General features: G+C 42.7%; 2 protein-coding genes, 1 long non-coding RNA gene and 1 pseudogene across 12 annotated transcripts in view; all 4 read right to left on the reverse strand.

Moving 5' to 3' along the window:
* Positions 1-5292: 5292 nt before the first annotated feature.
* On the reverse strand, positions 5293-14996 carry GNG10 (G protein subunit gamma 10). 9 transcript variants are annotated; one of them, XM_077965236.1, is made up of 5 exons: positions 14082-14222; positions 12515-12536; positions 11572-11750; positions 8517-8648; positions 5313-6220 (listed from the first exon to the last, which is right to left on the reverse strand). In XM_077965236.1, the coding sequence occupies exons 1-4, from the start codon at positions 14160-14162 to the stop codon at positions 8523-8525; spliced, it is 408 nt and encodes a 135-aa protein (XP_077821362.1). In that variant the 5' UTR covers positions 14163-14222; the 3' UTR covers positions 5313-6220; positions 8517-8522.
* Positions 14997-22073: 7077 nt separating this feature from the next.
* DNAJC25 (DnaJ heat shock protein family (Hsp40) member C25) lies at positions 22074-43347 on the reverse strand. The gene is given in 4 exon segments (NM_001204971.1): positions 22074-23320; positions 26801-27271; positions 29797-29949; positions 42957-43347. Coding segments are annotated over 4 exon segments (1083 nt in total). The 5' UTR covers positions 43293-43347; the 3' UTR covers positions 22074-23197.
* A 12619-nt stretch (positions 43348-55966) lies between these two features.
* LOC106993652 (uncharacterized) overlaps positions 55967-72089 on the reverse strand; it is a 19568-nt gene continuing 3445 nt past the window's right edge. Inside the window, exon 4 of one of the 2 annotated variants that reach the window (XR_001439935.3) lies at positions 55967-58529. This is a non-coding gene — a long non-coding RNA (uncharacterized LOC106993652). Of the gene's footprint in view, positions 58530-61563; positions 64186-72089 lie in introns of those variants that run through there. The other variant, XR_013405653.1, reaches the window with a different exon arrangement.
* On the reverse strand, positions 68139-70367 carry LOC144334876 (large ribosomal subunit protein eL8-like; annotated as a pseudogene).

A 72089-nucleotide genomic window follows, 5' to 3' on the forward strand; every position in this document is an offset into this window, starting at 1 on the left:
TTGAACATGGGGAATATTTGGATATAAGACATGGTATATGGCTATGATGTCAACTCAACTTAGCTAAGCTGAAGCTACCACTTCTTTAATGTTACATGGTTGACCCTTGAACAAAAAGGGTTTGAATTACCAGGTCCACTCACAGGTGGATTTATTTCAATAACATGTTAATAGAAAATACAGTATTTTGGCCAGGCGGGGTGGCTCACACCTGTAATCCCAGCACTTTGGGAGGCTGAGGTGGGCAGATCACCTGAGGTCAGGAGTTCAAGACCAGCCTGGCCAACATTGTGAAACCCCGTATCTACTAAAAAGTACAAAAATTAGAAGGGCATCGTGGTGTGCGCCTGTAATCCCAGCTACTCGGGAGGCTGCGGCAGGAGAATCGCTTGAACCTAGGAGGTGGAGCTTGCAGTGAGCCAAGATTATGCCATTGCACTCCATCCTGGGCAACAAAGAGCAAAACTCCATCAAAAAAAAAAAAAAAAAAAAGAGAAGGAAGGAGGGAGGGAGGGAGGGAGGGAGAGAGGAAGGAAGGAAGGAAATACAGTATTTGCCAGTTGCAAAACCTACTTATAGGGAGGGCCAACTTTTCATATACACAGGTTCTGCAGGGCCAACAGCCAGACTTGGTATGAGTAGATTTTTGTCAACTGGAGTGGGGTGGAGGGGCGCATCCTAAAACCAATCCCCCACGTATATTAAGGGAAGACTGTACTTATTATATCATAGATAGCTTTCTAGGTTGTATTTGTTACAGTAGTACTAGGTGCTGTAACAGAAAAGCCCTGAAACCTCAGTGGCTTAACATTGAGAAATTTATTTCTTGACCACTTGAGATCACTTGCTTAGGGCAAAGAGAGTACTCCACTCCACAGAGTCACAGAGAGAGCCTGTCATCTTCAACACATGGTTGCCAGCCCACCCAGGGTATTTACTTCCAAACAGACAGCAAACAAGGGAAAAGCAAAAACATTCCACTGCCCAGAGGCACATGGCCACATCTAACTAGAAAAGAGGCTGCAAATTGTAATCTCTCTAGCAGGGTGCCCAGAAAGAAAAAGAAATAGGATTTGGTGAAGAGCTAGAAAGTCTCTTCTCTACTGCACTCTACCATTCTGGTCCCCAAATAGCCATTTCTTTCATCCTCTCACACACAGAATACAATGAGTCCCACCTCAAGAGAGGAAAACCAAAGTTCAGCTAGTCATTGCAGGCAGCTCAAAGGCCGGGATTATGAGGTAATGCTCGTTTTTCCCCATCAGGGCTAGATATGGCTCCTGAAAGTCTAGTGACCAGAAACTTTTTGGTTATCTGTTGTCATTTCCCCCACTCTCACATACCAGTATTAAAAACACAAGAGCGGGAGACTCAATGAACTTCCCATGCAGAAGGGGAAAGAATGAGAGACACACGGAAGTCAGTGGTCAGCATTCTGAAATCCAGCCGTGCAGATGTGAAGGCCCTCCTCTGGTAGGTCGTCATTTTACCCTCTGGAAGAAACCCTTATCCATGGTTTTCCATCCTCACCCCATCCTCAGCTCCTCCCTCTGGAAGTCCTCCCTTATCCATTATTCTCCTTGGACCCCTTCAGAGAGTGTCTTCCGTAGGGACTACAAAGCTCTCTCCACTTACTTTCTGAAATGTAAGTTTAAGGGCCTCAAGTTAAGTTTATTTGACTTCAACAGTTTTAGGACCATTTTCTCAAATCCCCCAAAAAATTTGATGGGTTCTGATCTATTTGTTTCCAGTTAGTTCCATGTACCAGTAACTACATCCAATGTTCTCGTATAGACATAATCCTCATGCTTAATTTCTGTATTTATTTATTTTTGCTTCCTTGTACCATGCCTCTCCAAACCTGAATGACAGTTAAGTTGAAGCCATGAGGGTTAATCCGATCTCAGACTCCTCAATCTTGTTTGGGATTTACAGAGATTTTGCCAAATTCCTCTCCCAAAGGGTTATAGCACATTACACCCTAATAAGGTATAAAACTGCCCAGTCTCCTTCATCCTCACCAGCAATGGTACACAGCACAGTGGTTTAGGGTGTGGTCTCTAGAGCTGGACTGCTCGACATCGGATAGCAGTTCTATCATCCATTAACTGTTGGATTATGGATGATGTTCAACTCACCTGCGCCTCACTTTCCACATCTTTGCAAAGGAGACAAAGAAGATATTCTCATCCAAATTTTAAAAATAATTATGGGTGATGAAACTGAGACCCAGAGAATTTGATTGTTCAAGGTCACACCAATAAGGAGTAAATAACCTAATACATATAATACTTAGAACATGGCATGTAAGTTCTTAATGGATATGCCTTTTTATTTTTCGTTTTCTAATTTGAGGGATTGAAAAATGATACCTCATTATCACTGTCTTTCCATTTCCCCTGCTTACTAGTGGAGTTATGTGCTCTTTCGTTTGGATTCTCTCCTCTGTGAATTGCTTTTTCATACCCTTTACTCATTTTTTTCTCATCACATACAATCAGAATATTCTGTATATTAGGGATATTAGCCCATTATCTCTCCTATACCTGTAGTGCAGTTGTGCGATCTTGGCTCACTGCAACCTCTGCCTCCCAGGTTCAAATGATTCTCCTGCCTCAGCCTCCCGAGTAGCTGGAATTACAAATACACACCATGCCTGGCTCTGCTTTTCCTTTTTTTTTTTTTTTTTTTTGTCTGTAATGATTTTTACAAGAGGTTTTTGCTTTTGTTTGTTTGTTTGTTGGTTGGTCTGTAATGATTTTTACAAGAGGTTTTTTTTTTTTTTTAATTTAAAAAACTTAAGAGACAAGGTCTCACTATCTTGCCTAGGCTGGGATTATAGACATGAGCCACCATGCCCATCCCCTCATGTTTTATACACACACACACACACACACACACACACAACGATTAACGATTAAGCAGAAATTTTATTTAGTAAGATTGACATTTTAATGAAATTGTATTTTTATGTTGGGTTTTTTGTTTTTTTGTTTTTTTTGGTTTGATATTTTTGAGACAGAGTCTCACTTTGTTGCCCAGGCTGGAGTCAAGTTGCATGAATACAGCTCACTGCAGCCTCAACCTTCTGGGCTCATGCGATTTTCCTGTCTCAGCCCCCCAAGTAGCTGGGACTACAGGTGCTCGCCACCATAGCCAGCTAATTTTTGCATCTTTTGTTGAGATGGGGTTTCACCATCTTGCCCAGGCTGGTCTCAAACTCCTGATCTCAAGCAATTCACCCACCTCGGCCCCACAAAGAGCTAGGATCACAGGTGTGAGCCACAGCACCTGGCCAAAATTGTTTTCATATCCTAGAATTGCCATGTCCCTCCATTTATTTACACTGTTTTATAACATCAATAAAATCTTTCTTATGGCCCTTGCACTTTTGTTTATTCCCAAGTATTTTTATAGTTGTATCATTAAAGTAGAAAGGGGATATACTTTCCATTTCCATTTTAAACCAGCTATTGTCAGTATGGAAAATGTTATTTTCCTATGTCTTTTTTATCCAGCTAGCCTCCCAAATTCTATTATAAATTCAAGTATTTCTTATATGAGAATCTCATGAGTTTTCAAGGTGTACAATTATATAACCCATAAATACAGATAATTCTTCTAAAATGTTTACATCATTTCATTTTTTCAGCTTACTGCATTAGCTAAGACTTCCAAAGCAATGCTGAATAATAGTGGTGATAAAAGGTATTCTTATGTTGTTCCTGATATCCTGAATGTGTCAGTCTTTCACCATATTGGCTGTTGGTTTTAAAAAATTGTCTTTATCATCTTAGTAATTTCTTTCTACTCTCATTTCACTAATCTGCTTAGTTTTTATTCAGAACAGCTTGCTATTTATTTATTTATTTATTTATTTATTTATTTATTTATTGATACGAGGTCTCTCGCTCTGTTGCCAGGCTGGAGTGCAGTGGCGTGATCTTGGCTCACCGCAACCTCTGCCTCCTGGGTTCAAGTGATTCTCCTGCCCCAGACTCCCGAGTACCTGGGACTCCAGGGGCGCGCCACCATGCCCAGCTGATTTTTGAATTTCAATAGCAATGGGGTTTCACCATGTTGGCCAGGATGGTCTCAATCTCTTGACCTCGTGATCTGCCTACCTCGGCCTCCCAAAGTGCTGGGATTATAGGCATGAGCCACCGCGCCCGGCCCAGAACAACAATTGAATTTTATCAAATGACTTTTTGGCATAGGTTCCCTTCTTTAAGTGATTCAAGTAGTGAATTACATTGATGGATTTCCTTATGTTAAAGCAGTTTTATCTAACTGTATTTTCTCTTACTATAACTACTGAATTTTGTCTGTTTATATCTAGGATATTTGCATCTATATTCATCTATAAGTGAGATGCTTATAGTTTTATTGTGCTATCTTATCAAATGTTTGCTGAAAGGGGAAGTGGAATCAAAAGAGAATTTTATTTTTCAATGGGGATTTTAAAAAATGCTATTGTTGTTAAGACAGAATGGAACATGCTAAATGGTGATAGAAAAGGTCCACTGGAGGCCAGGTGCAGTGGTTCACGCCTATAATCCCAGAACTTTGGGAGGCTGAGGTGGGTGGATTGCTTAAGCTCAGGAGTTCAAGACCAGCTTGGGAAAATGGCGAAATCCCATCTCTACAAAAAATACAAAAATCAGTCAGGTGTGATGGTTCACGCCTGTAGTCTCAGCTACTGGGGGGGCAGACATGGGAAGAACACTTGAACCTAGGAGATTGAGGCTGCATTGAGCTGAGATAGCGCCACTGCACTCCAGCCTGGGTGACAAAGTGAGACCCTGTCTCAAAAAAAAAAAAAAAAAAGAAAGAAAGAAAGCGTCCAGCAGAGAACTTGAAGATGAAGGAGAAAGGATCACTGGTAGTGGGAAATTTCAGAGAAGGTGAAACAGATGCAGAGAACACATAGGTTATAAAAGAGATACCTGAATTATGACTGAATGGAAGGGATTCCAATCACTAGATCTAGGAGTTTAGTGGCTAAAAGTTAAGGGAGTTACCATCTAATGACTTCTATTTTCTCTATTGTAACACTACTTACACTCACAGATATTTCTGTTTATTTATGAGTTTATACATAGCTATTTCAGAGAACAAATGTTGCCATTAATAGAGACATTTTCTTCATGTTATACAGTTATCTATTTTTTTAGGACATTTGCAAAATTCTACAGACTTAAAAACAAGAATTTCACTCTCTCATTTCCAGCACTCAATCTCACAGGCAAACAGAAATCCAAGAGTCCTTAATACAAAATCAGACACAAAATATTGCTGTCATAGAAAAATGATTAATTAAGCAGAAATTTTATTTCCAAGCTCTTCAAAGACTGTTACAGACATGAATAATGTATCCTTCTAAAAAAGTGTCCCAAATTAAATCAAAGGCACATCATCAAAGTAAAACACTTGTGACGTTAAGAATTATTTTAGGTTGTAATATGTTCATGTTAGTTTTTAACCATTTACAATGTTCTGTGGGTCACATTTTAAACGTTTTTAAAACTACAAAGTAGAGGAACTTAAGAATACAAAGATCGAATCTGCTTCATTTAGATACACGATGGGGCAGCCTAATGCACATCACAACATTAACTTTTCAAAAAAAGTTTGCTAGAAACTGCTCCTATATTTAGTGTTAAAAATAAAACAATCTTCCCATTTAGAAAAATCAAGACATCAGTCAATTAGTAAAGCCTATTCTTCCTCCCAGCAATTTGTACTTTCTTGTATTCATTTAGGAGTTGTGAATTCATGAGAAAAGAACACATTTTTTACGGTATAAATATCTTCCAGGAACAACAGTTTACAAGTTTAAATAAACACAACTATTTTCCTTCTTAAAATGTAAACATCCAGTAAATAAAACATACATGATGTTCCAGGTATAGAAATATTAGTAACTCACTTATGAAACAGGTGCATTTTGGTATATTTGGTGGTAAGGTTTTTGTTTGTCTTATGTATAAAAGTACTTGCACAAAAAAAACAGGCTATTACTATTTAAAACTCTATTCCTTCACCCAGTTTCCTCACTCAAGTAGAAACTCATGAATTTCTGTGATTTTCGCTAGAGGACCAGGCCACAGGAAAGAGCTAAAACATCTCTAATTAGAGTTAGGGAAAAGCGTTTTCTTGAGACTTGAAGGCAGTCATTCGTCCCTTTGCGCTTGAAGGCATTCCTCAGCGAACTTCTCTCCTACTGGAAAAAGAGTTGGTTTGGTTTTCACTTTAGGAAGATTTATTTATAAAATTACCTAGTCATCATTTCATAGGGTACTTTAGTATTCACGAAATAGAAAGCAACAGGTGAGCAAAGCATGGTGGCTCACGCCTGTAACCCCAACACTTTGGGAGGCCAAGAAGGGCGGATTACCTGATGTCGGGAGTTCAAGACCAGCCTGACCAACATGGAGAAATCCCGTCTCTACTAAAAATACAAAAAAATTAGCCAGGCATGGTGGCGGGCACCTGTAATCCCAGCTACTAGGCAGACTGAGGCAGGGGAATCGCTGGAACCCAGGAGGCAGAGGTTGTGGTTAGCTGAGATTGCACCATTGTACTGCAGCCTGGCCAACGAGAGCAAAACTCCGTCTCAAACAAACAAAAAAAGACAGTAACAGGTGAATACGAAAGACATCTAAACCACACCACTGAATGAGCAGCACCCATGAAAGTGCTTTGCAAAGCTGGGTGCAGTGGCTCACAACTGCAGTCCCAGCACTTTGGGAGGCTGAGACGGGCAAGTCACTTCACTTGAGGTCAGGAGTTTGAGAACAGCCTGAGCAATACGGTGAAATCTCATCTCTGCTAAAAATACAAAACTTAGCCAGGCATGGTGCTGCGCACCTGCAGTCCCAGCTACTCAGGAGGCTGAGGCAGGAGATCTGTTTGAACCTGGGAGGCGGAGGTTGCAGTGAGCCAGGATCATGCGACTGCACTCCAGCAGTGCAGTCGAGAGACTCCATCTCAATTTTTAAAAGGGAAGGAAGGAAGGAAGGAAAGGAAGGAAAGGAAGGAAAGAGCTTTGTAAAAAGAAAAATGCTATGCCAACATAAGACTATTATCTTAACACCATAAATATGAACTTTTTCCATTAAAAAGTACAATAGGATTTGATAGATTGCTTCCTTCTTTTAAATGTGAACAATTTCCTTTTGCTACTTGTGAAGAAGGAGCTAAGATAATTACTTACTGTATAAACAGCCCTTAGAATACATCATTTGAAATATGTTGGTCCCAAAAGACTCTAATAATTCATGCCCTTGTCATCTTAAAAAAACATTGTGTCACGCCTGTAATCCCGGCACTTTGCGAGGCCAAGGCGGGCAGATCATGAGGTCAGGAGTTTGAGACCAGCCAGTTCGAGACCAGCCCAGCCAACTTGGTGAAACCCCGTTTCTACTAAAAATACAAAAAAAATTTGACAGGCATTGTGGCATGCGCCTGTAATCCCAGCTACTAGGGTGGCTGAGGCAGGAGAATTGCTTCAACCTGGGAGACGGAGGATGCAGTGAGCTAAGATTGTGCCACTGCACTCCAGCCTGGGCGACAGAGCTCAGTGGTGACAGGGGAAACACATTGTGAAAATGACCCCAATACAAAGTATTCAAACCCATGAAATTTCTAATATGCTACCTGAGAGGTGTTTTCATTTATCAATTTTTAAAGCTCTTTTAACCCCACTCACACTTTTTCCCAGTAGCTACATTTGTTCCTCCATTAAAACATAGAGATATATTCTGAAAACCATTAGGACAGAAATCACAGCGGGTGGTAGGCCCACATCTCCCACTCTGGGGAGTCCTCAGTCCCAAGAGTACCAAATCCCAACCCTGGGATACTATAAGGACAGAGAGGGTGGGCTTAAGGTCAAGAAATTACTGGCCGGGAGGGGTGGCTCACGCCTGTAATCCCAGTACTTCGGGTGGACCATCTCAGGTCAGGAGTTCGAGACCAGCCTGACCAATATGGTGAAATCCCATCTCTACTAAAAATACAAACATTAGCCGGACGCGGTGGCATGCACCTGTAGTCCCAGCTACTCAGGAGGCTGAGACAAGAGAATTGCTTGAACCTGGGAGGTGGAGGTTGCAGTGAGCCAAGATCATGCCAGTGAGCCAAGATCCAGCCTGGGCGACTGAGTGAGACTGTCTCAAAAAAAAAAAAAAAAAAAAAAAAGAAAAGAAAAAGAAAAAGAAAGAAAAGAAAAGAAATTACTACCAGCCAACTCAATTAAAGAGCTCAAGTACAGACGGATATTGGCATCTCATGACTTAGTGCCAAAGAGACTTCAGACTGTCCTAATTAGATGTATTCTACCGGCAAAGTAACTATACACTAGAATCACCCTTCAGGGAAAGTTGTGCATTTTGCTGGCTGTTATTTTAATTCCCCCAAGAACTGTAGACATTCAAAACTCAGTTGCTCAAGTCCTTTGGGAAGCCCTGTGATAATGCTAGGGGCCCAAGACATAATGGTGTATCATTACTCACGAGTCTTCAGAGTAAAGCACAGGATCTGGGCTCCCGGAAGGGGTTACTTCCAGCTGGAACACCCACCAGCAGGGCATCCTTGCAGGCATTCTGCATACAGTACTGTTGAAGCTCTGCAGCTGCCTGAGAGACCTGAAACAAAGGGACAGCAACATGGCACACTGCTCACGGCCAAGCCGTCCGGCAGTCAAGGATATTCTGCAAATGATCGTCCAACTTGGTAAATATCAACTTTTTGTGACCTCCGAAAGTCTCTTTCTGCTGAACGTTCTAATACTTGAGCTACAAAGAGGAAAGGATACAATTTCCATAAACTTCAATTTAGATAGTTTTTGGTTTAGCTGCTTATTCAACAAAGCAAGAAAAAGCTGTATCTTTGATCCATTTAGAAATCTAGTTTTGAGACTGAATGGATAAAGAAATAGCTCATTCCAGCATTCCCTTTACAAATTTTCACTTATATAAAACATGCACTGATATATCCAAGTTTGCCAAATGAGCAAATTGTCTTAATGTTTACAAGTCTGAAGGCTTATTCAGTCTGCTCCAAACAAGTGATAAAGTTCTTCCGCCTTGCTTTTGAGGCATTATAGCTTACTGTTTAGGAGTACAGCCTCTGGAACCAGACTGCGTGGACTCAAATTCAGCTCTGTCACTACCTAGATAACCTTGGGCAAGTTACTCAACATCTCAGTAGCTGATTTCTCATCTGTGAAATAATTAGAAATAGTAACCCACCTCCCACCTCTCTGGGTTGCTGTAACAATTAAGTGAGTTCACACATGTAAAGCCATCAGAATAGCGCTAACATATAGCAATACATTTGTGGTAGACTGCAAACGTGATCACAATAGTTTGCAGCTCCTTCCACCAAGAGGTAGAGTCTATTGACCCACCCCTTGAATCTGGGCTGACTGCGGCCAGGCGCAGTGGCTCACACCTGTAATCCCAGCACTTTAGGAGGCCGAGTGGTGGTGGATCACGAGGTCAGGAGTTCAAGACCAGCCTGACCAACATGGTGAAACTCTGTCTCCACTAAAAAAAAAAAAAATACAAAAATTAGCCAGGTGTGGTGGCGCGCACCTGTAGTCCCAGCTACTTAGGAGGCTGAGGCAGGAGAATCGCTTGAACCCAGGAGGTGGAGGTTTCAGTGAGCCAAGATCGCGCCCTTGCACTCCAGCCTGGGTGACAAGAGCAAAACTCCGTCTCAAAAAAAAACAAAAAAACAAAAGAATCTGGGCTGACTTTGACCAGTAGAATGTGGCAGAAATAAAGGGCAAGTTCCAGGGTAGTCCTCAAGAGTCTCTGCACCTACCTCTCTTGGTGCAGGTAGAACGGTAAGACAACTATCTGAACAAGCCCAAGATAGCCTCCTGGAGATCTTGTGGAGGAGAACCGGTAAGCTAGAACCAGCACCTACCTATCAACCTGCACACATGCGAGTGAGGCCATTCTAAATCACCCAGACACAAGCCAACACTAGCCAACACTCTATCTGATTGCAGATGCATGGGAGAGCCCAGAAGATCAGCAGAACTGCACACCTGAACCTAGCTCAAATTGTCCATCTAAGAACTGTGAGTATAAATGTTTTAAGTCACTAAATTTTGGGGTGGTCTGTCAGGCAGCAAAAACTGATACAGTATCATTAGCCCTTTTCTTATCTTCCATTTGACGCATAATTCTACTTGGAGGTTTTCCTCATTGTACTTTTTTTTTGCATTAAAAGGTGTTTTGGGCCGGGTGCATGGCTCACGCCTGTAATCCCAGCACTTTGGGAGGCTGAGGCGGGCAGATCATGAGGTCAGGAGATCAATACCATCCTGGCTAACACGGTGAAATCCCGTCTCTACTAAAAAAAATATAAAAAATTAGCTGGGCGTGGTGGTGGGCACCTGTAGTCCCAGCTACTAGGGAGGCTGAGGCAGGAAAATGGTGTGAACCCAAGAGGCGGAGCTTGCAGTGAGCCAAGATCGGGTCACTGCACTCCAGCCTGGGCGACAGAGCAAGACTCCATCTCAAAAAAAAAAAAAAATGGTGTTTTCAATAAAATTCACCCATATTGTACAAAAATGGTTCTGATTGCTGTTCAGGTATTACTACTCGTTTGTGTTAATTTTCCAAGCCTCCAAATAACTGGAAAATTAACTGTTTATGCTACAATTGCTACCAAGTTTCTGGACAGCTCTAGGAATTTTGGTTGCATTAATGTAATGACAGTTTACTCCGTATTATATAAATATAGAACCATAATATAATATTACCAGGCTAATGCTGAAGTTTGCTTTTTCTCTCAATAGAAGCTCTGACATTTTCATGTTAATTATAATTGGAATTAATGGTTATATATACCAGTTATTAATTCAAAAGAAATCGAGAATCAGTTACGCTCAGGCTTACTATCTTTGCATTGGGGTAACAGGTAAACTCCACACATGGTAGATGGAAGGACACTGTCTTCCAGGACCCCTGGAGAAATGAGACTAACTGAACTCAAGTCTCAAGAACATGGTCAAAAAGTTCAGGTAAGGGGATATGCAGAGAAAGTAAGAGAAGAGTAAACGTGGTCAGCATCTCTCTAACACTAGGAAGGGAGAGAGGCTCTGGGCTGGGAGACTATAAGCCCAAATACTTGCAAGCTGTCCCCTGCCACTGGAGGTGGGATAACCTCTACGCAGGTTACCTGACTTTCCTTGGTTTGAGCCCGTGTTTACCCAGCAACTTCTGAGTGGCTCTTCTAAAGGAGGAGTTCTTGGAAGGATACCAAACATTCCTATAGCCAGGAGGGGATGTCCTCTGTTCTAAGCTAGAAAATCGGTCCTGGTTTATTTTCCAGATAGCAAGTCTGTCAAAGCACACCTCTGGCTATGCTAAGCACATCCAACACTGAGTCCTGAAATGAGGTAGACCAGACCCTAGAATGTTGTGACTCTCTAAGGTACTGTCTGAGAGAAGCGCAGCCAGGTACTGCAGATCATACTTTCATGAGCGCACCTCTTAAATAGGTTTATTATCCTATTAGTAAATAAGTTTACTGTGAGCTTGGGCAACTCACCTGAGTTATATGGCTCTTGGTTTCATCATCATTTTTAAAATGTAGGTAAGAATATCTTTCCCGCCAGGCGCCACGGCTCACGCCTGTAATCCCAGCACTTTGGGAGCTTGAGGAGGGAGGATCACCTGAGGTCAGGAGATCGAGACCAGCCTGGCCAACATGGTGAAACTCCGTCTGTACTAAAAATATATATATAAATATATATATATATATACACACACACACACACACACACACACACACACACACATAAATTAGCCAATTAGCAGACGTGGTGGCAGCTGCCTGTAATTCCAGCTACTTGGGAGGCTGAGGCAGGAGAATCGCTTGAACCTGGGAGGCAGAGGTTGCAGTGAGCTGAGACCATGCCATTGCACTCCAACCTGGGCAACAAGAGCGAAACTCCATCTCAAAAAAAAAAAAAAAAAGAAAAAAAGAATGTATTTCCTCTTTCTTAGCCACTTGGCGGGTAGGCAGGCACCTGACTGGCTCACAGTTTTCCTTTCCACCTCAGGTCCCCACCTTGTCTTTGTGAATTTCCAACAACCCTGGTTTCAGTTCCCTGACTTCCTCCCCTCAAACAGCCTTCTCCTCAGTGCTAACAGATCCAGTTACAACACCTGTAACTGCTCCACTTCTGAAATTTTACACTCCAGTATCCTACTCTCTGATCACAATCTCTCCTTCCCATCCAGGGTGCTGCCTCCTTTATTCTTCCTTTATTCTGCTCTGACCTCACCGAGATCACCAGGCATCACTTCCTCCCCTTCTGTCTCACCTATCACCAGCAGGCTGGCTCCATTCCTTCTCTATCCATCTAGGCTCAGCCTCTTTCTGGCCAGACCTTCACACCCCTTGCCCTCTGGCCCCACCTCCACCTTTCCGGCATATCTCCCCTGCTAACTCACTCCTCTTTCAACTACCGTTCACCTTCAGCACTCACATTCCAGGACGGTCAAAGATTGCTGCAGGAAAAAAAAAAAAAAAAATCACAAATATGACCAGCAGTCTCCCTTCTCACAGCAGCTGGGCCTTCAGAGTCACAGCGCACTTACGTGCCTGCTCAGGGGCCACTCCCTTACTACCCTTTCCTCTGTCTTAGAAGAAAACGTGGCCTCCCATTTCACAAAGTGTCACCATATAAGTTTAGCCCACATCTAGAAACTTATCTTTACACACATCCTTACCTTCTTTCTTCCTGTCTCAGAAGCTGTGCCACCAATCCCCTGGCCCCCGCCCCCAAAGTAGCCTTGTCTCCTCTACCAGCCATTGGCTTCCATTTGTTTCTTCCCTGGAACCTAAAAATATAATTTGTTCCTTCTTCTCAACCCTAAAACATGGCTTTGCATTTCCTAAGTTTAAAAAACACGTTATTTCCTCTTTAAAACTAGATTTCTTCAAAAAGAAAAAAGTCTGCCTACCTTAAGACAGCCCAGATTCTGCTCTTACTAACACATAGACCACCAAGACCTCTGCATTCCACAGCCTCTCTCCCTTTACCCTGTTTATAATCTTCACTCCACTTAGCATGTGAAGCGATGCTATGTATCCGTTAAGTTGCTGTTTACCTTCCCCTCCAGAACCACCCTATTCCCTGTAGCAGCGCCAGGCACACAGCAAAGGCGCCACTGAGGCACAGGGACTATCGCGGGTGTGTTCCTTCCTACAGACCTTCTGCAAATAATGCTGCACTCGTTGCTAAACACAGCTCTACAGCAGACGCCTTTTAGGCAACTGACTAAACGCTGGACATGACTGAGCCCCCGGTTCTTGGAAATCCCTCCTTCCTTGCTGGGAAACCCTGCTGTCTCTCACTTCCTCTTCTCTCGGCCACCGGCCATCGGTGTGCCTGGTCCCCGGGTCCCAGGCTCTGAGCTCTGCTCTTCATAGAAGAGGCTTTTTCGCCCCCATGCGCTTGAATGACCTCTTTCAGCCCTGGGCGCTGAGCTTCAGGCCATGAGGACAAACACCTCCAGGATGACTCCCCGGAGTCCCCAGGTCCGCAGCCGAACTCATCACTTCCCCAAACCCGCTCCCGCTCCTCTCTACCTCGGCGGGTGGCAGCGCCGTCCGCCCCGTCACGACGACAGAAACCCGAGCATCCTGGCTCTCCTCCCTCTCGCTCTCACCCTACCAATCCATCACCAAGTCGCGGCCCTGCGCTGGCCTCCCCAGCCCTGGGTCCAATCCTCCCGGCCCGCGCGTCGCCGGCATCCCGGGAGCCCTCCGAGGAACTGACCACGGCCACCTTCTGGAGTGGGCGCGCCCCCAGGGACCCGGTCCGGACCACGACCGCGGGGCCCCCCAGGCGCGGCCTCCTCCTGTCGGGCCCGGGCCCCCGACCTGCCCCGCGCGCTCCCTTACCGCGGACCCCGCCGCCCCCCGCGCGCCCCGCCGAGGCCTCGCCGCCGCCCCCGCGTTCCCCCGCTGGCGCCCGGCCCTGGCCGCCGGCCTCCTCTTCTCACGCCCCGCGGGCGAAGGACCGGAGCGTGGGTCCCCAGGGCCCGCACCTTGATCCTCTCCACGCCAGCCTCCAACTTGAGCTGCTCCACCAGGCGCTGCAGGGCGCTCGCGCTAGCCCCGGAGGACATGGCGGCGGCGCTGGGATCCGAGGGCTGCTGGGCCCGGCCGGGCGGGGAGGAGCCGCCAGCCCCGAGCGCGGGCACCGCCCCGGGGCGGGGAAGCAGCTGCGCCCGCCCCGCCGCCCCAGCCCACCCGGCGCCGAGCCGCTTGCCAGAGACAGCGAGGACCCCAGCGGGCTGGCAGTGCTCTCCGCTCCTCAGCGCTGGAAACCTGGGTGGCACCTGCAACTGGGCCTGGAACCGAGGCGGGGACCCGCCGAGCGGGGCGTGCTCCCGCAAAGCTGGCGCCCCTAGGATGTGCAGGACTCGCGAGGGCGTGGGACGCGAGGATGGAGTGGGCGGCAGCAACACGCACCCCTGAGAAATGAGAACTGGAGTCAAGGTGTGACATGAGTTGGGGAGATAAGGGGCCTTGCCAGACAGTATCCCCGAGGGAACCAAGGATAGTTCATAGGATTTTCATGAGGCTGCAACAGGTTTCTAAATGAGCCTGTTACTGTTTCGTGGAGATCCGGTAGAGTGAACTCACTTAAACTGAACAATGCAAAAGGTAATATATTGGCTTGTGTAACTGAAAAGTCCAGGGACTTTAAACTAGTGAATTCAATTACCCAGATAATAATTTTGGGGCTCTCATCCTCCATGTTTTGACTCCGCTTTTTCTGAGATTAGCCTCATTTTCCTTGGTGGTAGATTGACTTCTCTAGTGGTGATCCGGCAGATCTAGAGTGATCTACCGGATCTCCATGAAACAGTAACAGGCTCATTTAGAAACCTGATTTGGTGGAGTGAGTATGGTAAATTAGATAAAATCCCAGACCCTGACATCTTCGTGAAACATACAGAATAAAATTAAATTCAGCGTCTCTCACTCTCATCTCACCATTTAACTGTCATCATTGTTTCTACTCTGCTGCCCCCTGTTTTTTTTTTTTTTTGGAGACAGGGTCTTGCTCTGTCATCCAGGGTGGAGCACAGTGGTGTGATCACAGCTCCCTGTAGCCTCCACCTCCTGGGCTCAGGTGATCCTCCTGCCTCAGCCTCCTGAGTAGCTGGGACTACAGACACACACCACCACGCCCGGCTAATTTTTGTATTTTTAGTAGAGACAGGGTTTCACGATGTTGGCCAGGCTCGTTTTGAACTCCTGGGCTCAGGTGATCCTCCCACCTCAGCCTCCCAAAGTGTTGGCATTATAGGCCTACTGCATTTTTTAATAAGTGTTTTACAAAACTGGGATCATTACTATATTTAACATTTTTGTGTTGCTTTTTTCCGTATCATGAATACGTCATTATTCTTGTGCATCATTGTATTTGTCAGAACTCACTTAAACTGCACAATGCAAAAGGTAATATATTGGCTTGTGTAACTGAAAAGTCCAGGGACTTTAAACTAGTGAATTCAATTACCCAGATAATAATTTTGGGGCTCTCATCCTCCATGTTTTGACTCCGCTTTTTCTGAGATTAGCCTCATTTTCCTTGGTGGTAGATTGACTTCTCTAGTGGTATGAAGGAAAGCGCCACACTTTCACTGTCCCCATCTAGTAAACCCAGGAACAAGAGTACCTCTTTCTAATCGTTCCAGCAAATATCCCCACAATGAACCTCACTGACTGGTATTGAGTCTCGGCCCCACCCCTGGCCCAATTACTATTTGAAGGCAAGGATATGTGGCACTGATGTGCTCAGATTAGCTGTGCCTGGGCCAAAGGGAGACTTGCACATTTGAAAGCCCTCTCTAGTGGCCAGTTTCCTCACCACAAATAAATTAATAAATATTTCAGTAGAGAGATGAAAGTACATGTTGGGAACATTCAACAATCAATTCTTAGATTGATGAATAGGACAAAATGAATGATTTCATATTTAAAAGATATGGCAAAGAACTCAGTGCAAAGATACACATACTGGATTAGGAAAGGCTCATCATAGATCGTGAGAGCTGGACTTTGGAGATACGTGTCTTGCAGGTGGCTCAGAAGAAAAGGAAGAACATTGCAGTATGGAGGAGAGCTGGAGGTGATGCACACATGTAGAGTGAAGAAATTTAAAAATAGAGGAGGCTGTAGTGACTAACAGCAGATACAAAGTTGCTAGGGCCAGAAGTCATAGAAAATCTCACATACACACAAAGTTTATGGTAAACAGTGGGATAGCCACAGGGTAAGACATTTTGGGAATATTAATCTGAGATGAACGTGCAAAATGAACTGAAGTTGAGAAGATAAGATGGCTGATGGTGGGGGAGTAGCTGGAATGAGGCCCTGGGTAGGACTGTTAGAGTAGCAATGAGGGGGAACAAATTTAGAAAACGAAATCAGTGGTACTTCACGAAATGCAAAGAAAAGAGGACAAAGGGTTCTGTAGCAGAGAGTGGGCCAGAACTAATGCCAAAACAGAAATTAGGAAACAAGACTTGGCTTGAGATGAGTAAAAAACAATGTGGGGTTTGGTTTAGGAGTAACTCAGTGACTTCCATGGCACTGCACATGCCCTTAGGCTGTTGACAATGTTTAGCAGCCAAGATGTTAATGTGAAAGATGTCTCCACAGCAGTGACAGCTGAAATAATGAGATTACCTCAAAATCATTAGAAATGAAGGCTTTGGAGTTGCGCTTAATGAAGAGACACACGTCAGCCATGTCATACTGTGTGTTATCAGCCATGAGGTAGCAGGAGCAGTCTAGGGGGTGTGCTGTGTCTGCCTCCTTCATGCGGTACACACCCACTGCCCCGCCCACCTCAGTGTTACTTTGCGCCATTCAAGAGGAGTGGTCTGTGATCCATGGATAAGCAGGCTGGGTGCCACTTGGACTTGAGGAAGGCTGACCATCTGTGTGATGCTCCAGACCTTCCCCCGCAAAAGACTTCTCATCCATTACTTTTGCATCATGGAACTTCAGAGTTGAAGGGACCATCAGACAGTGTGGCACGTCTACAATTTCAGAGGTGAGGAAACAGACTCACTAAGGAAAGTGAAGTGACTTGCCCAGTATCACAAAGTGGGAGCAGGGAAAAGAATTTCATTTTAGCTTTCAAGAGAATTCAGGCCAGACATGGTGGCTCACACCTGTAATCCCAGCGCTTTGGGAGGCCGAGGCGGGGTGGATCACTTGAGGTCAGGAGTTCAAGACCAGTCTGGCCAACATGGTGGGTTTCTACCACACCCGGCTAATTTAAAATACAAAAATTAGCTGAGCATGGTGGCGCATGCCTGTAGTCCCAGCTACCTGGGAGGTTGAGGTATTCAAGTATTGCTTGAACCTGGGAGGTGGAGGCTGCAGTGAGACCATGCCACTGCACTCCTGCCTGGGCAATAGAACAAGACACCGTCTCAAACAAACAAAAAGAGAACTCCAGGTTTACCTAGAAGACCAGAGGCCTTTCGCACATGTGCTGTGATTTCCAGGGCTCTGAACGGTGAGGGATGGAGACAGAGTACCCTTCTTTCCTTCTCACCACAGCTAAAATGCATGGGTCACCACTATAATATCTTTAACATTTTGTTACACATTTTTTTTTCCTTGGTTAAGCACAAACTTATAAATCTCATTTCCAAGAAACTTTCTAGAAATGTCAATACCCTTGTAATGACAAATGTTTCATTTGTTTCCCTGTTAGGATCTACAGTTCACTCCTCTGACTTGCATTTTATCACCTTTCTACTAACAGTGGATTCTTCTTCCAGGAAAGGGGCTGTGAATCACTCTTCTCCATAAAAATAATGACATAATGGGAAGATATTTCTGCCAACGTTATATCAAAATGACAATAATATGTACCATCTATAGTTTGCAAAATGATTAACAGTAGGAAAACACATTAATAACTATATTTAATGTGACACAGTATCATGTACCATACAAATTATTTTACTTCTTTTTGCCTATTACGTTATTTTTAGAACCTAGAAATAATGAATCAGGAGCTGAAAGAATCACCAGCAGATTTGTAGATTCAGAACGGCTTTTCTGGAGAGATTTTCACAGGTACTTTTGAGACTTTGGGAGATGGTAGAACTTAGGGCTATTAGATGTCTTTTTGAGCAACCATTCTAAGCATCTGTTTGCTACACTGAAAATGTCACTTCACTAAATGTAGGCCTTAGGCTAGCAAGTTGCTGATCATTCTGTCATCTCTGAAGGTTTTTCTTTCTTTCCTGAGTCGTCATCTTGACTGCTCTACCTTGCACACTGGTGGCAACAGGGCAGGCAGCTGCTTTTTAAAATACCCAATTCCAACCCTAAGGAGCATCACTTCTTCACTCTAGCACTGTGCCTCGCACAAGGTAAGGGATTAAAATATGTATTAAAAGAATAAACAATGGGTTTGTAATCATTACAAAACACTCTCCTGTTACCATGGATTTCTTTTTTAACAAATGGGACTCTTTGTTATCCCTCTGAAGATGAAATAACTCACATTTCCTGATCACTTAATATATGCCGGGCATTTTCCCCTCGTTATCTTCTAAGAACTCTCTGAAATAGTATCTTTACACGAAAGAAAACAAGGCTCAGAGGTTAAAGTAACCTGCCCAGTCAACTTTGGTCTATCTGGTTATAAAGTCAGAGTCATTCCACTATGTCCTGCTTCTTGAGGTTATAAAGGAAAGACTGTCACATGACAGGAAGTTTCTCCATCCCCGAATGAAACCAGGAAGGAGGAATCTGTGACACTGATCTGAGACCACATGATCCATTCCGTACACAATTGTCGAGGATATCCTAAATCCTTTAAGAATTAAGAAGCTAAGGCCAGGCCCTGTAGCTCACGCCTATAATCCCAGCACTTTGAAAGGAGGATCCCTTGAGCTCAGGAGTTCCAGATCAGCTTGAACAACATAGTAAGCCCCCTGACTAAAAAAAAAAAAAAAAAAAAAAAAAATCAAAAAATTAGCCAGCCAGTGGCATGAGCCCCTGTAGTCCCAGCTACTCAGGAGGCTGAGGTGGGAGGATCATGTGAGCCCAGGAGGTCAAGGCTGTGGTGAGCCATGATCAAGTCACTGCACTCGGCCTGGGCAAGAGATGCTGTTTCCAAAAAAAAAAGCTGAAGTGTGTACAACTATCATATCTCAATTAAAAAAGAATTAAGAGGCTAAAGTTTACAACTAATTATGTAGGTTTTTACTGAAATAATTTATGAAGTAAATTTGTTTATTAGGTTCTAGATTTGGCCTTTGCCAATATTTAAATGTGAACCACATCACGTTTCATAAATAACATTTAATTATAATTCATCCATACACAACTGGTTTGTATCAATACCAACATTTATCTATTTGCTTCAAGTGTATAATTCTAAGTCAAAAGAGACCAGGTTTGATTTAATGTTTTAAAGTAGCTAGATTCCATTTATACTATCTAATAAAAGCCACTTCTAATTTCCACATTATTTTCAGTTTGTGGCCAGCAGTCTGGTTCACACTAGCTGAGTGATACCCTAGCAATTGGCCTCCACTCAAGAAAAATATCTCCTAGGTTTGGATATTAAAAGTTTACTACTGGCTGGGCGTGGTGGCTCACACCTGTAATCCTAGCACTTGGGGAAGCCGAGGCATGTGGATTACGAGGTCAAGAGATCGAGACTATCCTGGCCAACATGGTGAAACCCTATCTCTACCAAAAATATAAAAAATTAGCAGGGCATGGTGGAGGGCGCCTGTAGTCCCAGCGCTCAGGAGGTTGAGCCAGGAGAATCATTTGAACCCAGGAGACAGAGGTTGCAGAGTCGAGATCCCATCACTGCACTACAGCCTGGCGACAGAGTGAGACTCAGTCTAAAAAAAAAAAGTTTACTACTGGGTCAGATGCAGTGGCTCACGCCTGTAATTCCAGCACTTCGGGAGGCTGAGGCGGGTAGATCACCTGAGGTCAGGAGTTCGAGACCAGCCTGGCCAACATGGTGAAATTGTGTCTCTACCAAAAATACGAAAAATTAGCCAGGCATGGTGGCAGGCACCTGTAATCCCAACTACGTGGGAGGCTGAGGCAGGAAAATCACTTCAACCCAGGAGGCAGAGGTTGCAGTGAGCCAAGATCGTGCCACTGTACGCCAGCCTGGTGACACAGCAAGGTTCTGTCTCAATAAAAAAATAAAAATAAAATAAAATAAAAAAGTTACTACTAGGCCAGGCGCGGTGGCTCACACCTGTAATTCCACCACTTTGGAAGGCTGAGGCGGGCGGATCACCTGAGGTCAGAAGTTCGAGACTACCTGGCCAACATGATGAAACCTGACTCTACTAAAAATACAAGCTAGCCGGGCATGGTGGCGGGCACCTGTAATCCCAACTACTTGGGAGGCTGAGGCAGGGAATCACTTGAACCCGGGAGGCAGAGGTTGCAGCGAGCCGAGATGGCACCATCGTACTCCAGCCTGGGCGACAAGGCGTGACTTCATCTCAAAAAAAACCAAAAAACAAAAACAAAAAAACAAAAACCCCTCAAAGTAATGAATTATGATTTTCTAAACATAAATAGTACTAAATAGTAATTAATTCTCTAAACAGAACCATTCTTTCATGTGACATTTAAAAAATTAAAAAAATTTTTAAATTTAAAAAATCCTGTATCTCAATGGTTCTATTTAAGATCCTAGGTATAGTACCTAGTATGTTATGAAACTGTAATCTCTGATTTGTAGAACTTAGAATTCATAAATAAGGCAGTGAAGAGTTAGTCATGGAATCTGTTATGAGAATATCTGTTATTCATATAACCTGAAGGGTAATTTTAGCAGACCTCAACTATGTAACATGATGATGAACAGATAGCATTGAATAGCTATGCTGTATAAACCCTTGAACACCAACCAAAAAGGAAATGGGAATAGCCCTAAAATGAAGTTCAAGAAAAATTTTCTAACTAGTGGAGTTGTGGGGTTCTCTACCCAGGATTCTTCTCCAGATGTTTCTAAAATGGAGAGGTTTTTGGGTTTTTAGTGAGGGATGGGCAGGGTACAGATAATGAGGACACCCAGAAGACTTGACTGACACTTGTGACAACTAATGGCTCTTCCTTCACAGAAGGAAGAATCAGTTCTTCTGTTCTTCACAGAAGGAAGAATCAGTTCTTCTGTTAAGGAAGGCCCATTTATCTAGACTCACGCAATGACCGTGATTCCGAAAGACTGACCGAACATTACCAAGTGGGCAGGCTACTGGGGACAATTCTGGAAACATTTCTACAAAGACAGGAAGAAATACAGTAATCTGGCAGATTGCAAAAGAATATCAAAAGATGAACTGTTTTCATCAGCCAACCTTTATGAATGCTAACATGTCCAGTCCTCTTAACACTTTATCACTAGGTTAAAAAGAGGCATTCAAAAATTTTCAGAGTCGAGTACTGACATTTTTTTAGTCCTCATAATATATGCTACGTACTTATGTTTTTAGATGGTAAATACCATTGTGTGTTAACTATATGATAATACATTCACCAAGACAGGGATTGCTGACTCTACAGGCAACCACAGCATCTTTGAAAGGCATTTTGTCTATAGCTAAGAGGTGGGCATTTGAAGTCTAAAACACAGCTACCTGTAATTCAGTTCTGTACCTTCTCCACACTCCTCCAACAGAATGGATGCATAAAACACTTTCATCTAAAGTTTACAAAAATATAAATAATTTTAGAGCTGCAAAAAGGCCCTAGTGATAATCTGGTCAGACTCTTCCCCAAGTTTATAATTGAGCCAACTGAAGTCCTTGCAGATTAACTACCTTGTCTACGTTAGCATGCATGGAACTCAGCCTTCCAGCTGTGTCTCACATTGTCTGGGGCTCAGCTCTCAAAACGACTAGCTTACTTTAGCTGGAAACAGATTCTGCATATTGAATATGCTATACTCATCTTTAAAAATTACATGAAAGCAATGTTAATTTTTCACTTAAAATGTCATACCAACAAACTTGTGATATATTGTAACCATTTTATTAATATGAAGCAATGGGATAAATCCTTTAACAGGGGTACTGACTTACTACCATGAATATGTACCGATACTTTGATACTCTGGTGCAGTATCATGCCTGATTAAGTCAAATAATGTGTTATTTACTTGCACTGCCACACATGTAAAAACACATTTCATTGGTTGATAGAAGAGCACACAGCCATGTACCTCGTTTCTGGTTTAAATGCACAGAAATGTTCTCATGTACAATGGATTTTTCACCACTCAAGGACTTCATAATAGATGAACAACTTTTCAGTACGCTATTTCTGCCTGCTATTTTTTTTTTTTAAGTGAAGAGAGGGGAAAAAAACCAATACTGTGGTACAAAAGACCTTTTTACAAGGTCCTTTCTGGAGAAATGTTGAGAATACAGTTATAGCCCTATAATGAGACTATAATCAAGATCATCCTACAAGGACATGAGGGTAGACTCACTCTCCTGGAGAGTTTCTGATCTTATTAAGACTATTATATTTGGCTTTAAAAACAAAGAATATTATAATGAATAGAGGGGGGATATTCTAGCAGAAGACTTTCCTAGAGGTTACTTTGAACGTATTTCAATCCTATAATGACTGTAATGAAAACGACTTGTTAGGTCATTCTACTGAAGTTTGTGTCCAGAAAAACACTCATGATAATATAATTAAATGCTGTTTTTGGTGTTTTGTGAAAATACAGAGGCCATGAAAACAGAAAAATGTAGCATTATTACAAAGAGGGAACACTCTCGAAAGAATAAACACATAACACATAAAATGTTCAAATGGTATCTAATAAATTTTCATGTCAAATCTTTTAACTAAACATATAAAAATTTTAAATGGCAACTAATAAATCTTCATGTGAAATCTTTTAACAAAATCCACAAATAGATTATAAAAGTTGAACAATCATAAATGTCTTATGTATAAAGTTTTAAGGGAAGGTTTAAATTTCGACATTATTCTGTTTAATCAAATACTTGAGGAATTTTAGTTACTGCTGAGCAGCAGTCAATTGATACATTTCTAAAATAATTCAGTTATGAAAATAATATCACAATTAAGGTTTGGCATAGTAGCATTCCATCAATCTTCAGTCATCCACAAATGTTAACCGCCCAGGCCCTTCATTCTTCATCCATCTCCTGTATCTCTTCCATCTGGGGTCATTTGCCAACTTTTTCTTTAATTCCTCCTCTTGTTCTTGCTTGTAGACCTGTAAGTATAAATAACTAGGTAACTTCACAATCCAAAGAGAAACATTTGCCATTAGCTTTATGGCATATTTACATTTTTCAAATATAACGTTAGGTAAACAGTTTCCAGTGAATGTATTGATAATCATTCACCTCCTAAAAATACTAAACAATTAAGTATTTTATTTATTTATTTATTTGCAATTAACTATTTTAACATTCAGTGTTAAACATGAAAGAACAACCTGTATAAGAACTAGCAATTTTGTGGCCGCTTGTGGTGGCTCACGCCTGTAATCCCAGCACATTGGGAGGCCGAGACGGGTGGATCACCTGAGGTCAGAAGTTCAAAACCAGCCTGGCCAACATGGTGAAACCCCCATCTCTACTAAAATATATATACAAAAAATTACCCAGGCATGGTGGCACGTGCCTATAACCCAGATACTGGGGAGGCTGAGGCAGGAGAACTGCTTGAACCTGGGAGGTGGAGGTTGCAGTGAGCTGAGATCATACCATTGCACTCCAGCCTGGGCAACAAGAGTGAAACTCCAACTCAAATTAAAAAAAAAAAAAAAGAACTAGTAATTTTTTTTGTTTTTTGAGACAAGGTCTCTCTTGGTTGCCTAGGCTGGAGTGCAGTGGTGCCATCTCAGCTCACTGTAATCTCTGCCTCCTGGGTTCAAGCAATTTTCCTGTCTCAGCCTCCCTAACTGGGACTACAGGAGCATGCCACCACGCCTGGCTAATTTTTTTGTTTTTGTTTTTGTTTTTTTTTTAAAGGAGAAATAGGGTTTCACCATGTTGGCCAGGCTGGTCTGGAACTCCTGGCCTCAGGTGATCCACCCACGTCGACCTCCCAAAGTGCTGGGATTACAGGTGTGGGCCACTGCGCCCAGCCTAGAACTAATAATTTTTTGTCACTGATTTCTGTAACCTAGGAATACATTCTTTTCCTCAATGAAAATTGACTAAAGGGCTTAACACTTCCCCTCTACAACTAATGTCTAATATCAAAGAATCAAAACTTTATTTTTTTAATATGGTCCTTTGTAAATTTAACTGATGACTTTCAGATTTGGTGATCTTAACCAAGGAACAAAATGACCTTACATACATGTTTATCTCCAAACTGAACTTACATCTACTTTCATCTAAAGATAATTATGAATTTTTTCATTTTTTTAAATTAAAGTTTCCAAAGAAGGTTAAATAAACCAGTTAAAACTTGTGAGAACACAGAACACCTGCATTTCTTGCAACTCTTTTTTTTTTTTTGCGATGGAGTCTCTGTCACCCAGGCTGGAATACAGTAGCACAATCTTGGCTCACTCTAACCTCTGAGTAGCTAGGACCAGAGGCACCACCACGCCCAGTTATTTTTTTGTATTTTTTGGTAGAGACAGGGTTTCACCATGTTGCCCAGGCTGGTCTCAAACTCCTGAGCTCAAGCAATCTGCCTGCCTCGGCCTCCCAAAGTGCTGGGATTACAGGCATGAGCCACCGCACCCAGCCTGCAATTCTGTAACTTTTAATGCACGTCAACTAAAGCAAAATGAACAAGCTGTCTTAGCCAGTTTCATAGCCACATAAAATTTTGGAAAGAAATGATTTTACTTCCAAATATTAGGAAGTAAAGACTAAGACAACTTCATACGATAACATAATTCACCCCACAACAGCACCCTAAGAAAGACACGGTTTTGCAGATTCAGCTGCTTCACCGTCTTAAAAAAGAAAACCTTTAAACGTTTAACCTACTTAAAAGAACAAGCTTTTCAAATAGTTTAGGAGCTAACTGGTATGCTGTAACTAAATAACATTTTTTTTTTTTTTGAGATGGAGTCTCACTCTGTTGCCCAGGCCAGAGTGCAGTGGTACAATCTTGGCTCACTGCAACTTCTGCCTCCCTGGTTCAAGCGATTCTCCTGCCTCAGCCTCCCGAGTGGCTAGGATTACATGCGCACACCACCATGCTCAGCTATTTTTTTTGTATTTTGAGACAGGATTTCACCATGTTGGTGAGGCTGGTCTCGAACTCCTGACCTCAAGTGATCTGCCTGCCCTGGCCTCCCAAAGTGCTGGGATTACAAGTGTGAGCCACCACACCGGCCCTAAATAACATTTTTTATTTTATTTATGAACAGGATAAATATATAGGTATACTTGGTAAAATATCGGGCAATTCACAGTAAGCTAAATTACGTAAATATAATTCAGACCAAAACTTTAATTTCAGTGAAATCTATTTAGGACATCACATACAAAATGAAATGACTGTGAAACTAAAAAAAACTAATGTATCTCAGATTTCTTAAGAAGGTTTTGGCTGGGTGCAGTGGCTGATGCCTGTAATCCCAGCACTCTAAGAGGCCAAGGTGGGCAGATTGCTTGAGTTCAGGAGTTTGAGACCATGCTGGACAACATGGCAAAACCCCAACACTATATGATAAAAACAAGAAAAAAAACGCCAGGCGCAGTGGCTCACGCCTGTAATCCCAGCACTCTGGGAGGCCGAGGCGGGTGGATCACGAGGTCAGGAGTTCGAGACCATCCTGGCTTACACAGTGAAACCCTGTCTCTACTAAAAATACAAAAAATTAGCCGAGTGTGGTGGTGAGCACCTGTAGTCCCAGCTACTCGGGAGGCTGAGGCAGGAGAATGGCGTGAACCCGGGAGGCGGAGCTTGCAGTGAGATGAGATCACGCTGCTACACTCCAACCTGGGTGACAGAGCAAGACTCCGTCTCAAAAAAAAAACACAAAAAAAAAACCCACAAAAGTTTCACTGTGCTCTATTCTTATATTTAACATCATAGCCAATTAATTTTACCCTGAATCTAAAACAGTGTCATTATGATAATGAGACTGCTAATCCCTTTAACACCACGGCTACGTAGCTGATCACCTCAAAGTAATTTTTGTAGGTGACAACTGTAGCATAAAGCATTTATTAAAATGCCCAGAAGTTTAGAGGCATTACAATAATTCGATTTAATTTAAAAGCAAAATAAAAGTAACTTTCTATAGATGTCAGTTATTATGCAGAAGATCTTGTGCTCAATTATTTTGAAATGAAGTCATCTCAACAAAATTTCCACCTCTTACTCTGTTTATTTATTTATTTATTTATTTATTTATTTATTTTAGTTTCTGTGGCTAGGTTTACAGGATTGGAAGAAAACTTGGGGCGGGCCAAATTTTAGTTAGTGCAAACATGCATATCCTTCCAATGCAGTTTAACATTCTTAAAACTTTTCCAGAATTAGTCAATTAAAGTATTTGAAGTTCATCCTCTAAAAAGAGAAATTACAGGTTAAAAACCCACTGTCTCACTACCAAATAGAGTCCTACTTCCAATAAAAGTAAGATCTTTACTAATTGTTTAACTGTTGGATTTCAGAAATGTGAGCAGACTTCTGTGATCCCTCGTTATAATACACCTGATTTTAACTTGGCCAGGTGGATGACAGTGAAAATCACAGCAGAGTGACTACTCACCTCATAATTCTCCTTGATCCAGAGCTCTCGTTTAAGAAAAGTTTCTTTCTGATGATCTTCTAGACTATCAAATTGAGACTTTGACATCTTCATAGATTTACGTATAATGTACAATCTCTCTTCCTCTCCATATTCTTTGCCTTTGATGTTAAAATTATAGATCCACCGGCAATACCAAACTATGTATGAGCATAGGTGAAATGGAGCTAAGATAATTTGAAACAGGAGAAGATCACAGATTTGGGGTTTCTGATAGCCCCCCTTTATATCTATTTTACTTTTGATAATGTTCTTTATGATGTTCTCCTCCTCGTCACGAATTTCCTCTTTGGACTTTTTGTTTTTGCCTTTTTCTTTGGCTTTTTTGAGCAGTCCCTGCTGCTTGGCAATCTCTGTAGCCTGGATACGGTACTTGGGCACTGTGGCTAGGTAGCTGATTGCTTTATTGTAGCTATTCCACCAGCTGAAAAACTAGAATAATTAACAGAGAACAATGAGTCATTTTCATTATCCAATCTAAGTTAAAGGAATGATAGAGTCTCGGTGAATACTATCTCCCAAGAAACCATTACAGTTAAAACTAGGGATCTCAAAGATACTACTTTGTAAGTAAAAGATACAACTGAACCAAGCCCATGCATACACAGGATCTCAAGGCTGGATAAGTAAGGTAAACTCTGAGCTGAGCCAAAAATCACTGATGCAGTCAGGAGATGCCCAAGATCAAAGGATGCTCAATGTGTCATACCACACCTGTGGTTTCATATCTTTACCGTTTGGCTCTTCCCTAGATCACTTAAAAAAATTTTTTTTCTTTTTTTTTTTTTTTTAAACAGTAACCTACTTACTAGAAAAAGAGTTAAATGGCAAAATCTAGCTGGTGAGGAATTTGTTTAAAAACCTCATAGGGCATAGACTCAGGCAACTATATTCATTCCCATCTCTTTTCCTAAGCCATCTGCATATATCACAGTGGCACTCATCCTATTCTGAGAGATTCAAATATGGTTGAACTCTACCTATTTGGATAGGAAAACATTAACTTACTTCATAACTGTATTCAACCACAAAGGGTTTGTCAGAAAATGCCCTGCTTCTCACATAGTACCTCCATAAATTTCAGCTCCTGTTTAACTGAATGAATATAGCGGATATACAGATAATACCCTGCAATAGTAGCAATCTATTAAGAATATATTTTAGCCGGGCGCGGTGGCTCACGCCTGTAATCCCAGCACTTTGGGAGGCCGAGACGGGCGGATCACGAGGTCAGGAGATCGAGACCATCCTGGCTAACACGGTGAAACCCCGTCTCTACTAAAAAATACAAAAAACTAGCCGGGCGCGGTGGTGGGCGCCTGTAGTCCCAGCTACTCGGGAGGCTGAGGCAGGAGAATGGCGTGAACCCGGGAGGCGGAGCTTGCAGTGAGCTGAGATCTGGCCACTGCACTCCAGCCTGGGCGACAGAGCGAGTCTCCGTCTCAAAAAAAAAAAAAAAAAAAAAAAAAAGAATATATTTTAAAGTTACTACAGTATTACATTGTTTAAAACAAGAAAGTAAAATTATCCCTGCTCTCCCCTTTGAAAGGGTAAATCGTTCTACAAATGCTGACACATTTTAAATACACCACCTTAGTTTCCAATATAGTTTTTATTCATAAAAATTGAATGTCGGCCAAGTGCAGGGGCTCACGCCTGTAATCCCAGCACTTTGAGAGGCTGCAGTAAGTGGACTGCTTGAGCCCAGGAGCTCAAGACCAGCCTGGGCAACATGGCAAAACCGTGTCTCTACTAAAAAAAAATACAAAAATTAGGCAGGTGTGGTGGCACATGCCTGTAGTCCCAGCTATTTGGGAGGCTGAGGTTGGAGGATCACCTGAGCCCAAGAAGTAGAGGCTACAGTGAGCCACGATCACTCCACTGCACTCCAGTCTGGGTGACAGAGTGAGACCCCATCTCTTAAAAAAAAAAAAAAAAAAAAAAAACACACACACTGAGTATCATGTCGTTTCTGGGAATCAAACTGGAGAAGTAATTTTCAAACAAGCAAATTGCTTCATTCTAGTCATCTGACTTGCTCATTTCCTCTAAAGGAGCATGTGATAGGTGTGGCTAGTTTAATAACAGGGAAAACTTATTTTAGGCAGAAGTTAAATTTTTGTGATACTTTACAACATAAAAAGCTCCTGGCTGGGCGTAGTGGCTCACGCCTGTAATTCTAGCACTTTGGGAGGTCAAGGCAGGCGGATCACAAGGTCAGGAGTTCGAGACCATCCTGGCCAACATGGTGAAACTAAAATACAAAAAGCTGGCCGGGTGTGGTGGTGCGTGCCTGTAGTCCCAGCTACTCAGGAGGTTGAGGCAGGAGAATGGCATGAACCTGGGAGACGCAGGTTGCAGTGAGCCGAGATCGCGCCACTGCACTCCAGCCTGGGCGACAGAGTGAGACTCTGGTCTCAAAACAAAAACAAAACAAAAGAAAGTTCCTATGTCTCTTTTAATCTATTTCAGTGGTTTCAACCTGAGCAGAAGCACCCTTAAAGGGGCACACAGAAACGCGTGGACATTTCTGGTTGTTACAATAATGATGGCAAGCACTACTGGCATTTGGTGACTGGAGCCGGGACTTGTTAGGCCAGACTAAGGAATTCAGATTTCTCCCACATTTAATGGGAAGTCATTGAAAAGTCCTACAAAGGTAAATGATATGAATTAGCTGACGTTCACTCTGGCTACTATGTAGAAAATACTCCAGAGGGAGCAATGAAAAAGGCTCTGGATTTTTGAGGGGTTGTTTTGTAGTAATAATGACATTCTTCAACAATTTCTTAGATTTGCCACTAACAAAGATTCTAATACTGCCAATGAATAAAACAGATCTCAACTAGAAGTAAAATTTTACAAAAAGATACTCGCAGTTAGGCTTTAATGACTAGCACTAGGCAATGTGCACTAAATGCACATAAATATAGATACAAATATCCACGGATACATACCTGAAACACTGAAATAGCACACACACTGACCAAAATCACGACTCTAACATCCACCTTAGGGGCCAAGCGCCTGCTATAGTAGTGGTAGTAATGGCTGTAGTACTCTTCTGGATGATCCAGCATGTAATCATAATCTTTTCGTGTTTCCTCATCCTGTAAAATGACAAGATATCCAACTTCACAGGACAGTCCATTAAATGGCCTTAGTTTATAATCTGTTAAATCAAATACAGAATTTTATAATTATGTAAGGTTAATCTGAGTAAAAATACTGAAATTGTCAAAATCAAAAAATTTCCCATTACTCTTCAAAGCCATGTAAATTTCCAAAACTTCAATATTAGATATAAAAGCATAACAAAAATATTTGTCTAAGTTCTTCAGTATTGTTAGTCCTCCTGGAAAAATAAAAACACTTTAATAACAATGAACCTTTCAATCTTTTTAGCTAATGCTCGGTGCTAATAAAAGCCTGTTCACAACTACTCTTAACAACTGTTGATTTTTTTTAAAAGCTTATTTCTTGTAAATATTCACAATCATGTCCCAGCCTTGTATAGATAGTTTTCTGCTAAAAGCAATGATTAAGACAGCAAAAAGTCGGTAAAGCCAGTCTGTGCCTACAAAACTGAATTATGTCCATCTCAAAGAAACACTTGAGACACCCATGCAGTCCAACGGTCAAAGTCTAGCTTTGTGACCTCAGATAAAATATTTAGCCTCTCTGAGCCTCCTTCTTCTTCATTTACAAAAAGAGGTGACAATCCCTGCTGTATTATTTTTACATGGTTGTTGTGAAGATCAAATAACAAACATTATACAAAAACATGTTACAAATATGTAGTACTTCATCACTATAATGTGCCGTCCAGCCCAGGTCACAAATGAGGTAACATATAGATCTTTCTTACTGATACAAACTCCTTGAAAGAATTATAGCATTCCAAAATGCTGCTCTGTATGTTCACAGATAAAACATTTAAAAAAAATTCTCTGATTCTAATCAATTTCCAACAGAGATAAATGCCAATGTTGTACTGAGCTAGGCAGGTTGCAGAGTTATTAAACCAGGTCATGATTTGCTCTTTATCTCACAGGAAACCTATTACATTTTCCAACTTGCCCCATTTCAAAAAAAAAAAATAAAGATAAAAACTATTATAAAATCAAAACAAATTATTTAATCTCTATACATGAGTATAATAAAAACCATTACAAAAACAAAAGTCTGTTTTGCCAGGTGTGGTGACTCATGCCTGTAATCCCAGCACTTTGGGAGACCAAGGTGGGAGGACTGCTTGAGCCCAGGAGTTTGAGATCAGCCTGGGCAGCATAGTGAGACCTCGTCTTTACAAAAAATTTTAAAAACTGTATTTGCGCAGGGCATGGTGGCATGTGCCTGTAGTCCCAGCTTCCCAGGATGTTCCCCAGGTGGGAAATCACTTAAGCCTGGGAGCAAGGCTGCAATGAGCCATGATCATGCCATCACACTCCAGTCTGGGCTAAGAGAGCAAGGAGCAAGACCCTGCCTCCAAAAAAAAAAAAAAAAAAAAGTCTTTTTTTATCTTAGAGGAATGAATTCTTCAACATTTATTAAGTTGTAGATTCCTAGCTAAAAGCATTTCAAAATCTAAACTTGGTGTCTTGCTACTGTACACAGATTCTCTGGGGTCTGTTCAGGACCACTTTCTGAGTCCTCCAACATGTAGTTTTTTAGATTTAAAGTAAGAAATTTGCTAATAACAAAATCTTCCTTGTATCCATTAAAATCATTATGTATTTTCTATTAAGAATTTTGGGCCAGGCACAGGCGTTCACGCCTGTAATCCCAGCACTTTGGGAGGTCAAGGCAGGCAGGTAACTTGAGGTCAGGAGTTTGAGACCAGCCTGGCCAACATAGCAAAATCCCATTTCTACTGAAAACACAAAAATTAGCCGGTCATAGTGGCCTGCACTTGTAATCCCAGCTACTCGGGAGGCTGAGGCAGGAGAATGGCGTAAACCCGGGAGGCGAAGCTTGCAGTGAGCCGAGATTGTACCACTGCACTCCAGCCTGGGCAACAGAGCAAGACTCCGTTTCAAAAAATAAAATAAAATAAAATAAAATAAAATAAAAATTTTGAATTTGTGTGAGATCATTCTCAGTAAGTTCTCCTATAGTCATTACATTCAAAAAATTTCTTACCTCTTACCAGTATACGAAATTATATAAACTAGTAGCTAGCTTAATTAGATATAAATATATTTATATGAAGGGCCAATATGAAAACTGTCAGTTATACAAGGACGGGTGAGCTCAAGCTAGTATTATTTTCAGATTCACTCCTTGTATGCTCTCTTCAGTCAAAAAGGATTTTCTTGTGGCAGCTGCTATATGCCTCAACTGTCAATCCGTGACTCCTTCTTTAAGTCATCATCCTATTCCAGAGCTTCTAACCCAGAAAGGGTAAACCTATATAAGGGCTACACAGACAGCCCTGAAGACTAAAGCCCGTGTCTCTTCATGTGTCTCATTTTGAGTACCTCAAGAAATCGTCTGAGAATTTTTCCATTTCCCTCTGCTTTTTGGGCTAATTTTATAGAAATGCCCTGTTTTGGAGCCTAAAACCCTTGACTTTAATCATCCAATCATGACAGATGCCTTTTGAAATGTATTTCTTCAAGTACAGTTCTTCTTGCTACAACTAGATTACACGTAGCTCTTAAACTAAATGCCACACTGAGATCAGATTCCTATGAGCCTCATCGTCTCTGCGCAGCCCTTTGCCCCGGCTGTCTGTACTCCTCCTGGTTGAAGCATATGGAGTAAGGTCTTGGAGTGTCATTGAAATTGGTATGTGGACATCATGTGTCCAATGACTATCGCCTCTTTTTATTCTCTTATCTCTGTTCTACAGAACGCAGATATCATCCCTCTTCAAGCATTTCACTCAGATCTTTCACCAGGGTCACTATTTTCTCACTGGTTTCTAGATTATTGACTTTACCAAGTCCTGAACTCCTTTAACACAACGGTCAACTAATACTTCAACACAAGCAACTCCAGAACTTATACCTTGTGTCTGGCCTCTCTGCTGCAAGCAGAGCTTGTGGAATCTGTTCAAGGTCCCCTAATGGAGTCCTCAAACTACCAAATTCCTGCAAGACATCTCAGGGTCAAGTCTGACTTCTCTTTGGATGGTTTTCTTTTCGTTAGGGTCACCATAAATGTATGACCCTCTTTTGGCCATGATTACACGAAAAAGTTGGCCACTTCCTTGTTACAGCATTTATTCAATTTATTTTATCTCCGTTCTAGGGCTTAAAACTTTCTCTCCAAAATCAAGAAAATGATCAGTTTTCATGCATACTGATGACGATCAGTGAGGCATACATACACTTTAGAATCAAGGGCAGTACAAATTGGTAAAACTTAGGAGTTCTCAGTCTAAGTCAAACTTCTGCTCTTTAGTAACCTACTAAGTTTAGAATCAACCTAGTAAGAACAAGAGGATACCAAGAATATTAGCAAAGAAAAGACATAATAAGAAGGACCATCTTTCTTTCTGGGACTCAAGTAGAAAGCTAAGGTAGATTCTTATTTGAATACCATATTTTTTTTTCCTACTCATCTTGAATTAAGGTAGCCACACAACTTTTTTTTTTTTTTTTTTTTTAATCTCCAATGTGTTCTCATGGCCAAAGTTAAAATTTCCTACGCATGCCACCAGGCCTTCACAACTGGTCCAAACTTACCTACCTAGCAACATCCCTTATCATTTCCCCCTCTTTTATCCATAGGAAATATTCAGAGAGCAATTTCTGGAATTTGGTGTGTTATTCCAACACAACGTTCCTTTTCATACCTATGTCTTCAAACGTATATTTTTCTCTAATTTGAACCTCATGAGTCCTATTAATCCTTTAGAATGTAAATGTTACTGCCCCAGACAGTTAGATCATTCTTATTACACTTGGTACCTATTTATTATAGCACTTATCACATTGTAATAATCAGTTTTTTCTTTTCTTAGAATGAGAATTTCTAGAAAGTAGGTAGGGTAACTCATTAATCTCTGTATATCCAAGGCCTAGTACAGTGCCTGGCATTCAGTAAACATTATTTCAAAAACGAGTGAACTTTTGTGAAGGTTTTTCCTTGCAATATGCATCTCTCCACTACGTAGGTCTCCATCTCACCAGCAAGGCTGGATGGGTAGCGATGTCATAAAAACTTCAGTTTGGCAGAAGTGACTGCTTGAATTCATAGTTTATGAAAATATGCTACTGTGGCTAACATAGCTTAAACCTTAAAACAGTTTAATATCTTACCTTTCAATAAGGTAGTACTTTTTCTTTCAGCAATTTTGTGGATCTTAAGGTCCCAGGGTCTGGAGAGTCCAACTTCTTTCCAAAACCAAAACCTTTATACTTGTTTCTTCCTCCTGTCTGTCCTGAGCCTTGACAAGCAGGGCAATAAGCTCCTTGTTTCTAATCTCTACAGGAAAAACTGTAGTGCTTCTGCTGGTGTCCATTCCACTCCCAATCCTCTTGGGCATATGCAGGAGGACTGGAACATAACCACCAATATCTAGATCAAAAGTGAACAAGAGGAAACCCACAAGCAAAGAAAGCACTGAATCCTTCCTTCTCTTAAAGGGGTCATCCCCCTCCCCAGAGGCAAAAATATTTATGTTCTTGCCCTTGAAGGAAGTCATGAACTGCGTGATCTCAGTACATAAATTGCAATAATTTGATATTGCAGCTAGTTTTACATTTAAAGCTTCCTACTACACAGAGTATAAAAACCATTTTTGGGGTGGTAAAGGTCAGGAATCAATGATATATGAAAATGTATTACTGTATTCACTCAATATATATTAATCTTATTTTCTTTAAATCCACACACACACAACCCCCCCGCCACACACACGCGCACAAATGATCCTTCAAAAAACAAAAAACAAAAAACAATCTCTGGTCTAAATTTTTTTCCAGGCCATTATATCCTACAAAAGAGGGAGAAAATTAACCACTACCCATTTCATTTTTTTTCTTGTTTCCTGCCCACTAGTCACTAGTGCAACTTCTCTTCTCTTCTATCTTCTCTTCTCATTCTGCACATAGTCTCAACAACTTCCATGATTTGGAATATTACCTACATACTAGTAACGCTTGTATCTGTTTTTCTTGCCTCCTCCTATTCTCAACTATGTCCTGAACATTTTCTAAATGCAACATAAATATCTCAACTCAACATGCTAAAAAACCAAGTCTATTCCTCTGTGTTTCAGTTAATACTATCAGCATCAACTTGGTCACCTGAGTTTTTAAAAACCTTAGTTGTTTTCATTTCAAAAATGATGATAGAGGGCATTAGGCCTTGTATTGAGCACAAAAAGAGAATAAAAAGACAAGACAAGGCCATCGCCTCAAGAACCCTCCATCTAGAAGAAGAATCTAGCAAGCGAGAAAAACACAATTGAGTATGCTAAGGAAAAGGGGCTGACTCTGTCTAAAAACACTAGCAATGGGATTCACAGCAGAAGGGAAATGGGGGCTAGATCTCGGAAAGCAAGTAAGGCGTAGTGAAACTTGTTCCAGGCAAAGGAAACAGCAAGTGTTAAGGGTATAAAAGTATGAAAAAATATCATGGATTCAGGGAAGCTTAAGCATTGGGGAAATTTAGGAAGAAAGGAGTAATAAATACAGCTAGGAAGGCAAGTTTGAATAAGAACTGTTGAGGATCTTGTATGTTGCGCCAAAGAGTTAGGATGTTATCATCTGTGCTATTCAAAAACAAAAATGTTTCCAAGTATGAGAACAATAGCATTGTGTAGAAGTATATATTGCTCAAAGACAATTCTGGTAGTATCGCAAAAAGTAGAATGAGGGAGAAACAGATTTTAGCAGCTAAGAATAGGACTTGATAAGTAAAGGGGTACACAAGAAACAAAGGAGATGTTCAGCATGATACTGAAGTTTTTAATTAGAGTTACTACGTAGACACTGTTATTAAAATAACGAATACAGGAAAAAAACAGCAAGCTTGGAGAAGATGCAAGGAAAAATTGTGGAAGATTTTGAACTAGGAAGAAAAATATTACTAGATATCCTTTCAATTTCTGAAGCCTCAAGGATTATCTATTCCTGCAGAGGAGTGCACCTTTTGTCTTTGACTAACCTATTTAACTCTACCGACAGAAGTAACTTGTAGAAAACTGGAAATAATGTAAATGACTCCTATTCACAGAAAGACAAATTCTGTCCAGTGGAATGCAACACATTATTGCTTGGTAGGTATTCTCTAGTTTTACAGGCATTTCAGCATTCCCTATCTGATTACAAATGTTGGCACTTTTTCTCTTTCAACTAGTTTTAGTATCTTACTGGTTCCCTCACTGATTAGTATGTTAAATAAAATCTCTGACACATGTTCACTCTGTATTTGTGAGAGTCATAATTATATCTTCTTTTAAAGTTTATGCTTTCACAAAGATAACAAGATTGACTTCAGACATGTTTAACTGTGGGTACCTGTGCTACAGGAGAGGCAGTTGAGAATATGAGCCTGGAGAACATGCAGGTTTTAGAATTGCCAGCTTAAAAGCAGTGGCTTAGGTCAAGGATACAGTTGAGTTTCATCAGGAAGAGCTTAGAAAATAAAAAAGAAAAAGTACACAAAGAAGAACTCAACAGAATCGCAATGCTTACGGGGTAGGTAGTAGAAAAGACTATAAAGACTGAAAAGAAATGGCGAGGACAGAGAAACAGACAAAGACTACATCAAGGAAGTCAGGGAAGAACACCTTAAAAAGTACTAAGTGGTCAACAATATCACATGACACAAAATTCCAGGAGGAGGAAGAAATGAAGAGCAGTCAATCTAATCAGATCTGGTGAGTAGAGAGTCATTGTTCGCCTTAACAAGAACAGTTTCAACACGTGCTGGGGCACACGCCAGTCTATGATAGCATGAATGAAAGGGAGATGAGAAAGTAAAGACAGTAAACAGCAAGCAAAGGAAGGAAAAATGTGAGTGTAGCTTTAAAAGAAGCAAAATGAAGCGAAAGGAGTGGGAAATGAACCAAGTAGGAGATTTTCAAGTTGCCAAAGAGGAATGACGGAAGAAGATTCCAGAAGAATGACAGAAGAGGGATACCAGAAGAAGACAGTGTAAGTAAAATGAGTTCAGTCAAGAATACCTTTTTGCCCTCCCCAAACCATTCTCAAAACTGCTCCCAGAGTTTTCTTCCTAAAACAAACATAAGACTGTGTCATTTCTCCACTTTAAAACTTCTGGTAACTATTCAATACATAAAGTTCCAATTCCTGAACACAACGTAAGGGGTCATTCATCATCTGATCCCAGACTATGTTCCAGTATCCTGCAACATTCTCCCTCCCATGGCACCTCGCAGGCTCCCAACCTAGAAATAGCAGATCCCCTAAAGTCTATGAAAAACAGTAAGTGTCTTTGCGCTCTTGTGAGTATCTCAAAATGTTCTATTTACCTACGATAAATCTGTACAAGCTAAATTAAAATGTCTAGTACTCAGTTTCTAGCTAGTATTATATTGTCAGTAGTTTTCAGGTTGATTAAGAACTCTGATTGGTTGTTGATTACATCATATGTCAGCCAGTCATGGCACCAGAATCAAACATGCCTGGGATATAATCACCCTTGGCCATAAGTAGGGAGTAATCGCTGAAATTAAGAAACCAGGAAAAACTAACATTTATGGGTTCACAGCAGAAATAGTAAATGTGGTACATATGCTGCCACATCCTTTTTCTGGGGCCATGGGAAACATTACTATCAAACGTGTTACTCTTTCCCACTAAACCCAGAAAAGGTCTCAAAACTCTTTTTTTTTTTGAGACGGAGTCTCACTCTGTCGCCCAGGCTGGAGTGCAGTGGCTGGATCTCAGCTCACTGCAAGCTCCGCCTCCCGGGTTCACGCCATTCTCCTGCCTCAGCCTCCCGAGTAGCTGGGACTACAGGCGCCCGCCACCTCGCCCGGCTAGTTTTTTGTACTTTTTAGTAGAGACGGGGTTTCACCGTGTCAGCCAGGATGGTCTCGATCTCCCGACCTCGTGATCCGCCCGTCTCGGCCTCCCAAAGTGCTGGGATTACAGGCTTGAGCCACCGCGCCCAGCCAAAACTCTTAAAAGGTAAGAGTTTTGTTCCAGGTAATCATGACCAATCAGGGTTGGCATATGAAATGAAAACTATACGCCATCTATGGACTATAAATTAACTTAATTTGGTTGTTTATCAGCATCACACCTATAATAGAAATTTATCTAATTTTAGGGTTCAGTGCATGTGCCAGTAATCCCAGCAATTTGGGAGACTGAGGCAGGAAGACTGCTTGAGCATAGGATTTCAAGACCAGCCTGGGCAATATAGTGAGACCCTGTCTCAAAAAAGAAAGCAATTTATATAATTTTTAAATATTTTTATGATTATTCAATTACCATGAATGACTGATTAAATACAATCTGGATAGTGTCGAAAAAGAATAGTAATACATGCAGTTCATTTTTTCCCCAAAACAGAGTCCCTGGGAAAAATATGATAAAAATGATCCTTGGTGGAGGAAATGCTCATTACTATAATACCTCATGAAACTACATCTCATTCCTGGAACAAGCCTTGCACACTCATGACTATGTTTCTGTTGATCAAGTTTCCTCTCTACCAGAAATGTCCTTTCACCATCAACCTTGGTGACTTTGTTCCTGATCAACTCAAAAGAGTACCACCTTCTCTAATCCAAGAAGACATAATCACTTCCTCTCAGCACCGCAATATAATCTGCACAGACTTGTATTATATAACTTAAATAACAACTGAACAATAAGTATCTGTCCTCCTTGTTACTAAAAACTTTAAGCCAGAAACTGCGCCTTTCCTTTGTTATGGTCTCCTCTGAGCGCCTATGTCAGTCCCAGTTAAAGAAAGGGTTCAGTAACAGAATATAAGGAATGAACAATAAACAGAAACATAACAAGGCAGGGAGTTCAGAATCGTTTTTTGCTAAATTATTCCTAAGTGCTAAAGCCCTGCCACATCAGACTGATAAAAAGGAAACTGAAGTGTTCTTGCAATGTTTCCTTTGCAAGACAAGTCCAGAGTAGAATGCCCTCTCTACACATCTTTTCAACTTATCAAACAGCCTTCACCTTCATGCCAGAAATATTCCCAAGACCTTTTCTAGGCTCTTTTCTTGTGATCCTGCAAAATGCCATAAATTCTACACTTCTGCATTTTTTACCAATCATAGTTTTTCTAAGTGCATCCTTTCAAGTTGTTCTCTTATCTGCTTATTTCTATGCCATTTCTCATATTTCATGTATTATCCAATTTTTATCTACATTCAAAAATTATTGTTCTCACTTAAAAACCCTCAGAACATTAAAAGTAGAAGTGCAATTTTTCTCTCATGCAGGAATTTTTCACTCATAACCATCTAATTTACTTATCTATACCACTCTTTAAAATTGCAATTAATTTGAGTGAAATGGCAAAGGGCGTTGCACGTACCAATGTCAAAATGCCAGAAATCCACTTTCCATTTCCATTCTATCTGAATGTCTCCAGATAAGAGTTTTTATAACATTAATGCTCTGATGTGCCAGACACTGTGCTAGGTGCTACGGATATACACACAAAAAACAAGGAGCATGGTTTAGTGGGAAAGAGAGACCTACTCAGTACTTACAACGCAGTGTGATAAGTGCTATAGCCACTTTAAAAACATGTAAGTGGGACCAGATTATTCTACCTCATGAGATCCAATGTTGACACAGAGGGTAAGTGTCCACTTGTTTAACTTCCAAAGTCCATAAACACCCTCAATTCCCAAAAGTCAAACACACTAAATACTATTGCATGGTCTTAGTTTCTAAAGCAGTGTGTGAAATCATAATGGCTTGAAGTTTTGCTGAGATCTGGAACTGTAATTTATTTGGGGATGTGAACTAAGCATGACTTGGTGAAAGCATGTGGCCAGTGCCTTTGCCTTCCATTACTAGCCACACTTCTTTTCTTGGTTTTCCTCCACTTCTCCATGCACAGGTAAAATCTTTTTGCTAAAATAGTAATAACCAAATGTCATATCTTCTTGTCTTACCAACTGTATTTAAGTCATGTTAGTGTACTTATTTTTAACCACCATCTAAAAAAAAAAAAAAACAAAACCCTCTCAAAAGGGCATTTATTTGACCAAAACAACCTCAGAATCATAAATCCACTGATGTTTTACATAATTATAGTTTCCATTTTGGTGATGTATTTATTATCAATATTCAGAGACAGGCTTCTGCATCCCATTTTTATTCCAGAGTCACTGGAACTCAACTTCTCCCACTATTCTATCTGACCTTCTCTTAGCAAACACTACCTGGACCTCTTACCCCTCACAAACCCTGTTCAGAGCCAGAGGATACAATCCAAACAAAACAGCCATTACATCTCCATTGCCTCAATGGGATAATATAGAAGGCTGAAGCCCTCCAAACTGGATGACCTCAGTTCATTAAAACCTAGCATTACCCAGAAAAGATATTATTTGGCAACTTTCTCACAATTCTCCATTATGACAGAAATTAAAGCAGACCACCCTGTAATAATTGCTCCCACACACAGCAAGCCAAAGTCCTTATCCTTATTCCAAGAGAGAGCATCTTCAATGAGGTAAATAGTTCTTGGAGATGCTCCACTTGGAAGATGAATACACGTTCATCTCTATAAATTTAAAATGCAAGTTTTCAAAGAGTTCTGCTAGGTCTGATTTTCAAGGATCCAAAATATCTCCAGACATCCCTTTTGTCTCACAGATAATTTCCACAGTAAGACACGGGGGGTTCTGGGGGAGCTATAGAACACTCACCTCATTCCCTCCTCCATCAGTACAACTCCACTTCTACTCCCCCGTTTCAAGATATCTGTAGCTACCACAAACCCGTCAGAGTCAAGAGTACAAGTGTTACCTACTCCAGACACACTGGTTTTTAACTGCCTAAACATTCATGATCTTGAATGGATCACTTATTTTATCTAGCTTTTCATTAGCTGACAATCAGTGGTAAACTTTAGGGGTAGAAACCTTTAGAGGAAACCATACAGATTCATCAGATCAGTCCTGGGGGTGGAGGGGTCTGTTCAGTCTCTCCTGGTGGCCCTCCCAGCAGGAGTCGCTACAGTCACTATTTCTACCGTCTAATCATGGCACTTGTTTTCAAAGTTCTTACCAACATGCTCACCATTCTCATGCCAAACCTACTCATCTCCAATCCTACAAAGCCCAGCAGAAGGCAACAGCTGGCAGTGTTTCTGCTGCCCTCTCTTCTGGAAGTTCTCCATCTTCCAGAAGATGGGTTGACACAGAGGGTAAGTGTCCACTTGTTTAACTTCCAAAGTCCATAAACTCCCTAAGTCCCCAAAAGTCAAACACACTAAATACTATTGCATGGTCTTGGTTTATAAATCAGTGTGTGAAATCATAATGGTATAACTAATATACAATCCAAATATCACTATCTTTAACCTAATTATCTATATCATCCTAACAACTACTGCATTCCTGACGCTCAACCTAAATTCAAGCACCACAACCCTATTACTATCTCAAGCCTGAAACAAATTAACATGACTAACATCCCTAATTCTATCAATTTTACTATCCCTAGTAAATTCCATTATGATTTCACACACTGGTCCAGGGCTCCCTTATGCACCATCAGGGCTTCTGGCTGAATACAAAGAACAGAGGTTGGAGCTTCATATGCTGAAGTGCCCTGGATGGAGAGTTCTTTCCTAATTTTTTCTGGAGTCTTTTTTCCACCACTCTTTACACAATCAGCAACAAAGCCCTCTGGGGCCTCAGCACTTTCCCAGTTCCCCAGCCATCCCTCAGTTAACTGCCATAAAATTTCACTAACGCTAGTGAGAATTTAATGAACTAGGTAAATTACATTTTACCTAGTTCAATGTACCTAGTTTACCTAATTCAGGGCCTGCCCCTCCACCAGTCATTTTATGACTCCAGATTATCCAAACTGTTCTGGAAGGCATGAATAAAGCTGCTAGCTCCTTGACTATTTTCAGCTCTGGAAAAACAATCTGGAGAAACAATGCAAGGTTAAATTATATCCACTCAAAGTACAGTCATTAAATGCAGGCTACCTAGCAACATGGAAAATTTTGCTTCGGGAAAAAAAAAAGGCTAGAAAGAAATACTTTACAACTACAATCGCTGATGTATTAGTATGATGGGGCCTTTCAAGCAGTAATACCACCATCAAATACGATTTATACTTCGTGATGTCCTGGTTGGCTTCATTTTTTGCAGTAGTAGAAGAAAACAGCATTGGGCTAAATTTCTCATCCCCACAAGACTCAATAAAACCTCTGTCAAATGAAATATAAATACATATTCACAAAATATTTCCTATTAGAAATTCTGAGTTTTGTACCCAAGTCATTAAGCACCCATTTATGGGCCCTATGGAAAGGGGGGCGGTTCGTACACTTATCATTTAATCCCCATAATAACCCTGGGAGGAGGTATCATGGCCTTAATTTTGCATATGAAGAAACAGCTATTCCAACATATTAAGTCACTATCCAAGGTCATACAGGGGTGTCACAGCAAAGAGTCACATCTGGTCTCTTGACTGGTTGTTCATTGTTCTTCTCGGTGTTTTCTTAGTTCCTTAAACCCAAGCTAAGTGTCACCATTAACACTATTTCCAGAAACCAAATTTCTGTCCTATCAAACTGATGCGATCACAGTTGTCACTCGATATTCCACACTTTCCCTGTTGTGGGCGACCCCGGATCCCACTAATAATGATCACCCTGCTTTTCGAATGTGAAATGCACGTTATTAAAATATTTTCACGAAATCGTAAGATGACCAAAGCTTTGCATAACAATGACTGTCACAAAAAGGAGGAGGACGAGGAGGTTAGCTGTGCCCCCTGAGGCCCCGGGGGGCCGACTCGGTTCTTTCACAGGGCCACGTGGGACACGTGAGTATCCTAAAGGTCGCGGCAGCGGATGCGCTCAATTTCGGAGTCACAGAGGCCTACGCTCCGCGGACCGGGGTCGGAAGGCGCCGTGCGCTTCCCGCGGCCGTGCTTCGAAGCCCCTCCGCTCCCGCAGGCCTCACCTTGAGCGTCTCATAGGCGGTTGCCACCAGCAGGAAAGCCTCCTCGGCGCTCTGCGGCGTCCGCCCGGGGCCCTCGTCGGCGGGCTCCGGCCGATATCGGTCGGGGTGGTAGCGCCGGGCCAGCTGGCGGTAGGCCCGCGCGATCTCCGCTTTGCCCGCCGAGCGGCTCACGCCCAGCACCTCGTAGCAGTCCCGCGTGCCGCAGTAGAGCCCCTCCACCAGGGCCCCCGAGGGCCGCACTAGCAGCAGCGTCAGCAGGAAGGGCGCCAGCAGCACATACGAGCGCCGACCGGCAGCCCCAGCTGCCCAACCGGGAGAGAGCAGCGGCGCCCCCATCCCCAGCCTCGCTGGCGGACCTACCACCCCAGAGATTCTGCAGCACTCCGCCGCGGGCCCGGCTCGGCCGGCCTGGCCCCCAGTTCCACGTCAGCAGCCGGCGCCTCCACGCAGGCGCACAGGGCGCGCTACAGCAACTACTTCCTTCGCAACCGGTTGCTAGGGAGAAGGACGCCTCAGCCACTAGGCTGCTTCCGGTGCGTCACTTAACGCTTTCCCAGTCCCAGCAGCTGGAGGATTTGTTTTTGGTCGGACCTGCGGGATGCCTCTGTCCCAGGCGCGCTTAGGCGGGGTGTGCGGAGCGCTTTACCTACCACAGTGCCCGGCACACGCAGCCTTTTCGACATCATCACTTGACCTGCTGTAATAGATAACCTACCTGGCTCTCTCGCGTCCCGTTATCAGCTTCAAAAAGATTTGCACGTACGCCTTTAAAGCCAGCAGCCAGCCCCGGACGCCTTCCTCTCACTAACCCCATGCTGCCGTTCCAAACGGAAGATGAATTTAGCAATTCTAGGCGCTGCCTGTGTACTAGATAGGGACCCTGAAAATTCGTGGCCATCTAGTTCAGTTTTTCTCAGTCTCCACACTATTGACATTTTAGACCAGATAATTCTTTGCCTTGGAGGGGCTGCCCTTTGCATTGTAAGATGTTTAGCAGCATCTCTGGCCTCTCCACACTAAATGCCAGTAGTGCCACCATCCCCAGTCATGACAATCAAAAATCTCTGTACGCAGGTCTGTGCGTCCACCCTGGGTTACGCGTTCCCGGGACAACCTGCTGGGCTGTGTCTATTTCTCATCTCAGCCCACCCACAGGCAGCCGAGAGCCTGGGAAGCTGAGCTCGCTCTGCTTAGTGCAGTTCTACTCTCCCCGTGGCCTCCGAGTCCTGAGGGAGGATGCTGCCGGTTGTTTACGCCAGGAGGGGTTTGCCCCACCTGTGGCCTCGCTGCGGAGCCCTCTGTATCTGATTATGATTTAAAAAAACAAAAACAAAAACAAATCAAACTTCTACATTTCATTTTTGTATCTCTTCTCAGACTCTGCATTATGTGATTGAATATTTCATTATGAAGACAAAAACAAAACAAAACAAAACAAAACCCTCTCTAGATATTGTCAAATGTCTGCCAGGGGTAGGATTGCCAGAAAAAAATACAGGATGCTTAGTTACATTTGTTATTTTTCTCTTTGTTTTCTTTTGACGCAGGGTTTCGCTTTGCCGCCTAGGCTGGAGTGCAGTGGCACGATCATGGCTCACTGCAGCCTCAACTTTCCGGGCTCCAGTGATTCTCCCAGTTCAGCCTCCCAAGTAGCTGGGACTGCGGGCACCCACCACCAGGCCTGGCTAGTTTTTATTATGTTTTTTTTCATAGAGACATGGTATCGTTTTGTTGCCTAGGCTGGTCCCAAAATCCTGAAATCAAGCGATCCTTCCAAAATGCTAGGATTACAGGCGTGAGCCACAGTGCCCAGCCTAAATTCGAATTTCAGATAATAATTTTTTTACTATAAGTATGTCCCAAATATTGCATGAGACTATATAGCAACACGAAAAACTTTGTCTCAAAAAATCTGTTTCTATCATTCACTTGGTAAATGTTTATTGAGTACTGTGAGCTGGGCACTGTTACTTAGGCACTGGGGATACAGTGGTGAGCAAGGTAAACAAGAAGCTCAACTTCAGAGAGCATATATTCTGATGGAGGATGACAGTCAATAACAAATAAATAAACTTTCAGATATAATCAACTCTTTTAATAAAGTGAAATAGAATACTGATATATAGCATTATATACTTATAATACATAATGCATATACATTATAATTTTATATTTCTCATTGAATATATATATATCTCATTACATATATATGTCTCCCTCATTACATATATTATATATGTGTCTATTTCTCACCTCAGCCCACCAAATATTGCATGGGACTATATAGCAACATATACAGTTATATATGTAATGAGAGATATACATATATATAATATATGTAATGAGATACAAAAATTATATATAATAAGATAACATAATTTTGTATTTCATATGCTTATTTACATTTGTATCGTATATATGTTTATATATGCTTATATATGCATTATATATATGCTTATATATATATTAAAAATGAGAGAGATAAAATTAATGGAAACATATGGGAGCGTCTCCTAACCTGAAATTATTAGGATCAGGGTCAATTACAAGCATCAGTTCAAAAAATGAAAAGCTATGAACTTGAAAAATGAACTCCTATGTGACTAGGAGTAGAGGTAAGGAGTGCAGGAGATGAAACTGAAGAAAGCCAAGTTGCGAAGGGTCATTTTATCCTGTGTTGAAGAAGTTGTTCCTTATCTTAAGAGCAATAGAAAGCCAATATGGGGTCTCTGAGCAAAAAGTGACACCTTCGGATTGACATTTCAGAACCATTACTCTGCCTGGGAAAATGAGTTGGGATGTATCAGGAAGACCATTAGAAGACAGTAATAAATGAGTCCAAGTAGCCTGTAATCCCAGCACTTTGGGAGACCGAAGTGGGTGGATCACCTGAGGTCAGGAGTTCAAGACCAGCCTGGCCAACATGGCAAAACCTCTCTCTACTAAAAATACAAAAATTAGCCAGGCATGGTGGTAAGCACCTGTAATCCCAGCTACTCAGGAGGCTGAGGCAGAGAGAACTGCTTGAACCCAGGAGGCGGAGGTTGCAGTGAGCCAAGATCACACCACTGCATTCCAGCCTGGGTGACACAGCAAGACTCTGTCTCAAAAAAAAAAAAAGAAGAAGAAGAAAATGTCCAAGTAAGAGATGCTACAGGCCTATTTCTAGGTAGTGGCTCTGGGAAAGGAAAATAAATAGGAAAAAGTTATAATATATTTATGAGGCAAAATGGACAGTATTTAGTTGTTGGCTCTGGAAGAGTGAAGGAGATGAGTGAGTCATGATAATGCCCAGGTTTCCAGTTTGCGCAACCAGGTACCACTCTGGAAACAGGGAACACAGAAGGAAAGTAGACTTATGGAGTAGGATGGTGCATTTGTTTGAAACATGTGTTGTAGATGCCAACCATCTCCGCATTGGATCATGTCGTTTCCATATTTGAAACCTTTGAGGATTCTCATTGACCCTTGCCTCCCGTGAGGCCTTTCAGATATGCAGGTTACCCAGTCCATTTCCTCCATGCAAGCTCCTGTTAAAGATGCTCATTGCTACTTGTTCGGGGCTCTTCTTCCCAAATTGAAGAAGTTCCCACACTGCCTTCAGAAAGAGGAAATTTCCCACATTACGAATTTGGCCATGTAACTTTTACCCAACTTTCCCCTCAGATTAGAGTTCAAATCCCTGAGTGCTATGGTTTGAATGGATGTGCCCTTCATCATTCATATGTTAGAATCTAATACTCAATGTGATAGGATTAAGAGGTGGGGCCTTTGGAGAAGTGATTGAGTCATGCACAAGCTGCCTTCATGAAAGGAATAGCGCCCTCATAAAAGGGCATGGGGGAACTAGCTAGCCCCCTTTTTTTGCTCTTCTGTCCTGTCTGCCATGTGAGGACAGAACATTCACCTCTCCAGAGGACACAGCAACAGGCACTGTCTTCAAAGCAGAGAGCAAACCCTTACCAGACATCAAATCTTCTGGGGCCTTGATCTTGGACTTCCCAGCCTCCAGAGCTATAAGAAATAAACTTCTATTATTTATAAATTAACCAGTCAATGGTAATTTGTTATAGCAGCACAAATGGACTAGAACACATAGCTTTCAGGATTCTGTGGCAATTTAGGATCTCAGATGCTCTGCGTTTGCTCACAGTGGTCCCTCTGCCTGAAATATTATTCCTCCCCACCTCCCCATGCTCTCTCCAACCTCCTATATCCTACAGTAGTACTTAGCCCAAGTGTCTCCTCTACTTGGAAGAAATTTCCTGACTCTTCCCTTCCCAGGTCATAGCCCCACACCTGATTTAGATGTATCTGAAATAGACAAACTCATAGAAGCAAAGAATAAAACGGTGATTGGTGGTTACAGGACTGGAGGGAGGGGGAAAGGGGATTTGCTGATCAATAGGTATAAAGTTTTAAGTTCTAGAGATCTGTTTTACAACATTATGCCTGTAGATAACAATACTGTATTGAACACCTAAAAATCTGTTAAGGCTGGCTGAGCACAGTGAGTGGCTCATGCCTGTAATCCCAGCACTTTGGGAGGCCAAGGTGAGAGGGTCACTTGAGGCCAGGAGATTGAGACCAACCTAGTCAACATAGCAAAACACTGTCTCTACAAGAAATTTTTTTTTTTTTTTTTTTTTTTGAGACAGAGTCTCACTCTGTCACCCAGGCTGGAGTCTGGAGTCTGGAGTCTGGAGTCTGGAGTGCAGTGGTGCGATCGATCTCAGCTCACTGCAACCTCCACCTCCTGGTTCATGCAATTCTCCCGCTTCAGCCTCCGGAGTAGCTGGGATTACAGGTGCACACCACCACACGAGGCTAATTTTTGTATTTTTAGTAGAGATGGGGTTTTGCCATTTCGGCCAGGCTGGTCTCGAACTCCTGATCTCAGGTGATCTGCCTGTCTTAGCCTCACAAAGTGCTGGGATTACAGGCATGAGACACCGTGCCTGGCCTCTACAAGAAATTTTAAAATTTACTGGGTGCACTGGCTCGTACCTGTAGTCCCATTCTTGGGAGGCCGAGATAGGAGGATTGCTTAATCCCAGGAGTTGGAAGCTGCAGAGATATGATTAGGCCACTGCACTCCAGCTTGGGTGACAAAATGAGACCTGGTCTCAAAACAACTCCCAGCACTTTGGGAAGCCGAGGCGGGCAGATCACTTGAGGTCAGGAGTTCGAGACCAGCCTGGCCAACATGATGAAACCCTGTGTCCACTAAAAATACAAAAATCAGCTGGGTGTGGTGGTGGGCGCCTGTAATACCAGCTACCTGGGAGGCTGAGATGGGATAATCGCTTGAACCCGATAGGTGGAGTTTGCAGTGAGCCGAGTTTGCAACAGAGTACTCCAGCCTGGGCGACAGAGCAAGACTCTGTCTCCAACAACAACAACAACAACAACAACAACAACAAGTTCTATGTCAGCTATAGGAAAGAAAAAACTAAATGTGTTTGGAGGGTAGATCTCATGTTAAGTGTTGTGACCACAATAAAATAAAATTGAGAAGATTGAATGAGGCTCGCTGAAGGCTCACTTCAAAGCAGAGAGAACTTTGGTCCCCTGATGTGGCAATTATTAATTTATTGCCTCTGAGCTTTGAACCCACCTTTCCTTGCCCCAGGGAACGATGCAAAGTCCATTTCCCCTTTGCCAGCTGGCTGGATGTTAAACGTTGCCAGCAGAGGGTGCTTGAAGGGCACTACAAACCTGGAAAAAGAAGGACATTTTCTTCTCAAAGCAAACGGATCAACGTGCAGGTTTCCCTGTTCAGCACCAGTTTCTTTGCTGCCACATTGGGGCTGGCTGTGGTTGTGAGTTGAATTATGTCCCCCAAAAATATATGTTCAAGTCCTAAATCCTGGTGCCTGTGAATGTGACCTTTTTTGGAAATAGGGTCTTTGTAAATGTCATTAGTGAAGTCACTCTGGATTAGGGTGGACCCTAATCCAATAACCCGTGTATTTTTTTTTTTTTTTTGACCAAGTCTTGCTGTGTTGCCCAGGCCGGAGTGCAGTAACACAATCTCTCCTCAGTGCAACCTCCGCCTCCTGGGTTCAAGCGATCCTTCTGCCTCAGCCTCCCGACTAACTGGGATTACAGGCATGTGCCACCACCCTGGCTAATGTTTGTATTTTTAGTGGAGACGGGATTTTACCATGTTGCCCCGGCTGGTCTCGAACTCCTGACCTCAGGTGATTCGCCTGCCTCGGCCTCCCAAAGTGCTGGGTTTACAGGCGTGAGCCACCACCCGGCCTCATGTCATTGTAAGAAGAGAAAACAGAGGCACAAGAGAAGATGGCCACAGAAGACAAAGGTAGAGGCTGGGGTTATGCTACCACAAATGGGGGAATGCCAAGGATTGCTGGCAACCACCAGAAACCTGGGGAGATGCATGGAACCCCTCCTCCCTCAGAGGCCCCAGAAGGATCCAACCCTGCTAATACCTTGATTTCAGACTTCCCATCCCCAGAACTGTGAGAAAATAAATTTCTAGCTGTTTTAAGCCTTCGAGTGTGTGGTACTTTGTTTGTTACAACAGCCCTAGGACACTAATGCAGCTTGAGTCAGTTACTTTGTCACCAAGCTGGTGGCAGCTGTTAGCTCTCAACAGAGGCCAGTTTCTTCCCTACAAAAGCAGGCAGCACGCTCCTGGGGCAACCACACTCTCCCCTCAGAGCAAAAGGAGTAGTAAATGCATGCTTAACAGGTACCAGATATCCTTTAAAACGTACATTTTAAAACGGTTAAAACAGTATATTCTATGTTATGTGTATTTTATCACAGTTTAAAAAAATCTCAGATCAGGGAAGAGATTTTTCTGAGTTTCTAAGTTCCATATCTGTTTACTTTTCCCTCCACCTTAGGAGTAATTAGCTGCTCTCTACATTCTTTATTTATTATTTGTTTTTGAGATGATGCTTTGCTCTTGTCACCCAGGCTGGAGTGCAATGGCGCGATCTTGGCTCACTGCAATCTCCGCCTCCCAAGTCAAGCGATTCTCCTGCCTCAGCCTGCCGAGTTAGTGGGATTACGGGTGCCTGCTACCACGCCTGGCTAATTTTTGTATTTTTAGTAGAGACGGACTTTCACCGTGTTGGCCAGGCTGGTCTCAAACTCCTGACCTCAGGTGATCCACCCGTCTCAGCCTCCCAAAGTACTGGGATTACAGGCATGAGCCACCATGCCCGGCCTCATTATTTATTTTTTAAAAAATTATTTATTGTGAATTAATATAACATCACATTTACCATTTTAACTATTTTAAAGCATACAATTCAGTAGCATTAAGTACATTCACAATGTTGTATAACTACCACCACTATCTAGTTCCAGAAATTTTCTTTTTTTTTTTTTTTTTGAGACGGAGTCTTACTCTGTTGCCCAGGCTGGAGTGCAGTGGCGCAATCTTGGCTCACTGCAAGCTCCACCTCCCGGGTTCATGCCATTCTCCTGCCTCAGCCTCCCGAGTAGCTGGGACTACAGGCGCCCACCACTGCACCCGGCTAATTTTTTGTATTTTTAGTAGAGATGGGGTTTCACCGTGTTAGCCAGGATGGTCTCGATCTCCTGACCTCGTGATCCGCCCGTCTCGGCCTCCCAAAGTGCTGGGATCACAGGCATGAGCCACCACGCCCGGCCTCAGAAATTTTCATCACTCCAAATGGAAATCCTGTATCTCCTAAGCATGCAATTACTGCATCTTTTGCTCTGTACTAAGAGGTTCTCTTCTCCCTTTTAGTAGCTAACCATGACCAGCACCATAAAGGAGCATGCCCTTCCTGAAGGAAGATAAGGCAGACTACAGGGGAACCAGGAAGAACCACAAAAGGCCTTGTCCAGGTGAAGATCAGCTGTCAGACTAATTATGCAAGGATATATCCTTGATGGACTTATCCTACTCAAAAAAAATGAACACTATGCTTGAAAAGTGCTGCCGGGTGAACCAGGTCTCACTTCATCTCTCTCACCATAGGAAACCTTATGAACCAGAATCTGAAATAAAATATTGACATAGTCATCATATGCACAGGAAATTGGAAAATTTGGATGAAATGTAAAAGTTCCTAAAAATATATAAAATATCAAAATTAGTGCTTGTATTAATATTAAAGAAACTTAAAAGCCATTCAGGACTATCTCTCCTGAAAAAAAACAAGACAAAACAAGTTGCTATAGAAAATAGAAGATTTTCAAAATCTACCCATTCGTTTGATTACTGGTTATTGTCATATTGATTCCAAAATCAGATAAGGGCAATACAAGAAAATAACAGCTAATTGCATCCAACATCAATGTCTTTAAAAAGTCCTACATCTTGATCCAGTAAGAACCTTTGCAGGAATGTAAAGATGTTTTACAATCAGAAAATTTATCAATGAATTAATAATAAATTAAAAGGAAAAAACCACATGTTCCCACAAGTGATACAGAAAAAAATGTTTCATAATGTTTAATGACTATGATATTTAAAATTACAAAGTAGGAATACTGGACATTTTTCTTACCTTGAAAAGTTTACGTATAAAAATTCTACAGCAAAGTTGGACTTACAGCGAACTACACTTTAAGATCAGGAAAAAGACAAGCCATTGGAATATCCTTTCTACTGTTTAATGATACTGGAGGTTCTTGTCTGTATTACGAGGAAAAGAAAACAGTGTAAGGATTATAAAGGCAGAGATAAAACTGCAGATATTTACAAATAATATGAGCATCTAGAAAAACTAACAGAATCAACAATCAAGCTATTAGAATTAGAGTTTAGCAAGATTAACACACAAATTCAACCCAGAAAAGTTAATAGCATTTCTCTCTATTGGCAATAACCAACTATAAAATGGAATATATTTTGTCCACTACTATGTATTCAGCATCCAGTATATAGTAGTTGCTTAATAAACATTTGTTGAATGTCTAAGTGAATGTGGCTTATGAAGAGCTTGCTGTTTATGGTTCTTCCTGGACTACTTACTACATGAATATCCACCTTTGCAATCTGAGGGAAGTCAGGGTTTAGTCTGGATGTACCTCTAACTGCAGCTGCAGGGCTGTATCATTTATAATATTCTCCCCATGATATCTTCCCACAGAGCAAAACTATCTTCTTTCTGGCTTTCTTTGCCAAGGCTGAATAGAAGAATCGGGGGCTTATCATTCATTAGTTCATTTCATACTACAACCCAGGCAAACGCTGAGGTTTGAGTGTTCTTTACTATCTCTGGTCCAATTGCTTAGGTGGACATGCTCAATCAGTCAGAACAATCTTCTGGGGAGGTTGTTTTGACCAATATAATTATTTGAGTAATAACATCTTAAGCCAAAAAAAAAAAAAAAAATCCCTATTACCTGAAATCTAGCTTTTGATTCTATTTCTTTAGCCCAAAGGTCAAGATTAGATGATCACAGATGGATTTCGAGATGTAGCCTCTACATTCCATTCCTTAATTATCTATCTGCACCTTGAATTTCTTTTTTAAAATAATTTTTGGGCCAGGCGTGGTGACTCACGCTTGTAATCCCAACACTTTGGGAGGCCAAGCTGGGTGAATTGCTTGAGCCCGAGAGTTTGAGACCAGCCTAGGAAACATGGCGAAACCCTGTCTCTACAAAAAATACAAAAATTAGCCGGGTATAATGGAGTGCACCTGTAGTCCTAGCTACTCAGAAGGCTGAGGTGGGAGGATCGCTTGAGCCTGGGAGGTTGAGGCTTCAGTGAGCCATGATTGCACCACTGCACTCCAGCCTGGGTAACAGAGTGAGACCCTGTCTCAAAAAAAAAATTATTTTTGTAGAGACAGGATCTTCCTATGTTGCCCCAGCTGGTCTCAAACTCCTAGCTCCAAGCAATCCTCCCACCTCAGCATCCCAAATGCTGGGATTACAGGTGTGAGCCACTACACCCAGCCATTGAATTTTTTCATAAGGTATGTAAAAGGAGAACTAAGAAGCACAGCAAACAGTAATGTCTTCACAGATAACTTTTAGCTAAATTACTTCAATGAATCAGTGGACTTGTGGGTTAACAACAGGTTATGATTAGCAACTTGATCACAACTATATCTAAGATTCTTGTAATTGGGATTGGTCTGTACAGCATTTCTAAGTTTTGATAAACAGCTTTGGAAATTTATATGAAAGACAATTAACATTTTCTTCTATCAACATGGACTTGTGAGTTCCATAAACTTAACTTTCATTGTTTCCTTTGATGACAACTTGTCAAGGATGGATTACCCATACTTATTCCAAAATAGAAGCCTTGATGAATAGACACATTTGCAAATTGTAGGGAATTCACGCACATCACAGGAAGTCTCAAAATTAAAATCCTTCTGATATGGTTTGACTGTGTTCCCAGCCAAATCTCATCTTGAATTGTAGTTCCCATAATCCCCACATGCCATGGGAGGGACCCAGTGGGAGGGACCTGGTGGGAGGTAATTGAATCATGGGGGCTGTTAGCCCCATGCTGTTCTCATGATAGTGAGTGAATTCTCACAAGATCTGATGGTTTTACAAGGGGCTTTTTCCCCTTTGCTCGGCACTTCTTTCTCCTGTCGCCATGTGAAGAAGGACGTGTTTGCTTCCCCTTCAGCCATGATTGCAAGTTTCCTGAGGCCTCCCCAGCCACGTGGAACTGTGAGTCAGTTAAACCTCTTTCCTTTATAAATTACCCAGTCTCGGGTATGTCCTTATAGCAGCGTGAGAACAGACTAATACACTTTCCTTTCAAAGTGGAGAAAGAAATGCTTCAATGCACATGTATTTAATGCATATACATTTAAAAAATAATATTACAGTTTAAAAAGCTAATCCAAAACCAGCATTGCCCTTGAACTTCCTTTTGTTGACATTTACGAATCTGTCCTTCTCACTGCAGGTGGACTGCAAGCGTAGCAACCCACTAGTGTGAGTCATGGTTCATGGCATTGGACTGCCACCAATTTCATTGCCAACCCCATCTTTAACTTTGTCAGGCTTGTATGATTATAGTTTCTCTTCTGCCTTCTTGGTGTATGTCTACATTTTTGTTGTTGTTGAGAGTTAATATCTGAGCCAGGTGTGGTGGCACATGATTGTAATCCCAGCACTTTGGGAGGCCAAGGCAGGTGGATTGCTTGAGCCTGCCCAGGAGTTTGAGACCAGCCTGGGCAACATGGCAAAACCCTGCCTCTACAAAGAATTAAAAAATAAAAACAATTGCTTAATGAATTAAGATAATTAATATATGTTTCTTCCTTACCTCTCCTAAAATCTGTCCACTTGAAAAATGGCGAGGAGTCAGAGAATTCTGCCCGTATTCACTCCCTTTTTTTGTTTTCCACATTCACTGTCCTTTACTGTTCAGCCCACTCAGTCACTTTTGTGGAGAAACTCATTTTACAATTCTCCCGTTCCTCTGGCATTCTTATTTGGGGCAAGCAGAAAACTCACACAGCTCACACAAACCGCTCATAGTGGGTTTAATACTGGACCTGCTAGGTCATCAGGGATACAAAGCAGCCGTTTACTTGCTGACCATCAGAGAGCCACAGAAAAATGCTGAGCAGAAATTTTGGAGAGGATTCACCCTGGATCTGTATCTCCCCAACTGGTTCCAATGCACCCATCAGAGACCATACCAGTTCCAAAATTGTCCACTAGAGGATGCTACCCACTCCTGCACAGCCTGTTGGAGATATCTAAAAGCTAAATTCCCGTTTATAATGGTTTAAATTTTCCCTAGCTTTCCTCAGAATTCATAAATGAAGCACCTTTTTAAAACCAAGAACCCAAGAAGGGAAAATAAATCTGTATGATTGGCTGCATAGACAAACGGGGAAAACTGAAAAAAAAGCTCCAATACCCATTCCCCTGGCATACTTCCTATCAGGATGGAGATGAAGGGGATTTTTTTTTTTTTTTTTTTTTTTTTTTTTTTTGGAGACAAGTTCTCCCTCTGTTGCCCAGGCTAAAGTGCAGAGGCAGGATCATGGCTCACTGCAGCCTCAACCTCCCAGGCTCAAGCAGCCCTCCCACCTCAGCCTCCTGAGTAGCTGGAGGCTCATGTCATCATCTCTGGCTAATTTTTGTATGTTTTTGTAGAGCTAGGGTCTCATTATCTTGCCTAGGCTGGTCTCAAACCCCTGGGCTCATGTGATCCTCAAAGGGGACTTTTGAGCAAGCTAAACATACTTTTTAAAACCTGGCAGTTGGTTCTGTCAGGGAGGAAAAACATTTGCAGATGAAGAGCTCCAGTGTACACCTATTCACTTTTTGTCTAAATAATCTGTGAAGTTGCATAAACAGGCATTTCAGAAATATTCTCTATGATAAGGTTTTATATAGGAAGCTCAAGGAGATATCCATCTGCTAATTAGCATAACCCCCAGGCAGGTCTGCCTGGCTCAGAGCTCCAGCTTCGCACCACTGTGTTCCACGGAAACAAAACGAAGCACAGACTGGAAGAACAAAGATGTGAGATGTGAATACTCAACAAAATTGTTGATGCAGAGAAGGCTTTTTAAATTAAGAAATGAGCCGGGTGCGGTGGCTCACACCTGTAATCTCAGTACTTTGGGAGGCCAAGGCAGGCGCATTGCCTGAGCTCAGGAGTTTGACACCAGCCTGGGCAATATGGTGAAACCCCATCTCTATTAAAAATACAAAAAAGTAGCCAGGTGTGGCCGCGAGCACCTGTAGTCCCAGCTACTCCGGAGGCTGAGGCAAGAGAATCGCTTGAATCCGGGAGGCGGAGGTTGCAGTGAGCCGAGATCTGCACTCCAGCCTGGGTGACAGAGCAAGACAATGGCTCAAAAAAAAAAAAAAAAAAAAAAGAAATGATGGAAATTTTTCATGAAGTTGATTACATGAAATGTAAGGGTATGCATTAAAACTCAATATTTAAGAACAAATGACAAATTTGGGAGTAGATATAGTAAATCTGACAAAGAATTAGTATATCTTACATAAGTATTTACATTATTTTAAAAGTTAAAAGGCATAATTAAAATGATTTTAGGGTGGGGCGCGGTTACTCACGCCTATAATCCCAGCACTTTGGGAGGCCAAGGAGGGCAGATCACTTGAGGTCAGGAGTTCCAGACCAGCCTGGCCAACATGGTGAAACCCCATCTCTACTAAAAATACAAAATTTAGCTGGGTGTGGTGGTGGGCACTTGTAATCCCAGGTAGCCGGGAGGCTGAGGCAGGAGAATCACTTGAACCCGGGAGGCAGAGGTTGCAGTAAGCCGAGATCACACCACTGCACTCCAACCTGGGTGACAGAGTAAGACTCTTTAAAAAAAAAAAAAAGACATTTTAAATAGTAATGGTCTTGAATCGACAGTCTCAGAAAAGGAAACCAAACCAGTCAGGACAAATGGAAAGACTTAATTTAATGAGTAATCACAGGAATGCAAACATTAACCACAAATTATCATTTGCCTGACAAAATTAGCAATGATTCTATAACTTGCAATAGCGAATTTTAGCAAGACCAGTCAAAGAAGACAGCTCACACTTTTCTCAGGGCTGCATAAATTCCTAATTGAGGCAGCTTTTTGTAAAGCAATTTGGTGATTGTAATACCTATACTACAAGAGCCCAGGTATTGTTTCAACTCCCAGAAAGTATTTATACCCTTTGACACACAATACTTTTCTGTCTTAAGGAAAGAGTTCAAAATATGGAAAAGGATGTATGCACAAAGATGTTCATTCTGGCACTATATATGTGTTACCAGGCATTACCAATCTAGAGTTGCAAATGAGGTCAACATAAAAACAATAAAAGTATTCTTCTACGGCTGGGAGCGGTGGTTCACACCTGTAATCCCAGCACTTTGGGAGGCCGAGGCGGGTGGATCACCTGAGGTCAGAAGTTCGAGACCAGCCTGGCCAACATGGTGAAACCCTGTCTGTACTAAAAATACAAAAATTAGCCAGGCATGGTGGCTCACGCCTGTAATCCCAGCTACTTGGGAGGCTGAGGCTGGAGAATTGTTTGAACCTGGGAGGTGGAGGTTGCAGTGAGCCAATATGGTGCCACTGCACTCCAGCCTAGATGACTGAGTGAGACTCCATTTCAAAATAAAGAAAAAAAAAAAGCATTCTTCTAACTGTCCCCATCTGCTCCACGAGGCCCCCAGTTGCCAGTAAAGCTTTGTGTTCTATCACTAGGTTGTCTTGGGTACCCAGCGTCTGCTCCTCTATACTCTGGTTTGTTTTCTGTGGCTGCATTTACCAAGAAACGTAGCAATGCCACCCATACCCCATTAGGATCACTGTTGCTACTACTGCTACAAGTACTGATGCTACTGCAAACATGGCCAGCACTCAATGGTGAGAGTACTGATGTGAGCATCATCTGTCTTGGTTGCACTGGAGTGACAGCGTAGATTACACAGTGACTTATAAATGTGGTGGTTTATTAAGGTGAATGTTGCTCAGAAACATCAGTGACAGAGATAGAATTTTCAGTCAAGGGAGATAAAACTTGTCTAGTTTAAATTTATACATGCTCTGCCTCCTATAAACAACTAAAGTGCTTTGTGAATGTTCGCTAAGTAAAATTAGTGATGTTCTATACTGTAACAACAGAAGTTGTAACCTCAAGACTATATACTGTACCATTAATATGGGAAACTATACTTGTTAAACTGTGATTTTTCTCACCAAAAATTATCAATTGTTTCATAGGAAATTGAATTTGGTCACTAATAATGTGATCATCTTGGCGGGGTGTAGTGGTTCATACTTGTAATCTCAGCATTTTGGGAGGCCGATATGAGTGGATCACTTGAGCCCAGAAATTCAAGACCAGCCTGAGCAACCTGACGAAAATCCATCTCTACAAAAAATACAAAAAAATTAGCTGGGTCTGGTGGCACATACCTGTAACCTCAGCTACTCAGAGGCTGAGGTGGGAGGATCACTTGAGCCCAGGAGGCTGAGGTTGCAGTGAGCCAAAATCACGCCACTGCACACCAGCCAGGGCAACAGAGCAAGACTCTATCTCAAAAGAACAAAAATCAAAAAAACAACTGTGTGTGTGTGTATGTGTGTGTGTGTGCAATAATCTCTGACCATGGCTTCTCAGGTTTTGTATAATTTAGTTCACCATTATATAAACTGTAAAGTCTCTTGCCAGACAGGAAAAGGTCTCTAAATATGAACCTAGACTTTCCTATTTGAAGGCTATGCAAATAAAATAAAATTGTGTTGATGGCTTAATCTTTTTTTCTTTTTTCTTTTTTTATTTTTGAGACAGAGTCTCCCTCTGTCGCCAGACTGGAGTGTAGTGGCACGATCTTAGCTCACTGCAACCTCCACCTCTGGGGTTCAAGTGATTCTGCTGCCTCAGCCTCCCAAGTAGCTGCGATTACAGGTGCGTGCCACCATGCCCAGCTAATTTTTGTGTTTTTAGTAGAGACCAGGTTTCACCGTGTTGGACACGATAGTCTCGATCTCTTGACCTCGTGATCCGCCTACCTCAGCCTCTCAAAGTGCTGGGATTACAGGTATGAGCCACTGTGTCCAGCTGACTTAATCATTTTGAACACAATGCTGAAGTCTTGATATTCTACAGAATACAAAGAGAAAGATTAAGTTAGTCTTCCTGAAACATGTGAATAGAACATTCCAGAATATACTCTGTTGAATGTACAAGATTAACTAAGTTTTCAAGGTATTTTGTACTGAATAAGAAGACATATTGATAACAATTCTATATCTAACTTTCCCATTTGCTTTTCTCTTGGCACAAAGGTATTGTTTCTATTTTTTTCTCTCCTTTTGTTTTCTAAATGGAAAAACCATCTGATTCAATCCAAACCTACAAATGCCTCTTTCTGTCTGAAACTCTCCAAAAAAAAAAAAAAAAGTTGAAAAACATCATTCAAGGAGCACAAGAGAATTGTAACTCACATTGTGCAATTTTACCATTGTCCACATATTCAGGATCAAGGATACAGATTGATGGAGAAAAGGTAGTGTCTCCCTGGATTAATTCATTGTTGGATGGGGAAGGTGGGAAGCTCAGCTCATGCTTCCACAGCAGATTCTACCCTGACAAAATCTTACTCCAAAATTGGCATTATTTAAGCGCACAAATGTTATAGCTTCTGGCGCTCATTTCATACAGGCCCACCCCAAACACTGCATGATCTGATTCTCATTCTTGACTTTCTATTCGGGAACATCACTTGGCATATTTAACCTGTAGTTCAGGTTCTTCCACCCCCAAGATAGCTCTGCAAAAATCCTAGTTTTAGTATCCGGCTATTTGCAGCCCAGGCTGCATTGCTCTGTTCAATTTGTCCTAGGTCCTCAGCTTCTTTCTTTTTCTGGGACTCGTTTTTTTTTTTTTTTTTTTTTTCTTTTAGAATTCTAGGTTGGAGGATGCAGGAGTATAAACTATCTTCCACTATTCTCTTGCTCCAGTGTTTTCTGAAAGCAATTTCCCTTGGGGAACTGCCTGGTGAATTCAAAATAATTACTGTTAGCTTTCTACCAGAAATACTCATCTTCAAACCTTCTCTTGGCCCACAGCTCTGGTTCTGTGACTATGTCTGTCTCTACCACGTTCCTCTACTGTAAGAGGAAATTCCTGGACCCAAACCTCTGTCAGCTTGCATTACTTTCATTCCTTGGCACCATTCTACTAGCAGGTTAGATGTCACAGTGGATGTCATAGCTAGGTTGCGCCAGGTTTACAGCCCACCCTCAGTGCCCACCTCCCTGTGTGTCTATGTGCATCAGCTGTCCCCCTGAGACGACAGCGACCCACCAGAAAGTGTTAATCTGCAGCCATGCTTCAGGGACAAATAGTCAAAGAACCAATGACTTCCTCATTTGCAATTGGCTATATTATTTTTCTTTTGCCCTTCCTTGAATATATTTCTTAAATACAGACCAGTTAGATGAGCTGCCAAGCTTTAACATATTTTTTCCTAACTTCTGAACATACACCATACAACGTTAGCAATTCTAGTGGAAAATTTCCAGGATGAAATTCCTCTTAATGACTTCACTATTGCTAGGGGTTGTACTGGTGTACAGAAGAGTTAACATAGCAAGCCTGATCGTGACGTTGGCCTTGGGCTGGTGTCCGGGAACTTGGATTTGAAGAGTGTCCCCACCAGTCCCTAACTGACAAGGGTGACTCATTCTGCCTAGAAACTGTATAAACAGTGTGGTTTATGCTGAACACCTACGTTCCTTCAGGGGGTCTGGAATTTTGGTACATGCTAGGCAGAGGGTGCCTTATGTGACTAGACCCTAGTAAAACTTTGGGTGTTGAGACTCTAATGGGTTTCCCTCTAATGAGCAGGAACATTGAATGCTTATTGCTGGGGAAATATATTTTCCTTGCCGAAGGAAGAGTGCACTGTGTGATTCCTCATGGAGGGAGTGGGCAGTAGGATGCCTGCCCATGGATTTCCCCAGGCTCTACCTGAGTCTTTCTCCTTCCTCATTACATTGCCGTAATAAACTTTAGCCATGGATACAACTATATTTTGGATCCTGTGAACCCTTCCAGTGGCTCTCCAAACATAAGGGTATCCTTGGGTACCTCCACATGAGTAATTAGATTGATGAATCCCAATGTTTCCGATAGGGTCGAAGTCACTGGTGCCATCTCCCATTCATGTAACAAAGCTACTCAGTATGTCACAGAGAGTTTAATGAAGCCACTTGTTTAAGTTCTTACTTTTTTCTTTGTTGGTGTCTCCCTGAGCTGGAACTTGGGCCTGAGCCCAAGAGTCTGGGCTGAAGTTAAGATACAAGTAACCAACACTGAGCTGAGCGCTTGCTTTTCCCCTTGACCTTGAACCACTTACTGTCTGTGCATCTTAACTCTCTTCCATACAAAGCATTCCTTTCCTACAAAATTTCTCTGCCTCTCATATAAATATTTAAAAATTACTGGTGGGTGTGGTGGCTCACTCCTGTAATCCCAGCACTTTGGGAGACTGAGGCTGGTCGATCACAAGGTCAGGAGATCGAGACCATCCTGGCTAACACGGTGAAACCCCGTCTCTACTAAAAATACAAAACATTAGCCAGGCATGGTGGTGGGCGCCTGTAGTCCCAGCTACTCGAGAGGCTGAGGCAGGAGAATAGTGTGAACCCAGGAGGCGGAGCTTGCAGTAAGCCAAGATTGCACCACTGCACTCCAACCTGGGTGACAGAGCGACACTCCATTTCAAAAAAAAAAAAAAAAAATTATTACTGTTAGGCTGGGTGCACTGGCTCACACCTGTAATCCCAGCCCTTTGGGAGGCAGAGGCAGGTGGATCACTTTGAGCTCAGGAGTTCAAGGCCAGCCTGTGCAACATGGCAAGATGACGTCTCTACTAAAAATACAAAAATTAGCTGGGCGTGGTGATGCACATCTGCAGTCCCAGCTACTCAGGAGGCTGAGGCTGCAGAATTATTTGAACCTGGGAGGCAGAGGTTGCAGTGAGCTGAGATCATGCCACTGTACACCAGCCTGGGTGACAGAGTGAGACCCTGTCTCAAAAAAAAAAAAAATATATATATATATATATAATTATTATTTTAGAGACAGCGTCTCACTCTGTCACCTGGGCTGAGGTGCAGTGGTATGATCATAGCTTTCTGCAGCTTCCAACTCCCGGGTTCAAGCAATCCTGCTTCAGCCTCCCGAGTACCTGTGACTACAGGCATGCACCACCATGCCCTACTCTTTTTTTTTTTTTTAAGTTTAGTAGAGATGGGTTCTCGTTATATTGCCCAGGCTTGTTTTTAGGTTATTTTGAATGAAAAAATTAAGACACCACTGAGAGTTGATAAAAAGTTCCTCCTAAGTGCCACTCATCCATCTGATTATAAATCCAGGTAAGTCATCCAAATCAGCAGGCCCTACTCACCCTTACCCTTCCCACAAAATTCACAAACCAAGGTATAAGACCTCAGTTAAGGAATGACGCCCGTTTCACAGTTCAGCATGACTAACAGCTGATATCTAAACAATGCCCCCAACCTGGCAAGTAAAATGCAAACATAACCCAAAGCCATCTGTGGGTGGCTCCTCTCCCCTTCAGAGGTCTGATTAAATTGGAACAAATCCACATTCTATGTTCCATGATAGTTCAAAGTCCTCCCACAATGTCTGTGGGCTCACTGGGCTTGCCTCCTCCTGCGTCCTGCTAGCTTTTTTAAAATGTGAGCTCTATTTTGTTCCAAGATCATTAGGATATTTATCTCCTTCACCAATTTCCACAAGAAAATTAATTCATTCCAATATTCAGAGGTTTTTTTTTATTTCTTAGCCATTGATTAAGGAATCCATGATGTAACCCAGAGCCATTCTCTCTACTCTTAATTTTTCCTTCTAAAATGGGGATTTCCAAATTCTTTTTTTTCTTTTGCTCTCTCTCTTAAGCAAAGCAGTTCATTTCCTTCCAGGAAGTTTTAGTATCTGCTGGTAATGATGCCCAGTTTGCATTTTAAAAGCTCCTTCTAGCTGCTAGATGGTGAAAAGACTGAAAAGAGGCAAGGGGTAGGCAAAGGGACCAGATTCAGGTTATTTTAGGAGATGATGGTGGCTTGAACCAGATAGTGGCAAAGCTGATAAAGACAAGTGCATGAACAGGAATATTTTGAAGGAGATGCTGCAGTACTTGCCTATAGATTGGATTGTAGGTGGGTGTTAAGAGAGAAGAATCCCAGATAACTTGCAGGTCTCTGGATTTGGTGCTGGAGGTCCCAATTACTAATGGGGAAGGCTAGGGAGAAGTAGGTTTGAGTGGTGTATAGCTAAGGGTCAGTTGCTTGTAACAAAATGTCTGCTATACATAGTAGCTTAAACAAGGGCTGCCGGGCGAGGTGGCTCACGCCTGTAATCCCAGTACTTTGGGAGGCCAAGGCGGGCGGATCATGAGGTCAGGAGACCAAGACCATCCTGGCTAACACGGTGAAACCCTGTCTCTACTAAAAATACAAAAAATTAGCCGGGTGTGGTGGCATATGTCTGTAGACTCAGCTACTCAGGAGGCTGAGGTAGGAGAATCACTTGAACCTGGGAGGCGGAGGTTGCAGTGAGCCGAAATTGCACCACTGCACTCCAGCCTGGGTGACAGAGCAAGTCTCCATCTCAAAAACAAAACAAAACAAAAAAAACGAGTACTGGTGTCATTTTTTTGCTGTAACATTCCAGAACTAATGTTGGGATCCCATGATGTTGCTTCTCAGGGTCCTTCTAACCTTCTGCTTTTTCACCCTCAGCTTGTGGACCTCATGATCATGAGGTGGCTGCTCTACCTCCATGCATGTTCCATGCAGATAAAAAAGAGAAGGTTGATTCTGCCCGCTTTTAAAAAGCTTTCCTGGAGGCCCTATCCAGTAACTTCTGCTCATACCTCTGGGCAGAATTGCCATGCGATCACTTCTAACAATAAAGGAGCTTGGCTAACAATTTTTTAGCTAGACGTGTTCCTATTCTAAACAACGTTGGGATACTTGCTAGCAAAGAACCAAGAGAGAATGCAGCTAGAAGCATCTGTTCCAGGTAGAAATCAGTTCGGTTTAGAACATGTACAGTTTAAGATGCCATGGGGAAAATGTCCAGGTGACTTTTTTTTCTTTTTTTTAATTCTTGAGACAGAGTCTCCCTCTGCTCTGTCACCCAGACTGGAGTGCAGTGGCATGATCTCAGCTCACTGCAGCCTCGACCACCCGGGCTCAAGCGATCCTCTCACCTCAGCTTCCCGAGTAGCTGGGACTACAGGCACACCCCACCACACCCGGCTAATTTTTGTATTTTTTGTAGAGACGAGGTTTTGCCATGTTGCCCAGGCTGAACAGGAGACTCTTTAGCCTATTAATAGATGGAGGTTGGAAGACATCCTGGACAGGAGATATAAATTTGGGAGTGTTTGGTTTGCTGATGGCCTTTGCCTTTTTGCTTGCAGTGTAAAGTATTCTAGTTAATTCAGAAGAGGTTAGTTATGCAGGAGAAAAGAAGTAATTCAAGTAACCTAGGAAGGTTAGGAGAAATGCAACCAAAGTACATTAACCTTTGGTAGGAGGAGAGAACCTTCCTCCATTGTCACAGAAAGAAAAGTGAAGATGGGCCCGGTGTGGTGGCACATGTCTGTAGTCCCAGCTAATCGGGAGGGTGAGGCAGGAGAATGGCTTGAACCTGGGAGGCGGAGGTTGCATGGAGCCAAGATTGTGCCAGTGTACTCCAGCCTGGGCAACCCAGTGAGACCCTGTCTCAAGAAAAAGAAAGAGAGAAAGAAAGCAAAAGAAGTGAAGATGGATGCATATGCAGAAAAATTTGTAGTCTTGCCATAAAAAGACAAAGTCTCTGGTCTAATCTATTTTAATCTATCTGTGAAGCATCAGGTAGGAATAGTTGACGGGTGAGGCTTGTGAACTGTGTGAAAGGATAAAATTGTCATCAAATTTTGCGAGTAAGCAAATTTCCTGGAGAGTCTCTGGGGTTGCTGGGCAGTGTCATGTGTGCCTTTGTGTTGTTTGTGTTCATTAGAGAAGAACCAGTCAGTCTAGTTAAGTGATTTTCGCCAACAATGTTCAGGGGCTCATGGGAAGGCGTGGAAAAATCAGTGATTGCTTTCATTCGGGGTTAGGGTTATGCCAGGCGTGACTGATGGAAGAAGAAAAAAGCAAGGAAACTGAAAGCATTTGCCAGGGAGTGATTGTAACAAAGCAAAGCATCTTGGAATTGGAATCTTTTCTTTTCTTTTTTTTTTTTTTTTTTGAAATAGGGTCTCTCTGTCACCCATGCTGGAGTGCAGCGGCGTGATTATAGCTCACTGCAGCGTCGACTTCCTCAGGCCCAGGTGATTCTCCCACCCCAGCCTCCCAATTAGCTGGGACCACAGGCATGTACCACCACATCTGGCTAATTAAAAAAAAAAAAAAATTTCAGAGCTGGGCGCAGTGGCTCATGCCTGTAATCCCAGCATTTTGGGAGGCTGAGGCAGGCAGATCACTAGGTCAGGAGATCGAGACCATCCTGGCTAAAACGGTGAAACCCCGTCTCTACTAAAAATACAAAAAATTAGCCAGGCGTGGTGGTGGGCGCCTGTAGTCCCAGCTACTCAGGAGGCTGAGGTAGGAGAATGGCATGAACCCGGGAGGCGGTTTGCAGTGAGCAGAGATTGCGCCACTGCACTCCAGCCTGGGCGACAGAGCAGGACTCCGTCCCAAAAGAAAAAAAAAATTCGTAAAGCTGGGATTTCACCACATTGCCTATTCTGGTCTCAAACTCCTGGCCTTAGGCCATCCACCACCTCAACCTCCCAAAGTACTTGGATTACAGGTATGAGCCACTGTGCCCAGCTGGAATCGTATCTGAACTAAATTGAACTGAAATTTATGCCCACTCTGATAATAGTAATAAAAAGCCAGAAAACCAGAACCAAGGAAAAAAGAGAACAGAAATAAAAGACCAATAAACTGTTTAAGTTGAGCTTTATGCTGTGTCACCTCAGCCAACTCATGATTCCTGGTTCCTTTCTTGGCAGGAATCTTTTCACAAGGCCCGGCAAGTGTGGTGAACGAATTAGCAAACACCAGCATTGCATTTTAGCACCAGCCAGAACAAGCATGCCCACAAGCGTCCAGGCAGAACTCTCAGCCTCAGCTTTGGGGACCCAACTAGGGTTCATTTCTTCTTCCCAGCCTTCCAGAAAGATCAAAGACTACAGACCACTCACTTTCTGACTCACCTTTTCCTGTCAAAAGCTTCTAGCTGGGCAGGTAGTACTCTGGCAGGGAAATGGTTGTTTGTTGTTAAACCCCAGCCCCATACAAAGAGGATCTGGGGGGCAAACATGGGGCTGGTGGGGTACATGTGGAATGAGATTGTCTGATGTCTGTGTGGAGGTAAGGAGATGGCAAGCTGGGAGTGTGTGGTGCAGACAAGTCAGTATCGGGGAGATGATAACCTGGAATGAGATCATGAGATAGCAAGCACAGCCCTCCACACACATTGTGTGGTCTCAGAATGCCAGGCAGGAGTTGGGGCTGGGAGACACTTCTGAGATGAAGGAGTGTCTGTGTGTGTACTTATGTGTAATCGAAATGGCCTTGTATTCCCTAATGCCTCACTCTGCACACTTCTGAGATGAAGGAGTGTCTGGGACAGGGCAGGAGAATGGTGTGAACCCAGGAGGCGGAGCTTGCAGTGAGCCGAGATCACGCCACTGCACTCCAGCCTGGGTGACGGAGCGAGACTCCATCTCAAAAAAAAAAAAAAAAAAAAAAAAATTAGTCGGGCATGGTAGTGGGCACCCATAATCCCAACTACTCAGGAGGCTGAGGCAGAAGAATCACTTGAACCTGGTAGGCAAAGGTTGCACGGAGCTGAGATGGTGAGATGGCATCACTGCACTCCAGCCTGGGTGACACAGTGAGACTGTGTTTCAAAAAAAAAGGGGGGCCCTAAAAAAACCTCTCACTACTTCCACCATGCAAGGTCACAGAAGACTCCTATGAGGAAGTGGGCCCTCCCCAGACACCAAATTTCCCAGCACCTTGATCTTGGACTTCCCAGTCTCCACAACTATAAGAAGCAAATGTTTGTTGTTTATAAGCCACCCAGTTGATAGTATTTTGTTATCAGTTTACTTAGCTTACACAAACTAAGACACCTACACAGAAAGCATTAATACAGTGCTTCCCAAACAGTAATGTGCTAAATCACCCCTGGGTCTTGTTTAAAATACAGATTCTAAATCAATAGGTCAGAAGTGTGACCTGAGGTTCTGCACTTCTAACAAGCTCTCAGCTGATCCTGATGCTACTGGTCCAGAGAACACCTTTGAGGAGCAAGGCTGTAATCATGTAAGAGTCATTCATTCCGGCCAGGCACCGTGGCTCACTCCTGTAATCCCAACACTTTGGGAGGCTGAGGTGGACGGATTACGAGGTCAAGAGATCAAGACCATCCTGGCCAATGTGGTGAAACCCCATCTCTACTAAAAGTACAAAAAAAATAGCTGGACATGGTGGTGTGCACCTGTAATCCCAGCTACGTGGGAGGCTAAGACAGGAGATCACTTGAACCCAGGAGGCAGAGGTTGCAGTGAGCCGAGATCGTGCCACTGCACTCCAGCCTGGCAACACAGTGAGACTCTGTCTCAAAAAAGAAAAAAAAAAAAAGCGATTCATTCCCACAACCATTCCTCTATATCCTGGAGCTGCACTGAATTGCCATGAGTTCAGCTTCTCCTGAATAACATTCTCTAGTTTTCTATTCTGAGGCTCTGTGTATGGGCCTCGTTGAACATAGAGTAGATACACTGGGTTCCAAAGATTCTTGGACTAATAACTTCCATCACTTTGAAATAACTGAAGAAACTGTCCTCCAACTTCAGTCTTGAACATATGTAGATCACGGTGGTAGAACCAGGCAGTGTCCACCACTTGGATTTTTTTCTCTAAAGCAAGTGCCAGTTCATATACTCTTTTTTTTTTGAAACAGTCTCATTCTTTTGCCCAGGCTGGAGTGCAGTGGTGCGATCTCGGCTCACCACAACCTCCACCTCCAGGGTTCAAGTGATTCTCTTGCCTCAGCTTCCTGAGTAGCTGGATCTACAGGCATGTGCCACCACACCTGGCTAATTTTTGAATTTTTAGTAGAAATGGGGTTTCACTATGTTGGCCAGGCTGGTCTCGAACTCCTGATCTCGTGATCCGCCCTCCTCCCAAAGTGCTGGGATTTCAGGCGTGAACCACCGCGCCTGGCCTCACATACTTCTTCTAATAGGTTTGTTCCTCCAGGGGTTTTCCTGGATGTCCTTGGTAGCTTATATATCTCTTAGGAGCAACTCACCCATCAGGATGTCGGTGGTACTGCATGAACTGAGGAAGTAAGAGAGATAAAACTATAGTTGCTATGAAATGGGGTGTTCTAGAAGAAGATGCTGGAGTTGTGCACAGCATGCTGGGTGGTGAGGACAGGAACCAATAGAGATACTGGAGGAGGTATAGAAATGCAAGTTCTCTTCAGACCCTTGTGGCTACTGATTAGGTGGGGTGATAGCCAGGTAGATGTAGATTCCAAGAGTCATTAAAGTATCCTCCAAACCAGGAGATAAGCTGGGGACCATGGTGGCACTGGGGAGAGACTGGATGGTGCATGACTGATGGTTGCAAAGAGGCCTCCATTCTCTTCAGTGAGGGCTTTTTCATCTTTTGGGGACCTGAGTCCTCAGGAAAATCCTTTTCCAGAAGTATTTGCCTTTTCAGAACCTTTTATAGAAAACATTAATATGGAAAACACCACTGCAAGAAATGCCTTTGAAGAAAATATTTTCATGGAAAACACGACTATGCCAGAAGGCACCATCTCTGAAAACACAACCTACCATCATCCTCCTGAGGCAGATTCCGCTGGGAGTGCATTCAACTGTGACTATAATAGTGTGTGGGGGCCAGGCATGGTAGCTCACGCCTGTAATCCCAGCACTTTGGGAGGCTGAGGCAGGAGGATCACAAGGTCAGGAGTTTGAGACCAGCCTGGCCAACATGGTGAAACCCTGTCTCTACTAAAAATACAAAAATTAGCCAGGCGTGATGGCACGTGCCTGTAATCCCAGCTACTTAGGAGGCTGACGCAGGAGAATCGCTTGAACTGGGGAGGCGGAGGTTGCAGTGAGCGGAGAGTGCGCCATTGCATTCTAGACTGGGTGACAGATCGAGACTCCAAGTGAAAAAAAAATGTATATATATATAGTGTGTGTAGGGTGCACAGCAACATATTCTCGCCTATGTACAAGGCATTTAAGGTTGGGGCATGGGAAAATGAGGCCCTGTGTGTATGTTATTTGTGCATGTGAATGAAACTCCTTGACCCTGAAAACAGGACAGGGAGTGGAGTGTGTGGTGTGATAAGGAACACTGAGAACAGCCTCCTGAGAATGCAGTTTGAGTGCTCTTACAAGGCCACAGGTGTCTCACGACCCGACCTCAAAAAAGACATCTAGTGGATGTTTGTGGTTTAACAAGCCCTTTCAATGAATACTTGGCAGACGGATGCTGGGGCGGACTCTCTTAGAAGAGCTGCCCCCCGCCCCGCTCAGCTGGAATTGCCTGAGAACTCATTATTGGCTTTCACTGCAAGCTATAAGCTCTGCCTAGTGATGATTCTGATTATAATTTTCCATCTCATTGAGGTAAGGACAATAATTAATTCAGCTTTTCAGAATACAATCCTGTTTTTGTGTGGGTTCAGAGCCCACAAACTGAAAATCAAAGCCACTTTCCCACCTGCTATTACCTGACATTCTTCTTCAGTCGTTTAAAACTGAGGTATGCTTTGTTCTTTTACCGCAATGTATATTCCAGGAATTTTTTGTATTATTGTAATTATTTTTATGTACAGAAAACTCCACAGTGTACATTTAACCCAGTTTAGTGGCAAGTTCTTTAGCCTTTGCCTTTTCAAGCTTGGCGATGCAAGCCACAGACTTGGGACCCAGGACATTGCCTCCCCAGTGACGGCAGATCTCATCATGTCTGTCGTTGTAATTGGTCCTGATAGCTTCCACCAGATTAGCCAAAGCGCCTTTGTCTTCCTAGTTCACCTATGTGAAGGCAACAGTGGTGCAGGTCTTCCCACAGACTAGACGGCCCAGTCTTGCTTTCCCCTTGATAATGCAGTAAGGGACCCCCATTTTACGACACAGGGCAGACAAGAAGACAACCAGCTCAATGGAATCCACATCGTGTGCCTTCACCACCAGCTGAGCTTTCTTGTTCTCCACCAAGGTGGTGACAGTGTTAACTCCTGCTCCAAGGACAGGTAGTGTCTTAGGGGGGACATCCCCTTTGCCAGCAGCTTTCTTTTTGGCTGGGGACAACAGCCTCTGCTTCTTTTCCTGCTTTGTCTCTGCTCTGTACTCATGGGCCACGCTAAGCAGCCGAGTAGCTGTCTGGTGGTCCAGGGCCTGGGTGAACTGGTAAATTGCAGGAGACACTTCCAGCCGCTTGTAGAGGATGGCTCTCTGCCGCTGCAACCTGATATAGCAGGGCCATTTCACAAAGCGGGTGAGGTCTCTTTTGGGCTGGATGTCCTGTCCTAAGCCAAAATTTTTAGGCCTTTTCTCAAACAGGGGATTCACCACTTTCTTGGCCTCCTACTTCTTCACGACAGCAGGTGCTGGAGCCACCTTCATCCCATTGGCCTTCTTTCCTTTTGGCGTCTTGGACAGCGGGAGGAGAGAGACTACTCAGGGATTTTTAAAGGATCCTCGCTTCCAGGAGATCTCAAGTCGCCCTTACTCTGCCACTAATTTATTTCCTTGTTGCTGAAATGATGAGAGATGTATAATCTCCACCCCCATGGAGTTGTCATCACCTGTCTTGTGCATGTGTCTCCCCAGAGGCATTTTCAGATTTCTGGCACATTGGAGATGCTCATGACGAAGTGCGACTCAGGTACATTGGAGGATTCATTGCTGTCAGTGTCACGCGCTTGAAAAACATGGCACAGAAGCTGCATGACAAGGAATCTTCTAATGAGGACGAGATCTTCAACAGGGACGCGGGGTAAATGACAGGCCCTCACAGTTTCCATCACAGCTGATTTCCAGAGGATGGAAGAAGTCAGGAAACTGGGGAAACTGCTGGTGATGTCCTTGCAGCCCCACGGTCCCCAGGTTGGTGACTGGTGGGGGAGTATGGAGTCCAGCTGACCACCAGAGCCTGCACACCTGCTGCTGCGGGGGAGGAAAGGATGACTTCTACCTCCTTTCCACGTTCCAAATTCCACATGACTACATTTTATTGGCAGCACCCCGCTGGCAACGGAGCCTTGATATGTGCTTCCTGGGCTTCTGGCACCTGGCCGCCCTTGGACCTTGCTCCTGTCCAAGCCCCCGCTGTCTGGCCCCGGCCTTGGGTTGGGCTGTGCTGTCTAATCGCTAACAGCTGTCTAATGGCTGCCTGGCCCCCTCCCCTGTACAGGAAGTCCTATGGTTGCTTTGTAACTACTTTTGGCTGCCAAATTGTGCTTCTTTAAATATGACTGCATGTTTTTTACTTTATAATTGTCAAGAACAGTGAAGGGACTGAGATTTTTGCCTTCCCTTGAAAGCCAACAAGTTAGCCTGCCTCAGTTTCATGGATGCTGACAGAAGACACAAGACTTCTGGATCAGAGGCAAAGGACTTTATCACTTATGGCACAGGAAACAGCATGATGTCCATGTTCATGTTGGTTTCCCCTGAGCCCTCAACCTGTGGGATTGCCTCCAGGTAGGTAGTGTTGAAATTGATTTGGAGAACATCCCGCTGGTGTTCACTGCAGAATTAATTGCTCCTTTGGTGGTGGGAAGAAATCCCCACACACTTGGTCACAGAAGCCTTCTTCTGTGTTAATGATTGCTGTTGTAGTGGTGTGAGAGCAGAGGAAAAACATGGTTTGAGAGTTTTTCTGGAATACCCCATCACAAGATTATAGCTCTCCTTAGAACTGTTCTATAGATAACATCTTGAACATTGTGAAATATCAAGTTTTCCATTTGAGATATTCTTTCAGGTCCTGCACACGAGTGAAACTACAGACGCCAGCTGCTCTGAAGGACCCCACAAGAAGCCGACTCACCAAAGAATGTGGTGTCCACATCCTGATGATTTCATCCCCTTTATCCCAACCAATCATTGACCCCAATTTTCCAGCCCCTCCCCTCCACAATCCCCTTAAAAGCCCCAGCCCAGAACTCCTTGGCAAGACAGATTTGACTGTCTCCTTCCGTTGTTTGCTTGGTCACGCTAAGACCATTAAACTCTTTCTCTGCTGCAAACCCTGCTGTCTTTGTGTATTGATCTGTTACTGGACAGCAAGCATAAGAACGTGTTGGTCCAGTAACACATTTCTGGGGGGACTAGTAGTATACCGGGTGCTAACCCTAGTTTTTCCTTTTGTTTGCATTTCAGAATGAAAAAATCTCCTTTATATGATGGGGAGATGTGATGTACATACTTACAATGGTGACAGGGCAAGATGTCATTTTACTTCCATATGTCCTTTTTTTTTTGGTGGAGGTGGAGGGGTCCTTTTCAAATTTTCATTAATTTACACCATTTGTCTAGAACTTTTTAAATGCATTTTCTCTTTCAAAATCAATGTACTTTCATCTCTT

The sequence above is a fragment of the Macaca mulatta genome, chromosome 15, assembly GCF_049350105.2.
Source record: "Macaca mulatta isolate MMU2019108-1 chromosome 15, T2T-MMU8v2.0, whole genome shotgun sequence".
In the NCBI taxonomy this organism is placed as follows: Eukaryota; Metazoa; Chordata; class Mammalia; order Primates; family Cercopithecidae; genus Macaca; species Macaca mulatta.

Bases quoted from the DNA above. Each gene is read 5' to 3' on its own strand.
- GNG10 (XM_077965236.1), bottom strand. From the start codon at position 14,162: ATGTCCTCCGGGGCTAGCGCGAGCGCCCTGCAGCGCCTGGTGGAGCAG. The intron at 12,537-14,081 runs GTGCGGGCCCTG...TTTTTCCTGCAG, and splicing joins CTGGCGTGGAGAGGATCAAG to CAATCTTTGACCGTCCTGGA. The intron at 11,751-12,514 runs GTGAGTGCTGAA...ATATATTTTTAG, and splicing joins ATCTTTGACCGTCCTGGAAT to TACAGACGGAGTTTCACCAT.